This window comes from Orbicella franksi, chromosome 10 (assembly GCF_964199315.1).
Source record: "Orbicella franksi chromosome 10, jaOrbFran1.1, whole genome shotgun sequence".
NCBI lineage: Eukaryota > Metazoa > Cnidaria > Anthozoa > Scleractinia > Merulinidae > Orbicella > Orbicella franksi.
The window spans coordinates 29,160,815-29,232,903 of NC_138154.1; the positions used below are offsets into that span (position 1 = coordinate 29,160,815).

General features: G+C 38.8%; 3 protein-coding genes and 1 pseudogene across 3 annotated transcripts in view; all 4 read right to left on the bottom strand.

Annotated features, from left to right (window-relative positions):
* Nucleotides 1–16,409: 16,409 nt before the first annotated feature.
* On the bottom strand, nt 16,410–16,915 carry LOC145501807 (uncharacterized). Its single transcript, XM_081481198.1, has 2 exons — nt 16,624–16,915; nt 16,410–16,531 (listed from the first exon to the last, which is right to left on the bottom strand). Exons 1-2 carry the CDS (start codon nt 16,913–16,915, stop codon nt 16,410–16,412), a joined length of 414 nt encoding a protein of 137 aa, XP_081337324.1.
* A 71-nt stretch (nt 16,916–16,986) lies between these two features.
* LOC145501808 (uncharacterized) lies at nt 16,987–19,287 on the bottom strand (annotated as a pseudogene).
* Nucleotides 19,288–36,498: 17,211 nt separating this feature from the next.
* LOC145500877 (green-sensitive opsin-like) lies at nt 36,499–37,751 on the bottom strand. The gene has a single exon (XM_081480415.1). It carries the CDS (start codon nt 37,390–37,392, stop codon nt 36,499–36,501), a length of 894 nt encoding a protein of 297 aa, XP_081336541.1. The 5' UTR covers nt 37,393–37,751.
* A 28,827-nt stretch (nt 37,752–66,578) lies between these two features.
* The window catches only part of LOC145499769 (uncharacterized), a 15,010-nt gene continuing 9,499 nt past the window's right edge, over nt 66,579–72,089 (bottom strand). The window contains exons 6-8 of the mRNA XM_081479298.1: nt 69,325–69,453; nt 67,999–68,070; nt 66,579–67,739 (exon numbers count right to left, since the gene is read on the bottom strand). Coding sequence (XP_081335424.1) covers nt 67,599–67,739; nt 67,999–68,070; nt 69,325–69,453 — 342 coding nt within the window. The 3' untranslated portion in view covers nt 66,579–67,598. The remainder of the gene's footprint in view (nt 67,740–67,998; nt 68,071–69,324; nt 69,454–72,089) is intronic.

Sequence of the window (72,089 nt, forward strand, 5' to 3'; positions counted from 1 at the left end):
TAGGTAATCATATGGCTGTGAGTTCAATTTGGAATTAATTTGCATGAGTGAGTTTTCAAAACCCTGAAAAAAATCGAAAAAAAATCGAAAAAATTGCGTGGAGGAAGTGCCGGAATTCGCGAAAACGTTTTTCAAAGTTTCCGCACAAAATTTTCGTATCATTTCACGTGATACCATTGGCTTAGAAAATTTCCTATTTTCTTTCAGCTAATCCTAATCCAGACTTACGATGTGTAATTTGCACTGGTGTTACACTTGAACTGCCTGCTCTCAGCCAATCGGAATCGAGTAATTTTTTCATGTATATTATTAACATGATAAAGTTGATGATTTAATGTAGGTTTTTCCCATTGATTATGAATAGCTTCTTTTATCTTAAGCTGGAAGGTGGTGGAAGCGTGATCTGAAACAGTCATTGGAGCATGAAGTGCGGCATTGCTGAGGATTTTTTAAGTGTCTGGAAATGTGAGAGGCCCTATCACTGAACATGTGCTCACGTACGCGCGTGGAAAAATGCCGAGTAGTTTCGCCGACTTAGCAGGCATTACAGCCCGCACACAAAAACGTGTATACCACACCCGCACGGAGCCCACGAGGGATAGGATCTTTCACACCAAACATGTTGTGCTAATTTTTTAGTTGACTTTCCATTGTGTTGGCATTTCCCTAAGATCATAGTGGTTATATTGGAAAAGAAAGGGATGTAATGTTTGTAAAGTACATTTCGCTGTATCATACATAATATACTTAAGGGCCCATTACTCTTTTCGAGCCGTTGCGAAGGAAAATTTAGTCTCATGCAACCTCATCAATTTTAGTTAGTTCAGAGTTATTTCATGTGTTTCAACTTTTTCATGATCAGTAACACTAGTGATGACGTCATCAGGCCACGCCCATGATCATTTGACTAATACAGAAAAAATGCAAAGGCTCCCAGGCAAATTACTTTCTCGGGATTTTTTTCATTGATTTAGTATTTTAATTTCAATCCTCATTACGCTATGCATCGATTTTGTTTCATTTCTAAAAAGTCAGATTTTGAGAGCATTTCAAAATATTGAAAAATTCGTAATTTTCTGAAAAAAGCATGATTTCGAAAAAGTAATGCATAGCTGTGTTGCCAACGTTGGCTTTAATCGAAATTCGTCGAAAAAGGCTGGATTTAATGAAAAACCGCGTTTCCTTTAGCAATTAAAGAAACCGGAAGTGCGCCCGATTTACATTGGAAGTTACCCTATCAGCGCGTGCGCAATTTACACTACCAGCGCACTTCGGTAAGATCAAACAAAGCCACACAGAGTTAGTTTTTCTCTTTCTATTGGTCTTGTTTTTCTGTCTTTCTCTTATTTTGTCTTTACTTGTACTTTATATACTTTGCATTTTGCGAACACAAAGAAAAACATCTAAAATGGATGCGAATTTGCAAGTTTTTGAGTTGTTTTTATTTTCCGTGCTCAGGCTGACGTAAATGACCGGAAGTGAAATTTTACCTGCTTAGCAACGCGCGCGAGCGCAAGCACGAATCGGTTAATGGGCCCTTAAGCGCGTGATGTAAGTTGGGAAGTTGACTATTATAGCAACATGGCGGACTTCTAGATTTGATTCGTGTGTTGTGTCCGTTTATTGCAATAATCCAGTTCCATCGGTTGTGGAACGTGACAGTTAGGTTCACATACATCAAATTAACGCTCAATTTCGAGAAGAATGTGCGCCTAACTTTTTTACGAGAACTTCCTGCAATACAAACGTCTCAACATTTCCAGCGTTTCCAGTCATTGTTAGCTAGTTGTTATCATGTTGTTGCTCCATAAATGGATCTAGAGAGGGAAGACTCCTTTCGATCCTGGCATAGAGGTGACTGTACAGTGGGAGGACGAACGGGCCATGGAAATCCTAAGAAGAAAGACTGAAGAAGTTAGCTATCTCCTCGGAGAAACGGATCAGTTTGAGGACCAGTCGAAAGACATTTTGAACTCAATGCTTAAAGAGAATCTGTCAGATAGTGATTCCAAGGTATTGATAGCGAAGCTATGAGCAGATGAGGTTTTGTTATTGAAATAAAGGTGCTGTAAAACAACAATGATGTAAAATGTAGTGTGATTTTAAAAATGAACACCCGCCAAAAAATCACAAATTCATTACGGCCCACCTCTGGTCAAAAACACGCAAACTTTAGTGACTCATAAACTGTATTATCGAATACCGGCCCTCCTGGGGCGAGCGAGTGGTCAAACGCGAAAACGAGGCGTTGTAGGATAAAAATTACAGATGACCAGAGAAGTGAGTGGGTTGACATGTCTGTTTTGCTTTGTGAGGATAATATTCCTGGCTCATCTCTCGCTGGGAGGAGCCCAGCAGAGCTAAAAACTGAGGAGATACGTTTTGTTAGTGCGCACACGTTTTGCGCATCACGAAAGGCTTTGTTTACACGCCACGCGCGCGGTAGGGTTGAATCAACCTACTGTAACCAAATCAAGTTAATGAGGTTCCACTTAAACCAGGAATACCAGAATAGCGGCATATTGCTGACCACAAACCATTAACGACTTCCTTCTGAATAACTAGCTGTTTTCCGTGGCAAATTATGCTGAAATCCAACCGGAAACATGTACTTGCAATGGGGTAATGCGCGCGCGATTAAAACAAGTTAACAACATGTTAGACTTACTGGGGAAGTGACAGGAAAATAATACAACGGACACCGAAAAAGTTTTCCATAAAGATGAATACAACTCACTTAACTTTTAAAAACGCATATTTAGTTACTCCAACATTTTATGTTACGAAATGGGTGGTAACACTATTAAACAAGTGATTGGTTTTTGGCTGTGACGGAAAGCTATTTAGACTGAATTTTGGCTAAACCAGAGACAGCTGTTAGGGACGCTAAAACCGCTGTTCCGACGATTTCCAAAGTTAACCTAAATTTCGAAAATTTCTCACTCAGATTTTGCCACTGTCTTATTTTATTTTCCTTCTGGAATTTCCAGATTTTTCCGGTTAAGGAGGCTGCTGGCTTTCCAGCACTTTTCCAAAAGCTATACTTTCATCTCCCGTCCTCAGCCAAGGGCGGGAGATGACTGACATTTCAGGCTATTTGACAGGTGAACACTACAGTGGAACTCCGCCTCACGATCACCTCGTTAATATGGTCACCTCGTGATTACGGCCAGTCTTTTTTTATCCCAGCGAAACGCCCTTACATTTTCATAGGAGAAAATTCCGTCAGTCCAGCCACCCCGTTAACACGGCCAACAGCCTCATTCTGAAATCTCAACCTGTATAATCCTGTACAAATTTACTCCGTTAATAAGGCCACTCGAACCACTTACGTTTATCTTTCCATTGCAATATGGCATAACGGAACATGCGCCCTCTATAGCGAAGCTCATTAACCTGTCCCTCTCATCAGGATCGTTTCCCTGTAGTTGGAAAAAAGCCAGCGTGACTGCCCTTTATACCATACTTGCAATGTGGATGATGTCAACAACTATAGGCCATTTCACTAATTCCGGTGCCGTACAAAAATCATTGAACGCCACGTGCATGATCATTTGTTCGAATATCTCGATGTTCATGGCCTTATTTATAAGAACCAGTCTGGATTCAGAAAGCAGTACAGCACAGAAATGGCGCTGGCATATATAGTTGACAGTTTGCTATTTAATCTAGATAGAAACCGCGTCAATGGTATGGTTCTTGTAGATTAAAAAAAGGCTTTTGAAATGGTTGATCATGTGATTCTGCTCAGAATGCTTCAAGCCTATAAACTACAATCATGGACAAAAGTCTCGGGACAAATTTGCACTTTTGGACACACGCCAGACGCGAATACAACTTCACCTGCCTAACCTGGCCTCCCATTCCACCATACAATGTTGAAAACTACTACCTGCAATTTCTTCTGATTTTCAACATTGTATTGGGTGGGGAGGAGGAAGAGCAACGCGTTTTTAAAAGGAAAGCAGCGCTTTTTTCAAACTTCAGTGGTAAAACACAGATAATTCATTAAATTACGTAAGTGTCCCAAAGACTTTTGTCCACGATTGTAGATAACGGCTGGTTCATGACCAGTCATACTTAACCGAACGTACTCAATTGGTTTCATTTAAAGGAAAGACATCGACTTTTAGGACTGATTACAGCGGGTGTGCCCCAGGGTTCCATATTGGGTAAAGATAAAGATAAGATAAAATTTTATAGTACACTTCTTAAAAGGTTTTTCAGTGAACAATATAATACATGAGGTGAGATAAGTACAAAGTACACTAGTTATATATTATGTATGAAGTACACTAATTATATAAAAAAAATAGAAAGGAAGAAAAATAAAAGAAATAAGAAAAATTTAATTTAAGAACTCACTGAGAAGCTTTGTCTTCAGAGTTTTCTTAAAATTTGCATGACTCTCGTATAGTTTTAAGTCTTTGTCTAAAGAGTTCCATAGTTTTACTATTCTGTAATAAAAAGATCTCTGACCAGCAGTGGTTTTGCACAGGGGAATATTCAGTTGTTGTGAGTTTCTTGTGGTTCTGCTTGATATTTGTTGCCTTTTGACAAATTGTGATGTCAGATAGGTCGGGGCGCAGCCCGTCATGCACTTAAAAGCGAAAACAGCGTCTCGGAGGTAAAGCTGCTTTTTTTACGGGAAGCCACCTCAAATTCTTGAGTGATGGAGTTATATGCTCAAATTTATATGTACCACTAATTATCCGAGCAGCGAAGTTCTGAACGAGTTGAAGTTTTCGCACATTACAAGCAGTGGTACTTGACCACACGGTAGAGCAATAGTACAACTTACTGAAAACGAGTGCGTTGATAATAGTCACTAATAGGCCGGAGTTAAATGCGTGCTTTGCTCGATTAATCTGGGCTAATTTACTCATACAGGATGAAACTGTCGCTAAAATGTGGTTGTCAAATGACAGAGTGGGGTCGAATGTTACACCAAGATCTTTAATGGACTCTGACGGCAAGAGTTCCTTTTCGAGCAGCGAAAGCTTAAAATCAGATAGCCTAGGGATCATCGGGCGGCTGCCAAAGATCACGAGCTTTGTCTTTTCAGGGTTGAGCAGAAGACAATTATCAAAACACCAGTTACGAATTAGATGTAAATCCTTTTGGATAGTGTCCTTTGCTTCGTCAGCGTCACCAACGTTGAAAGACAAAAGAAGTTTGGTGTCATCCACGTAGCATTCGGTTGAACAACTTTCGCTGATTGCTGGAAGGTCATTTACATAAATACTAAACAGTAGAGCCCCGAGTACGCTGCCTTGAGGGACGCCACAAGTAACGGGTAGGGCGTCTGATAGCGTTGAGTTTATGCGAACTACCTGAGATCTTTGGGACAGATAGCTACAAAACCATGTTAACGCAGATGAGGAGAGGCCAATGTTCTTTAGTTTCGTTATTAAAATTTCATGCTTGATACTGTCGAAGGCCTTGCTCATGTCTAGGTACACTACTGCTGTAGCTTTAGTTTGGTCAATCGCTCGTAAGATTGCGTCTGTAGAGGATATTAATGAAATTTCGGTTGAATGCCACTTCTTGTTTCCACTTTGATGTGAGCTGATCAAATGCAATTTTTTCACACACCGTTGATATAATAGGCAAAAGTGAAATCGGTCTATTATTACTCGCTACTTCGCGATCACCTTCTTTTGGAATTGGACATACCTCAGCCGTTTTCCAGACACTAGGGAAAACACCACAATTGAATGAACTGTTTATAATAGAGGTTATCGATGGAATGGTAACAGAAGCAGATTCCTTTATGACACGGGATGGTATTTTGTCAGTGCCAGGTGCTTTTTTGTTAGCTAGCGACTTCACAACTCTTTCAACTTCAGTTCTTCTGATGTTCATCAATGATCTACCCCTACATATCCACACGCACATCGACATGTTTGCCGACTACACTACCCTACTAGCGTCTTCTGGTTATGCTAAAGAACACTCTCAGCCGAGAGGTCGCCAACGTCGATGAATGGTCAACAATCTATCTGTTAATTGCTCCGAGATGAAGACAATACTAATCGATGGACCACGCCTATGGAGAAGTTTAAATAAAGAAGATCGCAATCTTGAGATTCAGCTTAAAGGCAGTGAATTAGAAAGGGTTGAAAACATGGAGCTGATGGGCCTTTTACCTGACCAACAACTCAGTTTCGATGTCTATATTGATTCTTTATGTAAGAAGATAACAAAGCGTATAGGCATACTCAACAGAATTGTAAGGCTTATTTACCAACAGCAGAACTCGTACTTTATTGTAATGCTTTAATTAAGCCACTGATAAACTCTTGGTCTTCGGCCATCGTAGTTTAGCTTGATTAAAAATATAACACAAATAGCAGTGATAAATATTATATTGCAGCGTAACATGGACAAGCTGCTGCAACCAAGACAATATAAATACAAAAGCGTTGTGCTCGTATTAGCGGAGCTCCGGCGGCCCGAAGGGCCGCCAAGCGGAGCCCCATAATCATATGGGAAACAAAAGGAAATCCATGAATGAATTTTCTCATGGTTTTCATGGCTAGCGGTATTGCTCGTGGGCGCGTACGCACGACGACGACGACGACGGCGGAGTTGCCCAACATGGCGGCCATACTCCAGCTAATAGGTCGACAGAGACATGTACCCTCGGTCTCTAGCAGAAGAATGCCATTTTTCTTAGCGGGATTTTTAAAGAAAAGAAAACGCATTTCTATTTGTTATGTCGACAAATGATAGCGGAGGTTGATCTAATGTTTTTAAGATAGGGTTGCACTGAAGGAATTAAAAAGAAAGCAAGAATTAACAGGCAATGAAGTAGCGAAGAAGATCGCGAAAAAGAGCGGGCCAGCGCTGGGGAAGGAGGCGAAACAGTACTGAACAATGGCGTGAATTATAGCGAGCCAAGGGCTAGAGAAAGGAAGTGAAATAATACCGAACAATGCCGTTAACCAAAGCTAACGAGGGCCATAGATAGGATGTGAAAGTACTCAGAAGACTGCAGTGCCAAGTTTTTTAAAATTCGCGCGTTGTGATGCTGTGCAGCCGTGCAAGAAAAGTCACATGATTTGGTCAGGTGATGAACAAGAGAAATCAAACATGTCCGAGTGTTACAAAACAGTAAACACAGCGGGAAAAAGTGATTGATTCCTTGATCTGTCAAAAAGATTAGTTCAGTTCAGTCTTCACAACTTTTGCTGCAAGTTTCTGCCTGGAAGATTTACACTGGCCGAACTGATGTTGCTAACTTGCGGTAAGTGACTTTTGCTGTTGCGTTTGCTATGAAAATTAACAAGTTGCCTCAGCGATATAAGCTTATTTTCAATTGGAATCCTTTGAAAGTCTTCCTTATTTGAAGCCATGTTGTGAGACAATTTATAAATTGCATCGTTTTAATTTCTCTCATCTCTAAACAATAGCAAGTGAATCGCTTTGTGGAGGTTGTAAGTTGTAAACAAATTAAGCTTTCTGTCGATTTTCGTCGTCAACCTAAGCTTATAACCTCACGTCTAAAAATAAGCTTAACCAAAACCGTATTTGTAAACACGGCCGGGCGAGTTTTGAAGTTTTCTCTGTGTTAGTTGGCACAACCGCCTCGTAGACAGCTAGAATTTCTTCTTCTGTTGTTGTTTTGTTAGTTCAGTTTATTCGGTTTGGCGAAATGCTTGGGTGAATTCCCAGGTTAATTTGGCTGAAGACTGGCAAAGCTACCGCCGATAAAATGACTGCAAAGCTAAATTAAGCCTTCGGCAAAAATGCACAATGTAATATTCAAATTTAAGCGTGAATAATTATTAAACTTTTAACACTGCAAGGTTAAACGATTTTCTTTATCCTCTCTTTCATTCGGTTACCTTTCAATGAGAAGGATTTGCTTTTGATACTCAGATGAAGTGATATGCATAATTATTGTGTTTATAATGTAGATTTCCTCGTTTTATTTTGTTGTCTGTCCAATTAGTTCGGTTTGGTGAAATGCTTATATAGTCCAAATGTCGAGTAGACGATTGTGCATGTAAATCCTGTGTGCAAATAAAGCTCTACTTTCATTTTGATTTACTATTTCATTTTATTAGTACCACTGCTTTTGGTTGGGGGTACATGGGTTATTCCCCAAATATGCAGTATTTACACTTAATATGGAAATGTCCCTCAAAAGTGAGATAGTACTAATGGAAAAAAAAAAATGCGAAGAGCTTTACTCGGTAAATTGAACAGTGTAAATGACATTTACATACTTAGAAAAAATTTAGGGAGTAGAAGTTCTTGCCCTGACCATTTCTCGGTAATAGAAATAAGTTTTACGTACATACATACATACATACATACATACATACACAATTTAGTTGGTGAGAGCGCTCTCCTCTCTCCACACACACACACTCTCTCTCTCTGCTCTTTTCTTCACACTAATTTTGTTATTAACTACATTGTAACTCATTAACTGAATGTCACTCACTGTTTTCTTTGTTGTGCATGCATACTTTTTTTGCTCGTCAAAGAAAGTTTCAGTTTCTTCCTGGCTGTTTCCTTTGTCCTGTCCAGTACCAATTCCTTTGTAATATAATTTCGTGAATTCTCTATTCTCCTTAAATTTTATCTTGTCAGGGTGATAGAATGCACTCTCAGAGTGTTCAATCATTGTTTTCAGTCGCTACAATTTTCAGGAAAAAAGCAATAGTTTTCTTAATTTCCTTTTACTTTGTGTTAGGACCTTTTAGCATGCTCGTAATTGACCCATGGGCATAATTTTGAATAAAGTGAAGAATTAGATCTGTTTTAGTGTTAAGTATTTTTAAATTATTATGAATTACATGTAGGCATTTCCTTTTAGTTTTTATTTTTTATTTTAGTCACATGTGATGTTTTATGATTTTACCGACGTATACCATGTAAATGTAAATAATACACTAGAATTAGCCAATCAGAGTGTGCATTATATCAGCTTTAAACACAAACCATATGTAATAAATGTATGTAAATGATATTTTTATGACAGAGAACTGGACAGGGCAAGAACTTCTCTTTCTTTTGTAAATTTATATATTCATTCCTCTCATTGCTGTCAAAATGTCTTAGGAACCTTCATTTTTGATAGTCCATTATTTTCCACCATACCTAGCACAGAAGCTCACAAAATCCTAACTAATAACCAACATGTGTGTATCTCTGGCCTTTGCTGTGTACTACGTGTATATTCTGTTATCCTGTCTTAACTGCTAGAAACAATTTTGACAGAGCTGTTTCAACAGTTTCACTTAAATTAATTCCCAGTAACAGCGCTACATGTGGCAGTGTTATTGGGTATGAACTTTATGGAGGGTTTAAATTTTTATTTTTTTATGATTACAGGAGACAACAAAATATACATGTGTATACATAACCTGATGTTGGTGTTGGTTGCGAATCGTAGTTCATAATAGTCATCCTATTACAGGTAAGGGGGAAAAGTTCAGAAAGTTTAGAACATCTCTTCCCCCAGCACACCTTCTGTCTACAGGTGCAATTATTGAGAGGTTATATATATATACGAAGAGTAATGTAAAGTTATAAACTTAACATTAAAATCTGACATTTGAACGCCTCCTTTGCTAAAATTAGTCACGATTTAATTGTTATCACTCCCTGTGAATTCATAGAGATTTCAGAGGCAAATTATCACCTAATGTGGAAGTCCTGTCTTCAAGTTAGGGAAAATGACATAAAAAAAGTTACAGTGAAAGTAAAGAGAATTGTGAATGTTGATGTGGTGTACTTTGTACATCATGTAAAGGTATTTGGTGAGTGCCAAAGGCATAACATTTCATGCATTGCTTTTTCAGGACAAATTATATAACAGTGATGTTTTAAGGTGTGATCACAAAAATAGTGAGCACAATGTCCAGGCAGTACCAGTTAATGGAAGGCATATGCAGACAGTAAGAGGAACTGTAAGCATTACCGGGTAAGTTTGTTTTATGCTTTTGACTTCTTGTACTTGGATTTTTTGTCATTTCATCACAAGAATAGGTGATGAAAGATGTAATAGTTGTTGCAGTTTATTTTTGAAGGCAAACTTATAAGTCTGCCTATGCTGGATAACAGCCATGTGTAAACTGAATGTAAAGCAAACACTCTGTTAAAGGTGGGGCAACCCTAAAACCCAGAAACTGGAAGCCGGAATCCAGAATGAAAAACTGGAATCCAGTAACCGGAAACCAGAATCCACAAATCGAAGAAAACAAGTTGTTCAAATACTCGAAAATTGTTTTGCTGAGGTTTTTGCCTGTAAAAAATAAGCGGCCAAGTAAAAAGGACCTCAAACTGACGCAAAAATTCCCCATCTGTCGAAATTCGTGCAACCGTTATTTCTAGTGAGGGCTATAATTATGAGAATCTTAGTAAAGTGCGTCATAATTTAATTCCAAGCACCCTGAGAGGGTCTAAAATAAGCTTGCTGGCAATTAACTGCACGGCCATGGGCTGAGCGCAGTTCGTGTTCTACCAGTGTTTTTTTTTTTTTTTTTTTTTGTGGTCGGTGACCAGACCCAAACTTCCTCTCAGCCAAATTTTGAATCATGCAACCTGTGATGTTTATTCGCCATAAGCTGTTGAAACGTTAATACAAGGACAATGTTACGGATATTGTTTTCTTTATTTGTGTATAATATATATTTTCTTCTGGTTTTATCGAAGCATTGGATTCAAAGGGAAATAATAAATACGCTAAAAACGCTAAAAAAGGGTATTACGTCAGCCATGGAATGCGCTGACATTGCAGCTTTCATTTTCGCTACATGGCAAATGCACTGTAAGATCATGTTTACTTTGCAAGTTTATTTTGCCAGAAGCGATGGTCATTAATTTATGTGCAATTTTGTGAGTATTTCTTGTGGGTTTCGGCAAATGAAGCGAATTCTTTGGCTGTTTCATCGCAGCGAGTTAAGAGATTTGAAGAAAAATTAAGTATTTGCCGAGGTAAACAAGAGCTTGCCGGAACTTGCAACGTTTAAGTCAGTGCTAGGAGAAAAAACACAACCGTTCCAAAATTAGCTGTGGATAACGTAAACCCCCCTGATTGTGTGACTTGCGTGACCACTTCAAGGCGCAAGCAAATTAAATTTTGACGTTTCAGGAAGAAAGCTGTTTATTAAAAGCATTATTAATAGCGTGACACTCGTTTCCTTTTGTATCATTCATGGGCATGTCCCGAGCAAACCATCATAGATTTCGTAAAGGCTAAGACTGATGGTGCAATAAGATATGACACAGTTTGTGTTGATCAAGTGATGTGTTTACAGTAATCAATGAATCATCAAGGACTGCTCTGGAATGTGCACTTCGTTGTGACTGTAGTATTAACAAAACAGTTAAATTTTAAAAGCGCGGTTATAAGATTTAAAAGATCTTCTTGCCATTTTGTTTAATAAGTGATCTGCAATTTACCGGAGGTATAAATTTACCCTTTATGTCTAGTAGATACTGAACAAGATAGAAAATGTCATAGAGAACAGGATGTCTGTCAGTGGCAGCCCCCTGTACATTGACGGTCACGCCCCCCACTTTCAAAGTTCAAAGGCTAACCTGGCTCATCTTAATATAATATTTGATTTGTCCAACAGATACCAAACTAGTTCCGGATCAACACTATTTCCACACTGATACTGTGACAAATCAGCATTTCGTATTCTTGGCAGCCATCATATTAAAACAATTTATAGAAATGTTGCACACTTACCTCTGTCTGCTTCTCACTTGCTAACAGATCGGACCACATGTTGTTAAAAGATGCTTAAAGACTGCCAGAAACTCACCAAAATAGCTTGTTGTTATTGTGCTACTCACCAGTCTTGTCATAGCAATTTGATCTAGACAAGAACTGCACTCTCACCAGAGCCAGATTGAACAAAAGATGGGTAACTAAGCCTTTGAGCAGGCTCTTGTGTTTGGGCCGGGGGCATGAGCAGTAAAGCTGCATGAAGGCACTCGCTGACATGCCAATGCAGAAAAACAGTAGACACTTATTTAGCCTGCTCAGGCACTAGAGACAGATAGTAGAACCTGCTCGCAGGCTATGAGTAACTCTATCCACCTGAAAAATCACTAACCCTGACTGGAAAGTGATTACTCAATGGATAGCTTTATCCAGCTTTCAAACAATTGGGCCAGATGTATAGCTAAGGGTTGTTCAGAACTAGTCAAAAATTTCTTAGCAATTACAGTTTGTAGCTGAAGTAAAGCCAAGAAAGTAAATAACAGCAAAATAGTTTTCCCCATATTTATTTATTAGACATTGCTGAAGTGAATTATTTCTATCATCATTCATAATATCTGGATTCAGGATTCTAGTTTCCAGTTCCGGATTCCGGTTTCCGGAATCAGTTTTTTAGGGTTGTCCTTAATGATGTATGTGCATGTTAATCTTGAATAATCTGAAATTTCGGAGAGGTTAAGAATATCATATCATATCTGTGATGGTTCTGTATCTGTTGGTGTGCAACGATCTTCACCAATATTTCAACGTAATGATGTACAGTGTATATTAATTAACCAAATTATGCTGTTTTTAGTTGACCAATGCTACTATTGTAATGTGATGTTGAAGCCCACAAATTGACAAACATGCCCAGTGTCAACTTGTCAAATATATGAAGTAGCCAGACAGTCTAGATTACAAAATTTTCTGAAAGTTGGAATTACCAGGTAAGATATTTCTTAAACGTTATTTTGTAATTAATGATTTCTCAGACATTGTTTTCTTCAAGAAAAGATTCATACCCCACATGGAGGTTTTCTCTATTAGAGCTCTATCTTCCTGATACTTTAATTTGGAATTTTTGAAGACTGGCCATGAATGGGTGTTGGGTGTGAATATCTTCTGGTACTGTACATTCAGATTTACATGTAGTAAACAAGAACATCAGTATTTATCCTGACAAACTCTGATTTTCTTTTGGAAGCTGAACTCATATGCAGTTGTACAGTTATATGTACAACCAAACAGCCTGGATGGCCCTTTGATTGGGACTGGGCACATTGTTGTAACTTGCAATGTTCCAAGTTCTTGTTTAAAGCAAACTGCATTTGATCTCAAAAGCAAGTCGCCAAGTTCATTTCAGTTAGTAAGTTTTCTTTGCATCTCAGGGCAGAGCCTGCCACTGTGAAAGTTGGGGTACCAGCCCGGGGGAGGTACTTTGGGAATTTCTGGGTGGGGATGTGCCGCTTGGACCCTGGAACCCTTAGCCTATACTAAAGCTAGTTCAGCTGAATTTTGCTACCCTATACTAGAGTAAACTCCCCAAATCCCCCGATCTATCAACACTGTTGAGGCTGATTTGCCTAAATTTAAACTTGCTGATTTGATTTTTTTATATTTTTGAGTGGCAATTCCTGATTTCCGTAGTCTAACTAAAATCTTCAACCAACTAGTCAATTTTGTGAAAATGATATCCTACTCTAGACCCAAACGCTCTGATTTATATACCCTATCCTAGAGTAAACTGCTTGAAAACCATACCCTTCACAGCGGCACATACCTATATAGCCCATATATGGCAGTGCCCCCCCCGGGGGTACCAGCCCCTAGCATTTGATTCACTAACACTGAGTAAACAACTAACAGTGAAGTACACTGTATATCAAAGAAAGGAATGTCATCTGTTTGTGTGTAAAGATTATAATAAATTATAATCGATACGTTTTTATCTGAATAACAGTGGTGTTCAAGTAGCAGCTACAGTATGATTACATGTCTGTTCCTGTCATTCAATATATGAACAGTTTACACATGGGCAGCCTGTATTAAGACATCAAAGATTTTCAAAGCAACCATGGCCTGGTGAGATATTTCTGAAGAAATATAAATTTAAAGTCGTTATGATTGCTTATAGGCATTGATTTTTATTGTAAACAATATCTTACTGAGTGTATTTTTCTTGTGTACTAATTGTTGTAGAACACAGAGATCACTATAAGTATGACAGAGATATTAAAGTGTGAAAAGTTCTATAAACAAATGCATGCAGGAACAAATTAATTTATGATGGATGCAGCTTCTGAGAGATCCCCAATGTTAATGGAACATACACCGTACATACATGCAAAAGAGTTCAATAATTTATTACTTAAGATTGCAATGATTTGTTTGGTTTCTCTGTATTTACAGACAACTTGATGGGATTATAATTTCTGCACCAAGGTCATTGAATAAACTGGCTTAGAAGTTGAGTTCTGCAACCCATCCTGTGTGTTGTAATATCATGGCTGCAACATTGTGACAGATACACTGTATTACATTATTAAGAAACACATATATTAACTAATTATTTAAGGTGCTTGTTAAATTAATCAGTTTTTCTTAGAGATAATTTACTCATGGTTTATTTAAATAATTGCTTTTTTGGCTTTAAAGTGATATTTATCGTGTTTGTAAATCAATTTTGTGATAATCTGCATTGGACATGGCATAAATTAATATTTTGCCAACACGAAATGGAGACAGACAGCCTTGCCATTTGCAACGTCCAATAAGGCTAATTTGTTCTCTACTGTTGTACAAATAGTGTTCTCTTGTTTATAAATTATTTCAATCTGTTGTTTAAATGATTGCCTCGTAACCCCTATGTCCAGTTTGGTGCATGTAGGATATTGATGTATTGTTTATCCATTTTGCTGTAAATTATCTTAATTGATGTGTCAATCAAAGCATATCTTGGATATGCTGGGCTCTTCTGACAAATGTACCCATGCCTGATAACCTTTGAGTGTATTTGGTTGTGTAGTGCAGACAAAATACATGTACTTAATATAACTTACTCTTAGCTTGCGCATAATTCTTGGTATAATTTAATCATAGCAAAATTAATTAATGGAACCCAATAACAGCTCCTGTAGTCCACAATCTCAGTCAAGAAGAAGAACAAATCACATGGAAATTGAATAATAAAATTATTATTAGAAGCCTATGCAAGTATTCATGATCACCAAAAAAAAATATCACAATTACCATTCATGCGAGAGTGATTTTGCTTATTGCAAACCCTTTCAGCAGGAGGAGACTCCAGACAAAAGTGAAGATGGCTAAATGTATCTTTGGGGACAAGTTAGAAAACAAAACTTTCCAACTTTTCACATATGTATACTATTTTGGTATTTTTGCGAGATTTCATTTGGTAGAGATTTAGGGATTGAGTATTGTAACCGCTGCATTTCAATCAGTCCCCACAACAAAAAAATGTTTAAACTTCTTTTGTGTGGGAGTCCCCATGTTAACTAAGAAAGAATATAATGATTAATAACAATGTCTTGTCTTTCTGAATAAGGTAGGAAAGAACAGGAAATGCCACCAAAAAGCACAGAAGACAGTTCTGTTATGTGATCAAGATTTTTAGTGGCTTCCCAGAAATCCTTGAAATCATGGCTCTATATTTCATAATCACACCATCTTACACCTCGATCTGCTGATGTGATCCTATTTCCAGCTGAAACTATTAAATAGTTCGCAATTTACCTCACATACATGTTCGATTATTTTCATTAGTAACAGCATTCCGAAAAAATACTGAGGAGTTCCACTTTTAGGCTCGGCTAAATCTATATATTATCCTTGATACACAGCGACGCCATAGCATTATAGATCTATTTAACACTTGAGGATGGGTGCCATATTATACAGAATCCGATATAAAGGTGCTTAATTGCATACAAAAGGATCATGGGTACCACCCTGAGTACATAAATGAACTGTCAATATTTTTATGAATTTGTTATATGAACAAACATTTTAGATTAAGTCAACTTAAGGACAGGGTTTTTCTATTCCATGTTTTTTTTTTTTTCTACTTTTAATCGCTACTGTTGGACATCTACAACTATGGAATTCACATACTTGAACCGAGTATTACGTCCACTGAACATAAAGGGCCAACCCACCGTACACGACCGTTCTCATGTGGTTTTGAGAGTTTAGTTGGGAGAGCATTGCATCGGTAGCGCAAAGGTCGTAGGTTCGAATCCCGTTCAGAGCCTGAAATATTTTCAGGTCTTTTTTCCAGTAGTGTTGTTCCGTATGTCCCAGGTTCGAAGGTCAGCAAAAAAGTTCAGTCTTCAGAACATACAACATTTTCATTTCCGAGGAGATAAACGTGTACACTTTTCAAAATGGCCGACAACTCGCAACCTCGTGGTCGAAACAACAGGTCTTACTGCGCATGCGTGCAAAACTCCTATTATGAGGGGGACCCCAGGGAATTGCTAATTTACAACAAGGCTTTCTGCGGAACATCCTCCCCTTCCTTGATAAGACAATATCAACAAAATTGCACAAACTAAAAAAACACTGAAAAAAAAAAGGTTCGGTTTCAAAACTTCTGAGGTTAAAGTTCACAGTTCACTAGTAAGTCACTTAATGTTCAACAATGTTCCAATGGGCAAAGTTACACAACTGGTCTCCTGTACACCGTTTTTCCCACTTGAACATCGACGACTCGGACCTGGTCGTCCTTTCCAGGAAGCACTTTGATGGTGCGTCCCAGGGGCCATTTTCCTCTCGGAGTTTCTGTAGACATTACAATCACCACATCGCCAACTTTCAAATTAGGTTGATCTCTGCGCCAGTTCTTTCTTGCACTCAAACTCGAATCCACTCACGCAACCACCTATGCCAAAAGTTGCGAACAAGTTCCTGGATCCGACGCCACCTCTTTATTGGGTTGAAGTCTTCAGTGTCAACACTGTCCTGTGCAAATCTTCCTCCTACTTGCCCATGAAGGAAATGGTTTGGGGTGAGAGGAACAAGGTCCGATAGGTCGGCTGATTGATAGATTAGTGGCCGAGAGTTAATTAAGCGTTCTGCGCCAACAGTTGCACTTAATAGTTCCTCATCGGTGATATCCGCAGAACCCAAGATTGCATAAATGGCTTTCTTTGGCGCTTTGATCATTATTTCATGCACACCGCTGAAGTGCGGCCAAGCAGGCGGGTTAAAGTGCCAGTTGATTCTGTGGCTCGATGTTATATCTTGGATCTTGTTCTGGCTAAGGCTTCTAATTCTTTCAACTCATTACTTCCACCAACAAAGTTAGTTCCGTTGTCACAAACAACATCTTTGGGAACACCAAGTCGTGACGTCATTCGAAAGAATGCATTTAGGAATGAATCAGTGTCAAGGCTGTATGCTACTTCAAGATGCACAGCCCTAGTCTCTAGACAAGTGAACAGACACAGGTATCTCTTCTGGCGTGTCTTCCCTCTCCCCTGTTTGATCATGAAAGGTCCACCAAAGTCACGGTCTACACTCGCGGTGACTCTGGTGAGCTTACTCCAACTTGAGTATCTTTGTGGCTGCAGGCGGCCTTCACTGGTCAGAGCAAGGAATGTCTGCGTCTCTGTTTGTTCTGCTTCTTGGTACTGCTTACGGGCTTCAATGTCTGGTCCTTTCTTGACCTCAATTTTAGTCTCAGGCCACTCAGTTGAATCTTGCTTTAGGAATGCTGGTGCGTTCCACCATTTCTCTTTTGTCAACAGCTTAGAGCCACTTTCTCCTCTGGTCAGTAGATCGGCTGGGTTCTGTCCGGTTGGCACACACTTCCACTGATTTGGACTTGTCAAGGCTTGGATTGCTCCGACGCGATTAGCTACAAATGGCTTGAACTTTCGACTGCATCCGCGAATCCAGTAAAGCACATCCATGCTGTCAGACCAGAAGCTTCGGTGACTACTCTCAATGGCAAGGACTTTTCCAACTGTCTCGCTGAGCTTAAGCCCTACTACAGCCGCCATCAGTTCTAACCGCGGTATGCTTACAGCTTGGAGTGGTGCAACACGAGACTTTGAAGCCACAAGACAACAACAAACAGACTCGTCTTCATACAGACGTCTGGTGTAGCAGGCTGCGCCGGACGCTTCTTGAGATGCGTCAACAAACGTGTGTAAAGTTATGCTTTTTACTATAGTGGTGCTTCTCAGGCATCGTGGAATGTGAAGGGTGGGTAGTACTGACAGCTCATCAAACCACTTTGTAGCCTTCCACGACAGTCTTCTATCCACCGGCTCATCCCAGTCCACATTACTTGCCCACATCTCTTGAATCAGGACTTTGGCACGCATTGTGTACGACGACAGCAAACCAAGAGGGTCAAACAACGTGGCTATCTTCCTTAGGAAACTGCGCTTCGTATGATCATTGCTCTTGGTAGGCAGGTTAACTTGAAACTTGAACACATCCTCCATGGGAAACCACAAAACACCAAGTGTCTTCACAGAGGGCAGTTCTCCGCTGTCGAGGTCGACTTCGGTCGCACAATCTGAAGCTGGATTGGACAGTAAAACGTCTGGCACGTTTGATAGCCATTTCCGGACATGCATCCCAGCAGAGTCCCATAATCTTGACAGCTGGCTGTACAACTCTACACCGGTCTTGACATCTGGAACGGAGTCCATGCTGTCATCCATGTACGTGCTTTCCAAAACAGTTTCCGCCGCTAGGGGAAGTTCTGATTGGCGTTGTCTGGCATGTTCTTGAGCAACAAACTGTGCTTGGAATGGGGACGAGTTCACACCGAATACAACTCTGTCAAACTCAAAGACGTCAGGTTCTCGGTCAGACTGCAAGTCTCGCCACAAGAAGCGATGATAAGGCTGATCTTCAGGTCTTAGCTTAATCTGCAGGTACATTCCTGAATGTCGCACATTAGAGCCACAGGATTGCGGCGAAATCTCAATAGTACCCCAAACAAGTCTTTCTGGAGTTTAGGCCCTTGGAGTACAATGTCATTCAGAGATACGTCACTGAATTTCGCTGACGCGTCAAACACAATACGAGTCTTGGTGGTCGGTTTGTCAGGCTTCAAGACTGGGAAATGGGGCAGGCACCAAAGTTAATCAGGCTTGACCTCTTCATGTGGGACTTTGTGGATGTATCCCTTCTCTTGATAGGTCTGCAGTACTTCTTTGTAGACTTCACCGAGTTCTGGGGACCGCTTCAATTTCTTCTCAGTACACTGTAGACGACTCAAGGCCACGCTGTAATTGTCAGGTAACGATGGTCGATCCTGTTTCGAAGGCATGCCAACAACATAGTGGCCATCAGTAAAGGTCAAGGACTTAGCAGCAATGTCCCTATCAAGCTTCTCATCCGGTCTGACAACCAGAGTTTCTTTAGGTTCATCAATGTCCCAGTAACGGCGGACAAGACTGTTCAATTCATGCATGTCATTCAGAAAAAAATGTAAGATTTGTCTGAACTTCTTCCGTGGGGATTTCTGGGGTCCCAATACACGTCCAGCCAAGCGGAGTCAGTCTTGCTATGGGCTCTCCTGCCTTTCCTCTGAGATCCTCCAACGAGTACAGCAAGTCTGCATGGTCCACACCAATTAGAAGATCAACAGTCGGTCTTGGTCCAACCTGAGGGAACTTGATGCCTTTCAGATGCTTCCACTTGTGCTTATGTTTACTCCAGTCCACCACTTGCATACTTCCAGTCACTCTCTCGGCTGTATAGGCTGAGGCTAGTTTGGACACCTTTCCATCAGAACTGCTGATCATGAATTCCACAACTGAGGTGGCCAACGTTTCTTGATTTTCATTCAATACGCTAACCGTTAGTTCATGTGGTCTACCTTCGAGACCAAGTTCTGCTGCAATGTCACTATTTAAGTAAGTCCTACTGCTTCCGTCGTCAAGAAGGGCATTCACTTTGATTCTCCGATGATGATTAGTTACATAGAAAGGAACTGTTCTCAAGGTTACGAACCCTGACGAAGGCACTGCACCAGTTCCTGTAGTAATAGTGTGGGTTCTCTCTTCAGACTCCCCTTCCGCGGTGGCACCAACTTGCAATGTGCTTTACGAATCAACTACGTTTGCGAATCGCTACGTTTGCTGCCTCGGTCCTCTCTTCTTTCTTTGGATCTTCATGAAGTATCCGGTGATGGTGAAAGCGACATCCATTTAACCCACAAACTCTGCTCCGAGAGCATGCTTCTCTGCGGTGTCCATTACTGAGGCATCTGAAACACAATTTCTGCTCCTTAGCGACATTCCACCTCATGTCTATAGACATCTTAAAGTTCTCACAGTCCCACATGCCATAGGATCCTTTACACAACTTGCATTTGTTCCCCTGTTTCTTCTTAGGTTCCGGAACTACTTCAGCTAGGAAGGTTCTCTCTCTCTTGGACCCACTGAGGACACCTGTTATGGTCTCAGAAGCTGTGGTCAAAAACTCAGACTCTCTGTCAACAAACTCTCTCAGTGTTCCTACATTCTCAATGCGATGGTTGTCACTAATCCACTGCTTGTACTTAGAGAGAAGGCCTTTGTTGAACTTCCGTTGAAGAGTAATGTACAATGATCCATTTCCTAGCTCGTCTTCCTGGTTAGCATCCTTCAAGTTCACAACAATTCCTTCAAGCAGCCCTGAAAATCTCTCCAGGTCTTTCTCATTGTCCTCTCTTAATGGCTTAAAGGCATCCAGTTCTTCAAGGCGAAGAGTGAGAGCTCTACGTTTCCCACCATACTTCCGCTTTAGTCGAGACTTTGCAGCTTCATAGGCAGCAACAGAATGGCCCAAATGCTCGATTACTTTGAGGGCTTCCCCTTGAAGGCATTCACGTAACCTTAACAGCTTGTACTCAGGTGATGCTTTGGTACGATCTACACAAGAATAAAACGCCGCTTTCCACGTTTCATAGTTATTCTTTTGGCCAAAGAACTTCGGAATGGTAACTCTTTTGAGTAAAGCAGAGTCAGCGCTGATCTGGTCTGAAATTGAGGACGAAAGCTGTTGACTGTTCCCAGTAGGCATTAAGTGAGCTTGGCCTCCACTGAGAGGTAATTGCTGTGTTGCTGATGGAACATAACGCATAGTACTCGGTGAGGACGCAGTTACTGCGGTAAACGGTAAGTAATCCGACCGATTCACAAAGTTTCCAACCTAAACAACAGGTAAAACTGAAGTGGGCTGCTGAGCTAGTCTGAAGGTACTGTTGTACCAAACCGGGCATAGATGTAGATGCCACTGAACATGGAGGATAAAACGGAGTAAACGGAGTAGACGAATAAACAACTCCGCCCATCGAAAGCGGAGACAGTCCGGACATCTCTCCAACGGCAGTCGAAATAATTGGCACATGCGTAGACGAAGACACAACAGGCTGTTTTTGAACACCACAATTTTGTTCCTCTATCGGTTCCTTGGACGACAGGCACTCGTTTAATTCTCCCGATTTTTTCTTTGATGCTTGTTCTCGGCCGCCACTGTGGTCATTTTCCCGCGCTTCTTGGTCTGGTTCTATCGGAAGCTTCTCGCTACCAAGTTTCTGTCCGAGTTGTCTCTCGCATTCCGCATACGTTCGCTCGATTTCTTGTTCAATTCGACCAAGCTCTACTTCTCGCTTGGATACTTCTTCTTTCAGCCGCTCCGTTTGCTCCCTGGCCGATGCATTGCTCGCGTTGCTCAAGTATCCTCTCACAAGTCCTTCGAGTTCTGTGAAATCCTCCTCAATTGCTTCCAGTTCGTTCGAAAGGGCACTGAAATTTCCCGAGTCTTTCATATCTTCGTAACACTTTCCTAAATTCTCACAGACTCGAAGCGCGTCCTCATAAGCGCAAGAAAATACATCCAAACTCTCCATAACTTGCATGCTTGACGACAGCCCTCCTTCCATCACCATCATGAGCTTGTTTTTGGACCTCGTGTACCTGCACTTCGATTGCATTTTCTCTTTCTTTCGTCGTTCCATGTCGAATAAATCTCTCCAAGAACCTCGCTCTGCTACCAGCTATGTTCCGTATGTTCCAGGTTCAAAGGTCAGCAAAAAAGTTCAGTCTTTAGAACATACAACATTTTCATTTCCGAGGAGATAAACGTGTACACTTTTCAAAATGGCCGACAACTCGCAACCTCGTGGTCGAAACAACAGGTCTTACTGCGCATGCGTGCAAAACTCCTACTAGGAGGGTGACCCCAGGGAATTGCTTATTTACAACAAGGCTTTCTGCGGAACAAGTGTTATGGCAGCATTCGCATCTATCATCATGTCTACATTTAATTGCTACTCTTGGACATCTATTACTACTTTAGACAATTATTTTTAGACTAAGTACAGTACTGTTAATGTCGAGTAAATACTTCTTAACTTAGTTTTTAAATCATGTTCTTATATTGGTTTAATTTTAGATGTTTAATTTAGGTTTTAAAATATTTATAATAAATCTTTTATAATTCTTAATCAAGGGCCACAGGTTTATTAGTTTTATTCATTATCTAGTGTAAACTCTCTCTAAGTAAAGTTTGATTGAGTGATTGATATCTAATGATTGAAGTTTCAGCTATTTTTACATTTATACCTACATCTCGAATGCCTATTAAAGAACAGTTGTTCAGAAGTGCAATTGTGTTTGTTAAGAAGTCACTTAAAATAGACCAGTCATGAAATTTGACCCCACCCCGTTAATACAGCTACTCGAAACAATTATGTTCATCTTTCCATATTTAATACTGTATGTACCGATTGAAGTTTCAAGTTTTTTTTTTTTTACATTTATACCTGCATTTCGAATGACCCGTCCCCAGTTATCTTCTGACAACTTCATACGGCGCACGGAACGGGGCGAGGTGGCATAGCATACAGCGCACGGAACGGGGCGAGGTGGGAGCGCAGTGTGACATGGGTAGGGAGTACGATAGAGAGGGACCTTGCGCCGTGCCGCGTTTGGTATGAAGATGACTGGGGACGAGTCAGGTTCCATTGTACCACTTCAGAGGGGAAAAACGTACTGCGCAGCTTTCTGCGCATCGCTAGCCCTACTCGCGGGCTCAGGTAATAATGCAAGCTGCAGTGGTTGGAAAGAGAGGCAGACTGTAATAAAGTAGGCGAGGATGTCGCTCGGTTGATTTATTTATACTTGAGCAAGTACGAATTTTTTTCGGTATTTTACTGTTAAGAAAACAAGTCTCCCCCTACCTGCTGAGAGACTCTCGTGCATATATATTCAGTAGGTTGCTTATATGTATGCAATACGTAAATAATAATAATATAATAATAATGAAGTTTTTGGGCGCATTTAAAAAACTCAATGCGCTTACATTACTATAAAAAAATAAATTAGTTAAATCCTATAAAATATTTCTAATAGTAATAAATAAAATAAAAGAAATAATTAATTAAAATACAGTTCCTCATAAAATAAAATAAATCAAAAGTAAGATTTCCGAAACGAGAATGTTTTGAGGGCCGATTTAAAAGACGAAAGAGATGTTGTATTGTTAACAGAATCCGGTAGACTGTTCCATAATATAGGTGCGGATAAAGAAAAGGCACGTTCACTGTATGTCACAGAGTTCACAGTAGGGACAGTGAAAAGAAGTTTAGAGGATGAGCGTAGGCTCCGTTGTGGGTGGTATTGTTGTAGGAGGGACGACAAGTAGGCTGGACAAAGTCCATGGATAATCTTAAAAGTGTAAAGAGTGTTTGTGGATAAAATGTGTCTTCGCAACGAAATTGTACACTGAGGGAAAATAAAGGGTTCGGAAACCGTCTTTAGGTTAATTTTGTCCCCCAAAAATTGATTCTCTACGAAAACAATACACCAGCATTCCATTAGTGACGTTAAAATGTTGCTGCTATCACCGCTAAATGTAATAACAACGCTAAATATAATATCAACCGCAAATGTAATAAAAATTAACTCTAAATGTAATACTAACCGCAAATGTAATAAAAATCAACCCTGAATGTAATAACTTACCCCACCGTAAATGTAATACAATTTAACACTAAATGTAATAAGCTGACCAACCGTAATTGTAATACAAGTCAACTTCAAATGTAATAACACAGTGTTAAAAGCTCCCTTACGGTAACCGGGCATCACTCAAAGCTTAACTGGTAACTTCTGAAGATTTCCCAAGAAAATAGCCCTTCTGATGGTTGAGCATTTGCAAACATCATTTCCGAAATTCTTTACAGCGGATGGCGCAATTACATAGCCCACTTTCGAAAATAGTGGAAGCCTGGGCGAGAGAAGGCGCGCGCTCAGTTGTGGGATCGTTTGGGGGAGCACGAGGTTGAAAACAAATGTGCGAGCGCTCCCAAACGATCCCATAATTGATCCCTCACCCATACTCACCCCAGGTTTACACTCTTTTTGAAAGTGGGCTATTATTAGAAGTCCTTCTGATTGTGTTCAAAAGAGTTTGATGAGACGGTAGTATGATAAAACAGATAAAAATATACTGATGGTACAGTTGATATAATGACAACTTTAATAGCAACGATACTCATTCATATATAATCACAACTTATTTGTAAATTAAATAAACATATTAGAAAAACGTATTCATACCCGTATAGGTATTGTATGGGAGTAACCTCCCGGGGGTGGTCTGCCTAACGGTGTAGTTAGTAAAGGTGATTAACCGTGATTGGGTAATCTGATAATCTTTTGAAGTGACATCATATCACTGATGACATTGATACCATTTACGCCTTTGCCACCCTTAGTAGCGTGTTATTACCAGTTAAGCTTTGAGTGATGCCCGGTTACCGTAAGGGAGCTTTTAACACTATGTTATTACATTTGCGGTTAACTTGTATTACAATTACGGTTGGTCAGCTTATTACATTTACCGTTAAATTGTATTACATTTACGGTAAGGTAAGTTATTACATTTAGGGTTGATTTCTATTACATTTGCAGTTAGTATTACATTTAGAGTTAATTTTTATTACATTTGCGGTTGGTATCACATTTAGCGTTGTTATTACATTTAGCGGTGATACAGCTGCTAACCGGGCATATTGGAGAAGCTGCAAAGTTCATAACTTTCTTTGTTTACACGATCGACGAAATTCCCACCATTTTTTCTAACTTGGGGCCTGGCACACAGTCAAACTCGCGCATGCTTATTACCTTTTTCCGCTCTGAATTGTACCACCGTTTATTATATGGCTACCTCCGTGAGCGGACAAGATGAATCAAATCCTGCGCTGTGATTGGCTAACCGCGCGGGCAAGATGGAGCTGTCTTGCCCGCTCGGGAATACCCGCCTTGTCTCGCAAGGAAAATTCCCCGAAAGCCATATAATAAATCCTTTCCTGACCAAGCTTGTTCGGTCAAGATGGCTGGATATTGGCCTCGTTCTTTTTTAGCGAGGTTATGGACCTCGACTCCGTCTCGGTCCATAACTTGGCCAATATCCAGCCATCTTGACCGAACAAGCTTGGTCAGTAACCCATATTTATCAACTGATGCTACAATAAAGTGTTTTCACATGACGTCACGACAGCCATATTGCATTTGGTGTCCCAAAACCATCAAGCGGCGCAACCTCGTTCCCAGGAAGGTTCCCTCTCTTCCTCCCTCGATGCGGCTGGTCACGTGACTACGTATGCCAACCAAAGCTGCACAGAGGGCGGGTCCTCAACTTAAATTTTGTCAATACTGTCTAGGGAGGTGAATGTTACGCTGCTTATTTTGAAAGTGAAGCAAGTGTGTTTGTCAGAGATCCTGCCCGACTAATGCTTCGTCGTTATTATCTGAACTTCTATGAGTATGAGATGCTAACTGAGAGGGAACTTTGCTTATTTTTCACTGCTTTCTTAAAAACCTTCAACAACCTGCTTCGGATTAGTTTAATCAGTTTTTCACAGCAAAAGAATTAAGTAGCCGTCAAATTATCGACGGGATGCATTCAGCTAAATAAGAAGCTAGTTTCTTGGCCGAAAATTGGACTTACCGCTAGAACAGTTTTAAAACGAAAGCCGTGGGATTTTCCAAACGCGCGACCGATGTCGCTGTTATCAAGTTCTTCATAAAATTTCTCTCAGTAAGAGAACCGAATGACCGTCAAACTGTCGATTGGATGAATTCAATCAAATTCAGAGTTAGTCTCTTGGCCAAACACTGGACGTATCAAACTCTACCCGAAGGCATCAATGTCTCCGTTGTGATTTTGCCGATCGAAATATATAAGCTGCTTAATCAAGGTATTCAGCACTCAGTCGTTGTTGATGTCAAGTAATTTTTTTTCGCCGCAAGAGAATGGAATGACCGTCAAACTGTCGATGGGAGTAACTCAATGAAATTCAAAACTACCTTTGTAGGCGAACAAACGACGTACTTAACTCTAACGGAATGGTTAAATAAAATTTACCGCGCGGTTCATTTACTGTTGTGGTCGTCATTTCCAAGTTATTTATTTATTTAACTCCAAACGAATGAGTAAATACCTACGTTGTGATTTTGCGGAATGAAAAATGAAATTAAATTCACCGCGCGGTTCATTTATTGTTGTGGTCGTCATTTCCAAGTTCTTTGCCAATTATTTTCGCAACCACAAATTCCAGAGACCGTCCAACTATCGATGGGAAAATTCAGCCAAATGCAGAGCTAACCTTTAAGCCGAACTTTGATGCATTGAACTCCAATATCGAATGTGTCAATGCCTTCGCAGTGAGTTCGGCCGAAGTTACAAATTCCACTCCCTACTGGGCTCAGTAGGTGAGCTAAGTGGAAACAAGCTTTAACTGTCCTGACCCTCCCTCCAATCATTCTTCTGGAACTGCCAAAAGCTAGTAGACACGTGACCAGCCTTAACCAGGGTACTTTCTTGAGGGAGGAAGAGAGACGACCCTGGGAAGGAGGTTGTAAGCGGTGGGACTTACTTAGCTTTTATCTGATGTAAACATTTTGTTTTGTTCCAATAAATTTACATGGCCGCTGGCCACGTGAGTGAAAACGCTCTAAAGATATGACATAAATGCCCAGCCGTTAGTAAACAAGCAACAGTAATTTTTATGGCATGATAGGTTACCATAAAAACATGATAACCTGTTTCTAAAAACACACTAAATTCTAGCTTTTTAAAAGTGCTTATTACTCAAAAAGAGCTCGGTGACCGCCATTTTTATAATGGGAATTGTGATAAGAATATTAGATGCAAGTTTTTGCAAAAATATAAAGAAATTCTGTCTAGTGGGTTCAGAGCCACTTTAAATTTTCGAAAAGTTAAGGTGGCTCTGAATCTTCTCGATGGAATTTCATGAACTTTAGCGAGAAAATGCAGACTAGAAAATAGCACCAAAAGTAACTCTCAAATACTTTATTTTTGTACATTGTAAAAAAAAAAAAGGTGTATTTACATAGAAAAAAATTGCTGGTAAAAAATAACGCAACTTACATTTCCACTTGAAAAAAAGTTCTCTTCTACCAATTGATAATATTTAGTATCTACACACACAGCGTTAACTAAAAACAATGACATAGCTTGACTCTCGAGAAATCAAAAGAATAGTCTAAGTAGACAGGGAACTTGGGAGAACACGTCTGCTTTGTCGAGAATCATTCTATTTCAACTAGGATACAATGTTAAAATCAACAATCATCAATGATTGTATTAAAACTATACTACCCATTTTCGTAACAGCCATGCAGCTTAAAAGCTCGCTTAATTCTTGATTCAATCACAGGCCTATCTGATTTTCAATTCTTTATAATTGTGACACTAAGACCTCTACTGATTGTGCACTCAATACAATACCAACACACTTTGTTACCATGACAACTGGAAAAGTTGCCGAAATGATTCTTTATCTACATTTCATTTAGAGCGCAATCTTTCAACGAAAATAAGTGAAAATTCTCAAGTAGCTTTTACGATGAAAAACCACATTCTCCTGACCAAGTATTGGCAATGTATGAAGATATGGAAAGGAGAAATCATCAAGTGAAACTAAACTTAAGTCTTTTAAATACTCTCTAGATCAAGAGTGGAATGAAAACAAATCAAGAGTCTCTAGCAGCTCTTTTCTTTTTCCTTTTTTTTTTTTTTTGCAATGATGCAACTGTGAAATAATTGCTATGTTATTAGACCCCACTGAGAGGCTTATAAATCTTGGAGTTTAACCTAAAACGAATGCGTTAATTATCATATATATTGATATTATATGTTTTTGTGTACCTTTCAAGTATATTATACAGTAATAAATGATTAAAACACTGCAACAAAACTCTACACAATTACAAGATATTTTTTTTAGTACGCGATTGCTCCCATACAAAATGTTAAATTTCTAGCCCAATTATTTCAACTCTCTCATTCAAACAATGACAAAATGGTCTCCTTGCCTTGCAAGTTTTGTAGGTCTATAATGCCAATGGGTTGTTATTCAAAACAGGACCCAAACAATTAAAAACCTAAACCTCTGAACATGCCCTTTAGATGAAAAAAACTATCTTTGCAAATACAGGGACGAATTACCTTTCACTCCTCTTCCAACGATGTTAAGTATTGGAATTATTTTAAGGCCATTTACTTCAGTGAGAAAAACTGATACAAGCATAGAGTAAGACTAGACTTCTCTTCTAAAGGAACACAAAGAGATCAATGCTCCTTTTTTTCCCAGCTGCAAAGGCTATGCGGGTAAAACCACCTCAAAAGTGAGAAAACAAACACTGAGAAAAGATTTTCATTACGACCAAAAGAAATACGTTTGTAACTTGACTTCTCTTATACATACATTTGCAGTACATAAAAATGCAATCACAGGAAATTTCTGTTTAAAAGAATCTAAGTCCCAAACTAAGGGCAAGACAGGACAGGGAACTTCTGGATTGTACTTGGGCCACTTCCTTCCATTCACATTGTTGCACACATCCACTTACATGTGCTTTCTATACTCTAAAAGGAGTCTGAATTGAATTTCTACAAGTTTTGTTAACACTGACTTTAAGTTCCAAAAATCAACGTGCCGAAATTAAACTCAACTATAATTATTAGAAATAACGTACAATAAAAATAAAAGTGACTCATGACCATTGCCCTTAACTGAACAACAACAACAACAACAACAAACAAACAAACAAACAAACAAACAAAAATTCATGTTTAAGGCAAGATGTATGTGTGTGTGTACTGAACAATGTTAAGTTTCCTGCACTGCAAGCCCCTCATACATGATTTGTATAACTGATATCAATTACCATGGGTCCTATATGGCCTCCTTTATCTCCCTCATAAGTAGGCTCAATAACAAAGAGCCGGAAAATGTTCCAGTACTCTTATGACATGGGACACTACCTGGCTGATATGTCATCATGTTTTGATAAGTACACGTATGCCTGTATACAAACTTTACAAAGCAGTATTTATTTCTTGACATCTTGACACATTTCGATCAAATTTCATGAACTGTAATCCTCTTCTATCTTTGTGATCCTGTACTTCTCCCTCAAAATACTGGTTCTCTTTTGTTCTGTAGAATTTTTTGATCCAAGTGGTAAAATTATGTACATTTGGTGACATTCGGCAATAAGATCTTATGTAAGTTACAACAAAAAACTTCATATACATGTACTGTAATCAGCCAGGACACTGTCCTTGTTAGAGAATGAATACCACACACAAACATGGACAATACAGAACCTTAATCAGAGGCAATTGTCCATTACAGATCTCATCTGGCATTTTTACACTAATTATTTTGGTTTGACCATTGTTCATTCTTAAGTTTTCAATTTTTTTTTACACAATATTTTATGTATGAAAAGAGCCATCTGGAATAACAGAAGGTGACAGAATTTGTAACAAAAATCCTCTTCACAGGTTTGGGATCATTGACAAACCATCTTCTAGGTGTAACACTCTTGCTAATTATGCTTACAAGAGGCCCCGTCGGACATCTGGTATTTTCGCGCGCGCGTGAGGTCAATATGCTAATAAGACTAGTAGTTTAAATTCTGTGGCAACGGTCAAACTAACATCCTTGGAGTTATATTAGAGCTAGTCGTTGTCACTGGTCTTGTAATTTCCTTTTCGCGATCATCGCCTACCAGAGGTCAATCATTCATTTCGGGAAAAAGCTGTAAGTTTGTGTTTTTCGTGGTTAGTCCTTTCAGCCGTCTAATGTTGTAAATAATTGTTTATTTTTGTTTTCCTTTCAGTCAAACTCGTTGTCGTAAATAAACTTAAACGTCTGTTCTTTTTTAAAACGATGTTTGGAGACCGGTCAGGATTGGCTTCGCGATATGGCGGTAACACTAGGTGTCACAGTTTAAGCCACTGTAGTTGTATTGAGGTGTAGCGTACGAGCCGCTGGCCGGTAGCTAGCCAAGAACTGATGTGCTTGCTGTGTAAGCAACTGTTGATCAGGTGTTTTACCAAATGCTACTTGTTCCCATGCTGTGTCAAGCTGCTAAGATAAACAAAAACAGGAATATACATACCATCAAAACAATTACAGCCACTCATATTGTCTCTAGACTAAGGACAAAATAATATTCTTGACTACACCAACTATAATCCAGTATTCTCATTTCTATACATGTACAATCGCAGCAACTACAAACAGGCTGTAACAGGCAAACTAATAATGGAATAGGAAAGAAGGTGTTTGTAATGATTTGTTCTCGGTCGAATGCTTTGAAAACAAAACAGCAATAATAATATTACCTTTGGTGTTGATTTCTAAGAGTCTCTTGAAATCGCAGTAAGCGCATGGGATGCTCGTATTACCACGTTTGTGATTAACTTGTCTCGCAGCAAAATACAGTGTTGCAAGTCTGCGGAATTCTTCACGTATAATTGGTCAATCGTGTGTAAATAAAGATGGCGTCTTCTTTCAAATAATTTAGCGTTTCCACAAACTTCCTCTTCGATTTCTGGCCGTCATTTTCTTCTTAATTTTCCGTGCCAGCGAAGTTCTCTCAGTATGAAGCTCAGTTTCGTTTCAGATTGCTAGGCGAAAACTTGTATTTTTGCGACAGTTCTTCCAGGCCTTTTGCCTGTTTTGCTGCTTGTTTTGAAGGGACAAACGAGGTGTCCCAAAGACTATGATAGCCCTCGAGGTCTTTTTACAGGACAAATTTATGACATTCCGAGAGTTACTGGGCTACTTCGAACACACGCTGACCTTCACCGTCCGCCATGTTTGTTTTGTTTGCCGCGCTTCGCGACAGCCAATCACAAGCGTTGAATTCAAATTTGTTGCGAGACAACTTGTAGCTTCAGAGGTAATGTGAGCAGTAAAACTAAAATTTGTTGCAGAAAGTAGAACTCGAGTCTACTTTGCGCAACATGTTGCCTCAACTTGCAACACTGTATTTTGCTGCGAGACAAGTTGGTCACAAACGTGGTAATACGCGCAACAATGTGTTTCAACTTGCAATGCAACAATGTTGTGAGACAAGTTGAAGAAAAATGTTGCCCGTATTACCGGACCTTTATTATATTTTTAGGATTTTATAAATTGCACATATCTCTATTTACCAGGGCACCTTTGGATACCAGCCTTCTCGCTGAATTGGCTACCCTGGTACAATAGTTACTTTATTTACTAAGTTTGTAAACTGACAAGATTTGAGATTTGTATTGGGGAACTAAGGTAGCTTAAGTCCACACAAGAGCCAAGTGGCTCATCAGGGCAGAGCTTATCCCGGTTTCTGTAGCATGAAGCGATTAGGAGTATCTCTACTCCCCCCTGGATGGGATGCTAGTCCATCGCAGGGTTACCCCCAACATAAGATCCGCCGGTACCTATTTATACACCTGGGTGGAGAGAGGCATTGTGAGAGTAAAGTGTTTTGCCCAGGAACACAACGCAATGTCCCAGGCCAAGGCTTGAATCCAGACCGCTCAATCTGGAGGCCAGCGCACCACCCATGAGCCCAATGCAACTCCCACAAATTACACAAACAAAATAAAATAAAATCTACCAATCATACCCCACAGACGTGACTTTTTAAACCCACTGAAGTACATGCAAACTTCTGTTTCTTGAGAGGTCCACTAAGATAATTGATGGTAGGGAAACAGGAAACCATTGATTGAGTAGACTTGGTGTGTTAATGAAAGGTGCAGTAATTTTAATTTCCTATTCTGGCTAAACTAATATTTGTATATCATCATAAGTTGTGCTTATTTCCAACATAAATGTTGCTGCAATTCTAAGAAACTGTTCCCTGCATGCAGACATCCCTCACATGTAGGAAACTTCTGCATCCACTTCAGCAGGGGTCACGGGTTTCATTAAGGGCTGGGCAGTCGGCAAATTGACCAGCTGTGGGGATGACCACCTAAAGGAAAGGTTTTCTTATAAAGAAGTTCAGTTTAAGAAGTTTTTCCCGCCTGTGAAAACCATTAACCCTCGTGCTGAAAATGTTAATGAAACCCCTGCTTTAGGCTACGAATCTGATGCCCCATCAAGACAATAAACACTAGTTTATCACACTGTTACTTCCCAACACTTGTTGCCTCACAATGCATTGAATTTGTAACAAGGAAATAGATGCTTATCATTTCTTTTGAACAATGTATGGCATTTTAAGCGTTACTTAATGACATACTGAAGGCTAAAGTAAACACTTGAGAGCCACAAGTCACCTGGATATCCACAGCACTAGGACATAAGAAATGTTCAACGCGTGTAGTTTGTGCTGCGTTTTTTCCACTTACTACAGTTTCAGATGGCACAGAACAGGGTGTGACGAAGGGGTTGTGCTGGCCAAAGATCTCTGAGGGCTTGATCAGGGATGAATCCTTGCATGACGAGGGTACAACTGATGTATGCACAACGCTCAAATCCTCCTGAAAACAAGAGCATGTATTAGAATAATAGCTTAAAAGATATGTGCGCTGATCGGTTTTAAATCATGTATCCCTAACTCGATAGAAACACAGAACTAGCACCAGCTATTGACGTAATGATGGCGCAAGCAAAGAGAATTTAGATTTTGATGATCAAAGTAAACAAGTTTTTTTTTCTTTTTTTCGTCGCCGTATTTCCTAAAAGAAATAGAAAACATGTTCTCCATAATTCTCTCAAGTTATAGAAACACTCGTGAAAGTTTGGAAGAACACAAAAATGTTGTGGAAACACTTGCTTGACGGAGCGTGTTCCCAGAGCATTTCTTGTTGTCCCAAACTTCCACTCGTGTTTCCATGATTCGATAGAAACAGGGTACATGTTTTCTATTTCTTAATAATTATGTTCCTCATTGATGGGCAAGCCTAAGTTGGTCAAAATTACGCTGCGCGGAAGCCGGTCTCGGCTATTCTTTCAATGTTGAAATTAAATGGGGCTATATTTCGGCCAGCAAGCTCGAAAACGAGCGATCAATTATTTTTCCCCTGACAAATTCAATGAAAACCAAGGTCATCACTGTTGAGTTGTGATGACAATAAAATCACAGAGCTACGGGCTGAAACTACAACAAAACTTTTAATGTCCAGTTCGGGTTTTGCCCTACAACAACTGCTGCGCCACGAGGCACCAAGGTACACGTGACTGCTAATCACATGACTATCGCCACGCGTGTCACGCCACAATCACCATTTAGTTTAGAGTCCCCGGGACTGGGAAATATCGTTCAAGTTCTTGGAAATCAAGCCTAAGTTAGTGAAAATCAAGCTGCGCGTAAGCCAGTCTCGGCTACTTTTTCAGTGTTGAAATTAAGTGGGGCTATATTTCGGCCAGCAAACTCGAAACCGAGCGTTCAATTATTTTTCCCCTTGCGATTTCACCGAAAACCAAGGTCCTCACGATTTATTTTAAATTCCCTGGGACTGCGAAATATCGTCCAAGTTCTTGGAAATCAAGTCTAAGGTTGCCAAAATCAAGCTGCGCGTAAGCCGGTCTCGGCTACTTTTTCAGTGCTGAAATTAAGTGGGGTATATTTCGGCCAGCAAGCTCGAAACCGAACGTTCAATTATTTTTCCCCTTGCGATTTCACTGAAATCCAAGGTCATCACGATTTAGTTTAGAAAATTACTCTAAATGCTAGGTGGAGGAAATAATTGGAATAAAATGGCTTACATTGCATTGCGTTATTTTTATGTCTCTGGGTTTCTGGAGGTGGTTTAGAGCCATTTAGGCGAGTGTTACTTTCTGGGGGTTTGCTTCCCCTAAAGAGAAACGAAACTTAGGAAGGCGACCTACTGGCCAGACGGCCCGCACTGAAAGTGCCATAAATTCCACAAAAATGTTCTAATCTCGTTAAAATTGCCTCATGGCAGCCGTCGTTAACTCTTCTTCCCATTCGCTTTTTCCCAAGGTTTCAAATAAGTTTACCTTAACCACCCGAGAACCGCTAGTTTTCCAGCTCTTGTTTTCCATTTTTGCTCCGTCTCGATCCGTAACCGATTATCTTGGCCTCCAACCGTCGAGAGGCACGGGGTATTTTTTGATGCGGTTGGAGACAACTTTGTCACGATAGCCCGGTCGCTAAGCTAGAAATTCAAAAAAAAAAAAAAACCTAAAACTGTGAGCCCAAAAATTAAATCACGCACAAAATATGTCACACCTTGCCGAAATTTACCGCCTGTTTCCTAGACGCATTACCGCGGAGTTTGTCATTCCTATCTGTATATCCGTAGGTGTGTTCCTACGAAATGTAAACTCTTGTACGAGTTAGGTATATATATAGGTGCTTCGGTTGTATTGTTAAACTTGCTGACGAAGCGTGCGTTAGTCACACGAAACGCATAGGAGAAATAAAGAAGTTACACAACTACAGTTCGCAGAGTGCTGCTCACTAGTTAAGTTTTTATTAAATTGTTCTAGTCTTCGAGTCTTCATAACATGATGTGCTAAACATATCTCTCGTCTGGTTTATTGGTTCACCGCTACGACACACTGTATGAGGTACAAGAACTGGCAAACCTCCACTACATGAGCTGCATTGCTCCGATGGATTTCCTCATTCTCGATATTTGAGCCACTCTACCTTGTAAACTTCTCGTCGTCTAGCCCTACAAATTTTTCTTCTCGCCTGAAGACGAAAGCGTAGTCTGCTTTACGCGACTCAGCGCCGTTAGATCGACTGCGAATAGGTTACGAATAAGATCCGAAACGACTCTGCTCGCAGGGTAGCTGCGAAAGATCCTCTGAGAAATCGAGTTTTTTTTATTATGAAATACAAACGCACAACATACGTGCAAACCATCGGAGGGGGTCTTATAACCGGAATTTTCCGGCATTTCCTTAATCTTCTTTCTTGCCCTCCCAACTTCACCCGTACATCGATTATTCACAATAGAACATGAAACCGTTGTCAAGTATCTTGTTCATCATGCGTTTTCAACTTCCGGTGGATTCATATGCCATCTAGAATAGTGTAAAAAGGTTTGAGTCACTAAAGGAGATGACTGTAGGGTTAAGGTGCGCGTCTGAATTGCAGTGGTTGTCAAAAAAAAAAAAAAAAAAAAAAAAAAAAAAGTCGGTTTCCTAATAATTTTTAAATAACAAATCCAAACAAAGACAGAGTCAATTGGTAGCGTCATTGCTACTTTTATTTATCTTTATCATAATCTAATATGTTATATAGCACTAAGTATGCTTTTAAACATCTATCAAATTTTCATATTGTACATTTAAAATGTATTATACCATCATTCAACCTAGGACCCTTTTCCCTTCGAAAGTGGAAGGACAGACAAATACCTTGTGTTGGCCGGTACGTTCTGCTATGTCATTGGTCCCTTGATAATATAAACCAAATGAAGTAATTCAGTAAGAATAAATTTCGATGGAGAAAATGTTGGCGAAGTCAACCAGCAAAAAGATTTCTGCTCAATATTCTTTGAGCAAATTGCATTTGTTTTAGTTTATTTCTTGTTTGTTTGTTTTTGTTTGTTTGCATTTCACTGTTTTTTTCTCCATGGCTTTTCCCGCCCTTCCGAAACTTTAAAAGGAAAAAGCGGCCCCGGGACAAGTTTGAAGTGTTCTATTTGCGAACGGGAAACTCCCTTGAAATAAAGCGCCTCTTTACGTTCTAATATGCAGGAGCTTGTTATTTACATAAAGGATAAAGGTTAATCCGAGTAACTGCATTGTGATTAATTATATATAGGTAGCACATGCAAGGAAAATTAGCGATATTACATTTCGGTATTATTCTATACCATCATCAGACTCAATTATACAAGGTTCATCGCCTGGTAGATTTACTAACTAATTGAACCAAATCGTTCTCTACCGAGTCATGTAGACTATTAACTATTTGACACGTTGAGTGCTAGAAAATCGCAATACCATAATCGCACTCAAGATGGTATAACATGACTATAAATTAAATCGTCAATTAACTTAACATCAATTTTAGTCACCTACTCTTAAACTTAAGATATAGGCAATAAAACACCAGATATACTTTTGTTCCTAGAGCACAGCGTCTTGTTTATTTTCCTTTAAACTACAATGAAATCGCGATTTCTCGAGCCCTCATTTTCTGAAAACTCCCGATAACTATAACCAAAACTCGTTTCCCACTCCTCACCCGAACACTCTACCTTTACCTCTGATTTCTCCAACAGTCCGATTTTTCGCTCTAATTTTCGTTTCCATTAGAGGTTCAAAAAATACGGATTCCATTGTATGTTCATCTGCTGTAGGTTAGACTTTCTCACGACGATAATTCTTTTGTTCTCTCATCGTGCTCGTTCATCTATAAAATGTGGGTTAATGTAATGTTTGAAAACAACAAAGCTGGACAGAGAAACTGGAATAGCTTTTCATAGTATCTGCATTACATGTCACGAAGAGGAACTACAACTTGTCTTTGCTGCTGAGGTTGTTTGCAGAAGAGAGCAAGTAAAGCTGATCTGTATTCTGGCATGCGGATAGTGTATAATATAGGATTTACTAGAGAGTTTGCATAAAATAAAACCAACAATGCAGAATTTAAATGAAAATCCACTGAAAAGGACAGAGACTGATATATTTTAAATTTGGTAATAAAAACGACATAACGGAATATAACGTATGGCAGGCACAACAGAAGAGATACAAAAGTCACAATTAACAATGTCATGGTCAGTTTTCTTTCTCTACTGGTTGCACCATGGTGTTGAGGCTGCCCTCCACAACGGACTTTAATAACAATGGACGTGTAAGAAACACAAATGATCAAAAGGGAAATTGCAAAAAATGTCACATATAAGTAAGCAAAGTAATATGATTCATCAAACTGTGCGAGAAGTATACAAGCTATTGTTACCAACCCAGATGAAACCCAAACAGTGGCAATTATTAATCGATATACCCGTTTTTTTAGCACACGATGCCTAAAAGGGAAGAAAGTCGCGTGCAACCGTTCTAAAGCGATGATGGCGATGTTCATAAACGAACCAAGGACGAATAACTTTCCTAGTACCATTAGAAAATAACCTGTCCAAAGTTCAAATGAATGCCCCTTCCACAGATTACAGAATACTCCAGGCCAATAGAACCGAAGAAAGACAACATCTCCTGCTACAAACATATCTATAACTGCCAAATTTATCACCAGGTACATGCTACGTTTCCGGAGATTACGGTTTCTTATAAACACAATTATCGTACAGAGGTTGAGTATAACTATAGCAACACACTCGACTAAGCATACAGTCATCCAAGGTATGCAGTCAGATAAAGACAGCATCTCAAAGCTCTGTCCTTTTCGTATTACTGTTAGAAGTAATTACTCGTCTGCCTGTGGAAAAAAATGAATTATTATTGCCTGGTTCTTTTTCTGCTTATGTAAGACATGCAATTACCAGGGAAGAAAAGCTTGCATAAATGTGCAGATTTTATTTTCGAGAGCATGTGCTGTAATTCCTAGGCTTTCGAGGTGTTGAAAAGCAGTTTTTAATATGTTGCTTTCAATAATTAGGTCTGTTGTAGTTTTTAATATGTCTGTTGATATGTTTGTTTTCAATAATTTGATGTACGCCCTAAATACCGAAAGCGTATGCTTAAATTTCGGGGTGTTAAGGAAAGGAAATTTGGTTCTTATATATTTACAAGATTTCACTCCACAAAAATGTAGAAGTTGTGTAAAGATTAAATCAAGTTTGCTATTTCTTTAAATCAAAAAGAAAGCTTACTTTAAATTTAACAGGTTACAAAATTTCTGACAATAGGAGATTGTCAGGTGTAGTTGAAAGGAATCTTTGCTATTGTAAACCAAATTAAGTGCTTATTACACAGCTCAGAGACGAATACACCACTCTATTCTGTCTTTCCTTTTCTCCACAAACGTCGTTTAACTTCTTGCCTTCAGAGTCATCTTTTCGCCCGATCAGCGTTGATGCCATCACTAGAGCTATTTTTTCTTTTAAATGTTTTATTGGATGGCCTCTTCAATCGAATCAGAATCTGAATTTAAAATACCGATGCTGTTGTTTATCTTTTACAGGCTAAAATTCTCCTGTTGTGACCGAACATAAATTTGTAACATTGGTGATATAATGCTGTTTAACTTGAACTAAGAATTTAAACCATTCACACCCCACAATGTGTAGATACGTCTAATGACGCACAAAGAACTAAGTAATGCTTTTCTTGGTATTAGAATGTTCAAATGGACTTAATTATGAAACATTCTGGAAGAGAGAACATCCGTAACGTTGGGAAAACTCAACGGCAAAGCATAACAATGATATATTTTAGGTTAAGTATCAAAAAGTGAACAGCTCCCAATTGGCTTGATGGTTCATTTGGTAGAGCACTGCACCGGTATCACAGAGGTCACGGGTTCGAACCCCGTTCAAGGCTGAATCTGAATTTTTTCCAGGCTATGATTTCACAACCGCTTAAGTTGTGTGTTTAACTGTGATGGTCAATCATGTCTTTCTCTACACTTGTATCAAAAGAACAGTTGAAACAACACTCAAACTAACCTTAGTCGAAGCTCTCCCCTTGAATTTCTCGTTGGAGAATAAATACACACTGTAAAGAAAATGATATAATAAGATAATTGATATAAAATAGAACGCAAATACGCAAGAAGTGACCGTCCTAACTGGCGTAGAATCGGGAAAATAATGTTGATAATGTATCCACCAGATATATTGTATTTATTTATTTTCATGCTTTCTCAAAGAGTGATTGTTATAGCATTGTAAAAACAAAGATTACAAAGCTCAGCAGTAAACAATTAAAGTTCTTTCCAAACATCTACGAAAACAGTTACCAGAACAAATACTGCGAAGATAAGTGAAAATAAGTTGAAACGCCTTCAACTTACCCAATTGTAAACAAGATGCTCTCTCTGGTGAGTATTTGAGTTAAAAGATCTGATAAATTTTTGCTGTAAAGAGAAAGACGAGTTTAACAGTTAGAGCGAAAATCTGTTACAAAAGTAATGCACCTCTATAAAAAGATAGACTGATATGGATAGAAGCAAATACTGGCGGCTAATAATGAGCACGTTTTTTGTGTTACGTTTTAATTTTCCATTCAATACAAATTGCTTTTTTCGGGATGTCTTGTCATCTATTTGTGAATAGCACAAGGCGGGTAAAGAACCTAAATAAGTTAAGTTAGAAATGATTTAAAAAAGGAAATATTTTCCTTTTCTCGCGGAAAACGTTCCTTTCTGCTGATCCGACATTAATTTATAACATTGTTGAGAACACGTCACCATTGTTGCATGTAAGCGCCTCAATATTTTACAACAATTTTAGTGCAAGGGGGAGGTAAAACGCGTTGTATGGCGTTCAGATCTACTACATCACCATAATGTCTCTATATTCAATTAGCTGCACATAAAAACAGAAATTCACTTTCCATGATATTAATCTGTTTTAAGTGACAGTGGACATTATCATCCATTTGGCATAGACTTCAACCCACCTTGATAGGAAACTTTAGATCCTGGTAAATAGACTCAGTGTAAATGAAAACCAGTCAAACTTCAAAGAGAGATATAATATTGGCCTAATGGAAAAATGACAAATGCAATTGAAAACCAAGCGTTAAAATTCTATGACGCTAAATAACTACTGACTTAAATAATGTTGGTGAATTTCCATCTTGGACTGTCTAGAAAACGTGCATTGCACCAAAAAGTAACGAGGAAATAATATGATGGCATCTAGATAAGTTAAATACCATTTTTATTTTGCTTCTTGATCTGAAAACAAAAGAATTTCTATAGAAACTCCATAAAAACGTTCAAAGAAAAAACATACAATGAGCGAATGTAACAATCACAGACTTAAAACATTTCTCGCACAAAACGTTTCTCTGCATGTTGGTGTTAAAACAGTACTTAAACTTAACGTTCTACAGATTTGTAATGAGAAACTTCTTGGTAAAGCATTTGTTGTGTTGCTTCGCGAATGATATCATTTGTTATGGTGATGACCATCTGAAGTTCTCATTCATTTGTGTTAAAGAAGGCAACAGCCTTTTTCGGAAATTGCGCTAAGGTTCGGTCTAAACATTCGCTGTTAAGATAGCACACGTCTCTTGTCAATAATTCTCCACCTCACCGAATTCCCTTTTTTACTGACATCTAAAATATCACGCCTGAAGTTAAGACTTATTAAGCTACGCCCACCAACATTCGTCGCTGCTTGATCTTCTTGATGCTTTTCGTCTTCAAAAAATCGTTCGTTTCGGTTGTTAAAACAATATTAGCCAAGAATGAAGCATACTTTTACTCTTTGAGTACTCCTCCTCACTAAATTAAATTCTCCTTTATTATTAACATTATTTTCTTTATATATGACTGAACTGTAAGAACCTTCGCTGACTGACCGCTGTGAAGCTTTGGCCAAATGTAGATCGGTTTACTTTGCTAGTACAAAACGAATTTCGGGGCGTAACTATTCTGCCGATGGATTATTTTATTAAAAAAACCCAAATTATTCAACATTTCTTTTCCTTTAAGACTTCCTCTCAGCTGCCTTAGAAGTTTAAAGTTATACAGGGATATCAAAGACTGTAATTTCACTTTGACGAATTCCTAACTCTCTGTTCAGTGTCGATTATTATGTTGTGGTGGCCCTGAATAATAGCTTTTCACTGTTATCCGGTAACAACAACAGTTTATAACAGCAACAGTTTATTTCTACTACTGTAAACAACTAAAAGAATTTGCAAGATTATAATTATAAATATATAAATAAACAGTACAGTACATACAGTAGTGGGACACCCAAAATAACTAAAAAGCTAAACTAGTTGGGTGACCGTAATTATAATAATTAAAAATGTAAGGGTCAGGAAAGAGGCACAACAAATACATTGGTACACATAAGTATCACAAACTTGGTACAAGATTAAATATACAAAACAAACTGTTAGTTACGTAAAATTTTTTAACTGTTTACCTTTCGGAAAACCTTGAGTCTACTGCCTCGAAGACTGCCGTTTACTTACGTCTACTGCCTGATTTTGATGCAATAAACAACGCTCTCAAAGCGACCTGGATCCGAAGACTTGATAACGGTTACCCTTCCGCGAGCTGGACGCATATCCCTGTTTCCATGTTAGAAAAATGTGGTGGCAAATTTCTCCTTAAGTGCAATTTTGATCTCAAAAATCTCAATGTAAGAATTCCTCTCAAATTTTACGAGAAAGCCTTGTTGGCTTGGCAGTCAATCAATTTGTTTACTCCGTCCTCAGAAGAGGAAATACTTGATGAAATTCTTTGAAACAATAGATTCATCAGGATTGGTAACTACTCAGTGTACTACAAAGAATGGCATGAAGCGGGTGTAGAAAAAATTAGAGATATCTTCAACGGTGACACATTTACATCTTACCGAGATTTCTGCTCTCACTTTGCCCTTAAAACTAACTTTCTAACCTATTACGGTTTATGCCAAGCAATTCCATCTAACTGGATTAAAACTTTGAAAGGCAAATTACAGCCGCATTTGAAGGAACCTACAAACATGGATAGAATTCCCCTTGAGAAGCTCTCTTGCAAACTTGCTACTAACTACCTTGTTGAAAAGAAGTTCGTTTCTGCCACCGCCGAGACTGAAAAGAGCTAATTTGAACGACCAGCAAATTTATCAAACGTACATGATGCCTTTCAAGGCCACTAAAGATATTCAACTCTCGATGTTTCAGTTCAAGATTGTACACCATATTTTACCCACCAATGCTGCATTACATAAATTCGGTATTAAAGAGCACGACCGCTGTCATTTATGTGCTGAAAAGCAAACAATTACACATCTCTTCGTAACTTGCCCCAACGTCCAGCTGTTTTGGACAGAGTTTACTGATTGGTGGTACAGAAAAAACAATACTGTAATCACGCTGCCGTTTGGAGCCAAAATAAAATTGATGGCTACTTAAAACTAAATTTGCTATAAAACATAGAAGTGACTGTATTCCCCGAGAATTGTTTACAGTATTCCCTTGGCTGACTTCGGTCTTAAATAACGATTTTGAAGAGCTCTCATTATAGCATTGGGCATTCGTCTCTTTTCTTCATTTTTTTTTCTTCAATAAACAGGATATACCTACAATAACTATTATCAGTAAAAATTCAGTGTGTCTTTAACCTACCTTGTCAATAGCAAACTTCAGTTCCTTGTGAGTGGGTCTTACAAGCCACTCAGCAATGGAAAACAGTCACCCTGCAAAGAGATCATTTGGTTGAGTATAAAAAATTGACAATTTCGCCTCCACTTATGTGATATTGAGTAGTGTGAAGTGATGCATTTTCATTTTAAGCAGATGAGGACAATGCAACTCTGCTCTAAAATACTGCTACCCGATTGCGCAACCTCGAGACGCAACACGGCTATTACGCGTTCAGTTCAGAGTTTTTCTTGTTCTAATCTGTGTCAAGAACAAAAATACAGGTCTTTTTACGTAACTAACTGTGGATCATTGCATGTAGCTTACTTAATTCCTTCCAAAAATATTCGACGCGTTAAATTGTCTCATTTCACCAGCCTCAGACTATATCACGCTTGATTTTAACATCGAACTTTGCCTAGGCTCTTTCTCTACTTAATCTTGCTGAATGCTTGTCTTCGTTCAAAAGGCCCTTTCAACTGAAAGTTACAGACCTCGATAATTTTCTAAATGCTGCCACCCGGAATTTATGCAATAGTTTAAGCCCACCTTTGTCGTCGTTTCTTTGGCCTACAGTTGTTCTTGGCGGGATAGCTACAACTTTCTTGTTTTCAGCGGTAAAGCAAAATGTTGCGAAAGATCCATTATAATATTTAGGGCTACAGCCTAGGCGAATTTAATGTAGACCTGTTTTCGAAACTTAAAAGTTTCGAATTTCTTATTATTGGAACGCCTGCAATACCTGCTCAATTTTGTAGCAGCTTGAAAGAGTTTTATTAATTGAGAGGTTCAGCTGTTTCTCTATTTTTGTAAAGAACTGCATAAAATATTTGCCCTCACCAACACATCACAGGACACTTGCCATTCGAACTCTGTTGTGTTTTCAGATATTGGACAGTTAACAGAGTTAAGCAAAACGTAAACTTAAAGTTTTCTCCAAAACGGTAAAATAACTGCAATGCAGAGTATACGGGTTTCACTAAGTGTGATGTTTTTAACATGGGCCGCTTTTAATTAAAAAGACTTTATTTTCACGGGTATATTCCCACTGTCTGCTTTGATAGCATTGAAAGAAAAAAGAAAGAGTGAAAACGAATTAATTCAAAAGTTAATGCAAGACTTTCTCTCGGTTTCTACTTTGAATTTAATACAATGTTTTTAACGCAGCAACCATCCTAACTGACTGGGCCAAATGGTTTGACTATCGCAATGTAATAAAAAGAATCAGCAAAAAAGTTTATAATGTCATGAGGCCTACCTTGTCAAGAAGGAACTTCTTAAGTCCCGGTCGACAAATGGCGTATGATAGTCGATGATAGCTGAATGATTTTCCCTGAACTTTCACCGACTATCATCAAATATCATCAAATATCATGCGCCGTTTGACCTGGGCTTTAGCGATTGGTCTCAGCGCTGATTAAGAACAGTCACTGCAAACTATAAGATATTGCGTAATTAAGTAGAAGAATTAAATGTCAAGAATATGTCAAAATGCTCTGGCGTTAAATAGTAATTAGCTGAATATTTTTCCGTTTCGCTTTTCATCTGTCTGTGACAAAAAGACAAACATCACGCTTCAAACTGAAGTTTCCGCATAAGAACTCTCCACTAAACATGCAAGAAGTGTTATCCATGGTAAAAAAAATGTATCCGGAAATATACCATGAAATATGTCTAAAGACTCTCTAAACAGCGTTGCTAATAAAAAAACAAAAACAAAAAAAACACACACACACACACACACACACACATACACAAACAGCATTGTCGGGAAGTTGATTCAACCTCTAACACGGGAGAACAGTAATTGCATTAATTCTGAACTAAATACCTTTGTGTAAACAAACTGTCAATATGCTATGCCGTTGAATAATAGAATGTTGCGAGAACTCGATCTGATCACGTGTTCGATTTAACCGGCTTTCCCTCCTTTCCCCCTTGTTATTGTAAAGTGTACAGGCTCGCTTGGCCACCTTTTTCAATCCATGGAAGTGACTGTCTGCCTGCCCTTTTCCCTAGTCTCCCACTGGAGTTAAACTTTCGTTTTAATGGTAATTCTAGGAACGGCCAAATAGCGTGCCATGAATTTAACTCTGAAAAAGGAATTATTTCTTTAAAGACTAGATATAGATATATCTGTTGCATTGGTATCTCAAAAGTCTGTTCACGTGACATGGAATTTTTACAGTAACTATATTTTCGTCAAAATTTGGTGTTTTTCAGAGTTTAAATTTCTGTTTTTGAATGATGTTGGATATTTATAGATATTTTAAGTAAAAAAATTCACAGTTCTTCAACAAATTTAGATGCTCTTCAAGATGTGTAAGTATAATTGCCAAGTCAAAATTTATGGACAAAGAAAGCGGGGTGCACCAACACCCCACCCCATTCCCTCCGGTTCACACTCGAGAAGGGACAAAAAGCCCAGGATAAAAAGGGATTAAAATCGCAGATTACGATAGCCTGGTCATGTACTGAGGTTGCCGCCAATGAAAGGACAACAAAAGTGGCCTTGAGATGGACACTGATTGGGAGAAGAAAGAGAGGCAGGCCAAAAACTACTTGGAGGAGGACATTGTTGAAGGAGCTGGAAGAAATGGATCAAGATCTTATGGGACGAAACACAAAACAAAGCACAGGACAGGGTTCAGTGGCGCTGTATGACTGCGCCCTTATGTCCCAGCCGGGACGAAAAGGATAAGCGTGTTATAAGTAAATAAATAAGGTTACGCTTAAGGCTTAGGTTTCTACTGATTGGCTTCATACTTCGTACATGGTCTGCCGGTAGACCATTTCCGAGTCGTCTTTTGCCTCTGTATCAAAACGAGTCTACGTGCTAAACCATTCATATGGAAATGAGTTCCGCCTACAAGTTGATTTTCATGCAAATCAAACTCATTTTCACAAGAAAGGTTTTGCGGAAAGACTCGCTTTGAAAAAGAGGCACAAAGAAACTCGGAAATGGCCTCTTAAAGAACTAGTTCATGCTTTGCGTGCGTATTTGTGATTGACTATAAAGTTCAATCAGTTGGGCGAATAATTGTTTAAATCACTAAGCATGGCTGCCCAGTCTTTTTAGCCCATTAAGGTTATTTCGGGCAGCCATGTACTCTTTTTATTTTAAACTTATTTTTGTTCATTCAATTTCTAGCTGAATGAGTACAAATGAAGTTGTTGTTGTAAGTGGAACGAAAAAGTTTCATCTGGTTTCTAGAATTTTCAACGAAATATCCGTTTGTTCGAATTAATAAAAATGTAGGCAAACAAACTCAAAATACTCAATTGAGTTTTAGTGTAATCTTAGCTTGGTAAAAGTTAGAGGACCAAAGTAGTGTTTGGATTGTTCAGGATGATGTTCACATTGCCGAAACTTCAACTAAAAGAACCGCAGCTTAAATGAAACTAAGATTGAGAATAGGAGAAGAGATTTGCTAGCGTCGCTATCGCTGAAGGGAAGGTGGGTGGAGAAACTCGCTTTAATTTTACCGTCGAGTAGAGAAGACTTGCGAGAGAGCAAAATTTGCATGCAGCGGGCGTATATAGGGTCTTGGTAATATCCCAGGGAACCTAAATAACCAAATCGGTGTTTGCCGCTTTGATAAATCAGGTCATGAAATGACTTTTACGCGAATGAGAAAAGTAAACTACATTATTGTAGGAAATTAACGATGCACTTTATTAACGCGATTTAAAAATAATCGCGTTAATTAAATGCAGCTTAAGAGGGAATGTCTACTAAGACCAAGCCATATCGCACATGATAAAAAAATCAAAAATTTTCATTTTTCGCCTAGAGAAAGTCTAGCCTATGGTAAGCCTAGAAACGTGGTGGGTTTTTTTTTCTAAGGGCCCGGACGCACTGGGCAAATGTTTGCTTATTTTGCGAAAAAATCTGTCATCAATTCCCTGAGACAAGCGCTTCCGGTGATTTTTAGATCTACCAAATTTTGTCAAGGCTTACCAAAGTTAAAAGACGCCGTCGTCCTGCCTCGGAGCAGGACAAATTTTTGTCAGGCGAGAAATCTGACAGATTTGTCAATTTACAGGCTATGATTTGAAGGAAAATGTCAATCAAGAAAATTTTATCTCTATTTTAGTCGGAGTAGTTCAGTCCGAAGCCCGCCAAAATTAAATTTGTATTTGCGCGGCAATCAAACGATAAACATGGAAGATTCGTACCTCGGTATGCTCCATGACGATCCGTTCGCACAGTACAACTACTACGGTTCCCAAGTCTACGTTAACGTTCCAGCTGCATCTCCAGGACCAAGCTCTGCTCAATTTGTACATCCGTATGTCCACCCGAGTCAGTCGAGTACAAGTACAAGTGCAAGTTTCACGACTACATGTAATCAAATTGAAAGCAGCCAAGCTGCTGGTGTTAGTTTCCATGTGATTGACACTTGTGGTTAACAAATATTTTGCTGTGATTCAGTGCGCCCACGCTTGACAAATGAAAAATTTGGCAGAGACAAATTTTGCCGAGATTTTTGGAAGGGCCAAACAAATTTTGTCAGTCCAGTGCGTCCGGACCCTTAGATAGTTTTTAAACCCGCCAAAAAATCACAAATTCGTTACGGCCCACGTCTGGTCAAAAACACGCAAAATTTAGTGACACATAAACTGTATTCCCAAATGGAGGCCATACTGGGGCGACGCGAGCGGTCAAACGCGAAAACGAGGCGTTGTAGGATAAAAATTACAGATGACCGGAGAAGTGACTGGGTTGACATGTCTGTTTTGCTTTGTGAGGATGATATTCCTGGCTCATCTCTCGCTGGCAGAAACCCAGCAGAGCTAAAAACTGAAGAGTTAAGTTTTTGGTTTAAATGCAGAAACAATTCGGGGAAAGGACTGCGGACAAAAGTTTCAACTTGTTAAGTGGTAAGCACTTGAGTTATTCCAGTGATCGAACGGGCGCTTGGATGTTTATACTGTTCACGCTCGAGAAAAACAGTCAGCTTTGCTTTTACTGACGGTGCCTATTTTTGAATAATTTTTTTGTAAAAATACCTCTTAGTCGGCGCGTCGGTTATGTTATGGACGGGTCAATGGATGAGTGAGAGATGTGTGTATGTCACACCAATCAGATTGGATCTACTATGAACAGCCAATCAAATTTCTTGTTGTAAAGGTAAATGGTATGTGAGAAGATTTGATCCCGATAGAGTTCAGAACGGCCATATTTATTCTTCTGTAAAAGAGGAGGAAGTATTCATATATTGGGTTTACTTCGACATTTTCTGTGGGTTAGGCTGAGGATTTTAGTTATGAACGAGATGAGCCTTGAGGTTTGAAACAGTTCGTGAGTTACTAGTATGCTAATGAAACGAGATATTTTGATTTTTAGTCACAGAGGTAACTTGATACTTTTGTTTTTCATAAGGAGTAAATTCAATTAGAGGTCACGAATCGTTGATTCTAGTTCTTGGGACATGTTTTTGAGGAGACGAGGCTATTTAGATTTGAAACAGTTTTAACGTTTACAATAGTAAGTGCAGGTAACGATTGCTTTGTTCGTATTGCATGCAAATATAACGAGATATTTTTATTTTTTAGTTACAAAGTGTAATTTGACACTCTTGTTTTTCACAAGGGAGTAAATTCAATTAGAGGTGACGAATCGTCACCACTCTTTCCCACGAGATGTTTGCTATCTTTAGTAACAAATGGTGACTTAAACGTTTTGTTTTTTATACGGGAGTAAATTCAATTAGAGCTGACAAGTTATCGGCTATTGTTTAGAGGATATTAAACAAAAAAGAAGCTTTCATTTCTGGACGGTTTTTACGTCTTTGCAGTAGCAGTTTAATAGCTTTATTTGATGACATTCATTTCAGTCCGATAATTTTAAAGGTAAAAAGTATGAAAACTGTTCAAATGTTCTTTGAAGACTACGTGGCACCAAGTTAAAGTGCAATTTAATTAAATCAGACTTTCAACGTGTCAGAGAGGGTTTTTTCTCTTTCTTTCTATTTTCGGTGAAGTTGTGTTGTGTTGTGTTGTGTAAAAAGGGTAAACTTGAGTATTTTTGAGCAAAAATTCCTCCTGGGGGTTGGAAGGGCTATGTGATCGGTGAGTGAGGACGTTATGCATGTGCGCGTGTCACACCAATCACAGTGCGGGCTGTATCAAAGAACGAATCAAATTGGCTGTTAGAAAATAAGATGATATCTACATTAATCCGGAGCAGGGTCCGAAATTGCGCTTTCCTGGTCGCCAATGCGACTAAAAATTTTGCACTGGCGACCAGAATCTTACAACTGGTCGCCAGCGGGCGATTAACTATTTCATGCTACGGTAATTGAACAAACAAGAACTTTGATTTTCAGCCAAATCGATTAAAATAAAATTCAAAGCCGCCCGCCAATTGGTCACTTCCTTTTTACCTTGCCGCTGCTTTTAAAGTATAAAACCGATTTTCCTGTTATCATAAATCTACCACACATTTTACAGCTGCGATCAGTGCGGAGCTTCGCCGCCATGTTTTTTCAGCGGTTTCCCATAACATAACGTATTGTGGGAGCAAAGGAGGCCCCATTCGTTCTTTCGCCACGAATATTTATTCAGGCGATGTGGTGTCCAAAGATGTTCTGAAATCCTTCCGTAATTTATTACAAAGTGGAGACGGATCATTCGCGAAGAAATTAGATGAAGATTTAGATATTCTGTGGGCGTCAAACGGTGGAAATGCAGATCTGTCAAAGTGGTCAAAAGATGATTTCAGCACTGGTTTGATTCCTGATTACATCGAATGCAAATATTTTGCCGGCAAGCCCGTGGCGACCAAAAATTTTGGTTTGTTTTTCGCTGCGAAGGAAAAATTTTATTGGCACTTTTTGGCGACCACATTGTTCCATATGGCGACTGCGAAAGAAATTTCAGTCACCAGTTGGCGCCTGCCGAAAAAAGTTAATTTCGGACCCTGCGGAGACGTGTCAGATTACTGTAGTTTGTTCAGTCAAACACTTTATGGCTTACTATTTAGCTATCTTACCATGACCGATGTAACATGGCATGTACATCATAAATTCCCGGTTTCTTTGGTGTTGAGGCCGCCCTCCACAACGGACTTTAATAACAATGGACGTGTAAGAAACACAAATGATCAAAAGGCAAATTGAAATAAATGTAAAATATAAGTAAAGACCGTAATATAATTCATCAAACTGTACGAGAAGTATTAAAGCTATTGTTACCAACCCAGATGAAACCCAAACAGCGGCAATTATTAATCGATATACCCATTTTTTTGGCACACGATGCCTAAAAGGGAAAAAAGTCGCGTGCACCCGTTCTAAAGCGATGATGGCAATATTTGTTAACGAACCAAAGACGAATAACGTGCTTAGTACAATTATAAAATATTCTGTTCCAACTTCATATGAATGCCTGTTCCACAGATTACACGTTATCCCAGGTATATAGAACAGACCATACACAGCAACTCCTCCAACCAACATATCTATAACTGCCAAATTTATCACCAGGTACATGCTACGCTTGCGGAGATTACGGTTTCTTATAAAAACAATTATCGTACAGAGGATGATTGTTACTATAGCGACACTCTCGGCTAATCCTACAGTCATCCAGGGTATGCAGTAAGATAAAGACAGCATCCCAAAGCTCTGTCCTTTTCGTATTACTGTTAGAAGTAATTACTCGTCTGCCTGTGGAAAGAAATGAATTATTATTGCCAGGTTCTTCTTCTGCTTGTGTAAGACAAGCAATTATTAGGGAAGAAAAGCTTGCATAAATGAGCAGATTTTATTTTCGAGAGCGTGTGCTGTAATTCCTAGGCTTTCGAGGTGTTGAAAACCAGTTTTTAATATGCTGCTTTCAATAATTAGGTCTGTTGTAGTTTTTAATATGTTTGTTGATATGTTTGTTTTCAATAATTTGATGTACGCCCTAAATACCGAAAGCGTATGCTTAAATTTCGGGGTCTTAAAGAAAGGAAATTTGGTTCTTATATATTTACAAGATTTCACTCCACAAAAATATAGAAGCTGTATAAAGATTAAATCAAGTTTGCTATTTCTTTAAATCAAAAAGAAAGCTTACTTTAACTTTAACAGGTTACAAAATTTACTGACAACAGAAGATTGTCAGGCGTAGTTGAAAGAAATCTTTGCTATTGTAAACCAAATAAAGCGGTTATTACACAGCTCAGAGACGAGTACAGTACTCTATTCTGTCTTTCCTTTTCTCCGCAAACGTCGTTTAACTTCTCGCCTTAGGAGCCATCTTTTCGCCCGATCAGCGTTGATGCCATCACTAGAGCTAGTTTTTGTTTTAAATGGTTTATTGGATAGCCTCTTCAATCGAATCAGAACCTGAATTAAAAATAACGATGCTGTTGTTTATCTTTTTCAGGCTAAAATGCTCCCGTTGTGACCGAAGATAAATTTGTAACATTGATGATATAATGCTGTTTAAATGGAACTAAGAATTTAAACCATTCACACCCCACAACGTGTAGATATGTCTAATCGCGCACAAAGAACTAAGTAACGCTTTTCTTGGTATTATAATGTTCAAATGGACTTAATTATTAAACATTCTGGAAGAGAGAACATCCGTAACATTGGGAAAACTCAACGGCAAAGCATAACAACAATATATTTTAGGTTGAGTATCAAAAAGTGAACAGCTCCCAGTTGGCTTGATGGTTCATTTGGTAGAGCACTGCACCGGAACCCCGTTCAAGGCTGAATCTGAATTTTTTCTAGGTTATGATTTCACAACTGCTTAAGTTGTGTGTTTAACTGTGATGGTCAATCATGTCTTTCTCCGCACTTGTATCAAAAGAACAGTTGAAACAACTCTCAAACTTACCTTAGTCGAGGCTCTCCCCTTGAATTTCTCGTTGGAGAATAAATACACACTGTAAAGAAAATGATATAATAAGATAATTGATATAAAATAGAAAGCAAATACGCAAGAAGTGACCGTCCTAAATGGCGTAGAATCGGTAAAATAATGTTGATAACGTGTCCACTAGATATATTGTATTTATTTATTTTCAAGCTTTCTCAAAGAGTGATTGTTATAGCATTGGAAAAACAAAGATTATAAAGCCCTGCAGAAAACAATTCAAGTTCTTTTCAAACATCTACGAAAACAGTTACCAGAACAAATATTGGACAGATAAGTAAAAATAAGTTGAAACGCCTTCAACTTACCCAATTGTAAACCAGATATTCTCTCTGGTGAGTCTTTGTGTTAAAAGATTTGATAATCTTTTGCTGTAAAGAGAAAGACGAGTTTAATAGTTAGAGCGAAAATCTATCTTACAAAAGTAATGCACCTCTATAAAAAGATAGACTGATATGGATACAAGCAAATACTGGCGGCTAATAATGAGCAAGTTTTTTGTGTTACGTTTTAATTTTCCATTCAATACAAATTGCTTTTTTCGGGATGTCTTGTCATCTATTTGTGAATAGCACAAGGCGGGTAAAGAACCTAAATAAGTTAAGTTAGAAATGATTTCTCGAGGAAAAACGTTCCTTTCTGCTGATCCGACATAAATTTATAACATTGTTGAGAACACGTCACTATTGCTGCATGTAAGCGCCTCAATATTTTACAACAATTTTAGTGCAAGGGGGACGTAAAACGCGTTGTATGGCGTTCAGATCTACTACATCACCATAATGTCTCTATATTCAATTAGCTGCACACAAAAAAGAAATTCACTTTCCATGATATTAATCTGTTTTAACTGAGAGTGGATATTATCATCCATTTGGCATAGACTTCAACCCACCTTGATAGGAAACTTTAGATCCTGGTAAATAGACTCAGTGTAAATGAAAACCAGTCAAACTTCAAAGAGAGATATAATATTGGCCTAATGGAAAAATGACAAATGTAATTGAAAACTAAGTGTTAAAATTCTACGACGCTAAATAACTACTGACTTAAATAATGTTGGTGAATTTCCATCTTGGACTGTCTAGAAAACGTGCATTGCACCAAAAAGTAACGAGAAAATAATATGATGGCATCTAGATAAGTTAAATACCATTTTTATTTTGCTTCTTGATCTGAAAACAAAAGAATTTCTATAGAAACTCCATAAAAACGTTCAAAGAAAAAACATGCAATGAGCGAATGTAACAATCACAGACTGAAAACATTTCCCGCACAAAACGTTTCTCTGTTGGTGTTAAAACAGTACTTAAACTTAACGTTCTACAGATTTGTAATGAGAAACTTCTCGACAAAGCATTTGTTGTGTTGCGAATGATATCATTTGTTATGGTGATGACCATCTGAAGTTCTCATTCATTTGTGTTAAAGAAAGCAACAGCCTTTTTCGGAAATTGCGCTAAGGTTCGGTCTAAATATTCGCTGTTAAGGTAGCACACGTCTCTTGTCAATAATTCTGCACCTCACCGAATTCCCTTTTTTACTGACATCTAAAATATCACGCCTGAAGTTAAGACTTATTAAGCTACGCCCACCAACATTCGTCGCTGCTTGATCTTCTTGATGCTTTTCGTCTTCAAAAAATCGTTCGTTTCGGCTTTTAAAACAATATTAGCCAAGAATGAAGCATACTTTTACTCTTTGAATACTCCTCCTCATTAAATTAAATTCTTCTTTATTATTAACATTATTTTCTTTATTTCTGACTGAACTGTAAGAACGTTTGCTGACGGACCGCCGGGAAGCTTTGGCCAAATGTAGACCAGTTTACTTTGCTCGTACAAAACTGATTCCGGGGCGTAACTATTCTGCCGATGGATTATTTTATCAAAAAAAAAAGCAAAATATTCAAAATTTCTTTTCATTTAAGACTTCCTTTCAGCTGCCTTAGAAATTTAAAGTTATTCGGGGATATCAAAGGCTCTAATTTCACCTTGACGAATTACTAACTCTCTGTTCAGTGTCGACTATTATATTGTGGGGGCCCTGAATAAAAGCTTTTTACTGTTATCCGGGAACTGTCTACCTTTCGGAAAATCTTGAGTCTACTGCCTCGAAGACTGTCTTTTGGACCCAAAATAAAACTGTGGTCTAGTTAAAACTAAATTTGCTTTAAAATATAGAAGTGACATGCATTCACCGAGAATTGTTTACAATATTTTCTTGGCTGACTTTGCACTTAAATATAATGATTTTGAAAAGCTCTCATTATAGTATTGGGCATTTCTATTTTTTCTTGATGTTTTTTTCGCCACTAAACAGGATATACCTACAATAACAATTATCAGTAAAAATTCAGTGTGTGTCTTTAACCTACCTTGCCAATAGGAAACTTCAGTTCCTGGTGAGTGGGTCTTACAAGCAGCTCAGCAATGGAAAACAGTCACCCTGCAAAGACATCATTTGGTTGAGCATAAAAAATTGACAATTTTGCCTCCACTTATGTGATATTGAATAGTGGAAAGTTAAATAATTGTTGACTAAAAATTGACGCATCTTAAGTTTAAGCAGGTGAGGACAATGCAACTCTGCTCTAAAATACTGCTACCCAATTGCATAACCTCAAGAAGTAACCCGGCTATTACGAGTTCAGTTCAGTATTTTTCTTGATCTAACCTGAGAATATTGAAATGTAGAAACCTTCCGTTCTTTTAAATAATTTGAATGAATAATTTGTTTTAGATTTCGCGCTATGTCCAAAAACCGAAACGTTCAAAACTCTTGCAAAAGTTGAGAGATTAAAGGTTAAAGGGAATTAATTTTGTCTTAGGTCTCTGAGCTAAGCGCTGGGCTTAATGTTTCATTTTGAATTGATGCGTGTTCGTGACTGTACTTTATGGTTCAACATTAGAGCTCGACAACGAATCTTGTATAATATGTGTCAAGAAAAAAGAAATACAGGCAGGTCTTTTTACGTAACTAACTGTGGATCATTGAATGTAGCTTACTTTATTTCCAATAATACTCGACTCGTTAAATTTTCTCCTTTCGGCAGCCTCAGACTATATGACGCTTGATTTTAACATCGAACTTTACCCAAGTTTTTTCTCCGCTTAATCTTCCTGAATGTTTGTCTTTATTTAAAAGGCCCTTTCAACTGAAAGTTACAGACCTCAATAATTTTCTAAATGCTGCAACCCGGAATTTATACAACAGTTTAAGCCCACCTTTGTCGTCGTTTCTTTGGCCTATAATTGTTCTCATCATTTACGGGATCATAGCTATAAGTTTCTTGTTTTCGGCGGTAAAGGAAAATGTTGCGAAAGATTCCTGTATAATATTTAGGGCTACAGCCTAGGCGAATTTGATGTAAACCTGTATTTAAAACTTTAAAGTTTTGAATTTCTAATTATTGGAACGCCTGCAATACCATGCTCAATTTTGTAGCAACTTGGAAGAGTTCAATTAATCGAGAGGTTCAGCTGTTTCTCTATTTTTGTAAAGAACTGCATAAAATATTTGCCCTTACCAACGGATCACAGAAGACTTGCCATTCGAATTCTGTTGTGTTTTCAGATATTGGACAGTTAAGCGAGACGTAAACTTAAAGCTTTCTCCAAAACAGTAAAGTAACTGTAACGCAGAAGAGACGCGTCCCACTAACTGTAATGTTTTTAACATGGGCCGCTTTTAATTCATAATACTTTATTTTGAGTGGTATATTGCCACTGTACATGTGTGCTTTAACAGTATTCAAAGAAAAAAGAAATAGTGGAAACGAATTAACTCAAAAGTGAATGCAAAACTTTCTCTCGGTTTCTACTTTGAATTTAATACGATATTCTTAACAGCAACCATGGGCCAAATTGTTTGACTATTACAGTGTAATAAAAAGAACCAGCAAAACAGTTTAGAAAGTCATTAAGCCTACCTTGTAAAGAAGAAACTTCTTAGTGATTGGTCTCAGAGCTAAAGAGGAACATTCAATGCAAACTATAAGATGAAACTCATCTTACGTAATTAAGTAGAAGAATTAAACGTAAACAATATGTCAAAATGCTCTGGCCTTAAATAGTAATTAGTTAAATATTTTTCCGTTTCGCTTTTCAGTTGTCTGAGACAAAAGGACAAACATCACGCTTCAAATTGAATTTTCCGCATGAGAACTTTACACTACATATCCAAGAGGCGATATCTGTGGTAAAAAAAAGTATCTGACTCTCTAAACTGCGTTGCTGATAAAAACAAAAAAACAAACAGCATTATCAGGAAGTTGATTGAACGTCCAAGACGGGAGAACAGTAAGATTGCATTAATTCTGAACTTAATATCTTCGTGTAAACAATATGTCGATATGCTATGCTGTTGAATAACAATTGACTGATCTGTCTGAACTCAAGAAACAAACGTCACACTACTGACGTAACTAAAACATGCTGGCAGGGCATGAAATATAAAAACAATAAAGTTCAGTCCTGTAACATTGGTCCATGTTTTACCAGACCTATTCTACTTAATTCTTTTTATAATTTTGTGGTTATATATGTATTGTATTTGACGTTTTAAGAATTTGTTTATTTGTTCAGTATCAATGACTTCCGCCCAGATCCTCTCAATAGTCAACGCGGACAGACAACGTCTCCAAAGTGGAAGACGCGAATTTTGTTTCGAGTTTCTTTCAGATGTTTCTAAAGAAGTTAATACTATAAAATTCTCATTTCGACTGATGTGCAAAGAACGATGTTAGATTTGTACAAATATTTTGATGCACAGAACATTTGCACCAAAAATTCACCGTCCTTGTATATTTATGTTTTCACGATTTTCCAAGCAATTATGCGGTTTTTCGAGTGCACCTTTAACTCGATATATGCACCGTTAAAAGCCTGAACCAATTCTTTTATAGCAAAGCGACAACAACTTGGGAGCTAAATCATGTTATATTTGTGAAGAGGATAAGATTATTAGTAAGTAAATAAGGTTAAGCTCAATTTCTCCTCGAGTTGATATTTGGTTCAGTATTTTGAGCAAAAAGTCGGTTGTTACATACTTCATACGTGGCCTGTCAATTAAACAATTGTTTAATGTTTAGCGTGTGTATATCGTGTTCTGAATACACCCGGGAAGTTTGAAGGGCACGAGAGAAGCGTAAGAGTTGCATTCACCTGCGCATCGAGCAACTTTAACTTCTTGAGTGCTCTCCAAACTTCCCAAGTACATCCATAACTTGATATACACACAGTTAAAAGCAGCAACAATTCTTTTATAACATATAGTCGACAACAGCTTGGGCGCTAAAACATCTTTTATTTGCGATTGACTACAGTACAAAGTTCTCAAAATGCACGGTGAAGGAAAACATAGGATCCAGTTGGCTGGAGAAAAGATGGCCACAATCATTTCAGCGACAGTGGAACGAAAACGTTTCATCTGGTTTCTAAAATTTTCAATGAAAAATCCGCATCTTCGAATTAATAAAAATGTAGGAAAACAAGCTCTAAATACTCAAGTTTGTCTTAGTTTGGTAAAAGTCAAAGGACCAAAGTAGTGTTTAGATTATTCAGAATGATGTTCACATTGCCGAAATTTCAACTGAAAGAACCGCAGCTTAAATGAAACTACGCTTGAGATTGGGAGAAGAGATTTGCTAGCGTCGCTATCGCTGAAGGGAAGGTGGGTGGAGAAACTCGGTTTAGTTTTACCGTCGAGCAGAGAAGACTTGCGAGAGAGTAAAATTTGCATGCAACGGGTGTATATAGAGTCTTGGTAATCTCCCAGGGAACCTAAATAACCAAATCGGTGTTTGCCGCTTTAATAAATCAGGTCATGAAATGACTTTTACGCGAATGAGAAAAGTAAACTATCTTATTATTTATTTATTTATTTATTTATGCAGAAACAATTCAGCGAAAGGACTGCGGACAAAAGCTCAATTTGTTAAAGTCGTACTATGACGAAAATCGCATCTTTCCTATCGCAGCCATTTTAAAACATAAACAAGTAGCCTGTGTGAGAAGAAAAATGTTGTTTACTGTATTCAAATATCTCTTTTCGTTCCAGAGATATTCAAGTTTTAAAATATGCAAATTGGCCCAGTGATGACGTCATACATTCAACCAAATTTTGATCAAATATGATGAAAAAAGATATCTCAGCCAATTTGAGTCAGAAATGTTTGATTCTTTACGTAAGATTCTACTAAATGTGCTTCATAATATGAGCTTGACAGTTTGGTTACCATGACAACATACCGGGTTCCAGACCTCCCCAATATTAAAGGCGTTTCTGGCCACCTTTGGCGTTTCATTTTGATATTTGCAAATGGTGCCTCATATGCTTGATCTAGCAAGCATATAAATATATATGCTCAAGTTTGTGGCCTCGTTTAATGTTTGGCGAGCTGAAAATCACTAACATATTAAAATCAAGTGGGTTGGGAAAAGAGTGAGTTGCCATGGGAACAGAATTTTTTATAGCCGTAGGTGTGTTTCCTGTAGAACTATTATCCTACCAAGTTTCAATGGTCTGCGCTGCAAATTGACCAAGATAGTTCTATTTATATACTTGATATAAAATTGGGTCGAGTGTGTGACGTCATTAGTCATCTCATTTGCATATTTTAAACAGTTTTCAAACTTAAATATCTCCAGAACTAATGCAGATATTTGCAAACGGTAAACGGCGCTTTTATTATTTCATGGAATTCTATGTGATACACTTAAAAAATAAAGGGGGAAGAATTTGATTATAGTATACCACTTTAATGGATAAGCACTTGAATTATTCCAGCGATCGAAGGGGCGCTTGGATGTTTATTCTGTTCACGCTCGAGAAAAACGTTCGAGAAAAAAATCAGCTTTGCTTTTATTGACGGTGCCTATTTTTGTTAGTGCGCTCACGTTTTGCGCATCACGCAAGGCATTGTTTACACGCCACGCACGCGCTAGGGTTGAATCAACCTACTGTAACCAAATCAAGTTAATGAGGATGCACTAAAATCAGGAATACCAGAATAGCGGCATATTGCTAACCACAAACTTTTAACGGCTTCCATCTGAAAAACTAGCTGTTTTCCGTAGAAAACTATGCTGAAATCCAACCGTAAACATGTACTTGCAGAGGAGGTAATGCGCGCGCGGGTGAAACAAGTTGACAACATATTAGACTTACTGGGGAAGTGACAGGAAAATAATATAACGGGTACCGAAAAAGTTTTCCATAAAGATGAATACAACTCATTTAACTTTTAAAAACGCATAGTTAATTACTCCAACATTTTATGTTACGAAATGGGTGGTAACAGTACTAAACAAGTGATTAGTTTTTGGCTATGACGAAAAGCTATTTAGACTGTATTTTGGCTAAACCAGGGACAGCTGTCAGGGACGCTAAGAGCGCTGTTCCAACGATAATTTTACTATTAACCTACCAAACGTGGTTTTTATGTACCATTTATCATGTAGTTTGAAGGTTTGCTTTTCTGTATACAGGTAAATTCTAAGGAAATCTGAGAGGAATATCTTTTCCTTTTTTTTCAAAAAAATGCTGACGTCAGTTTTTTTCGCGATTCAAGGCTAATTATCGCGGAAAAATGCGTGGCTACCTTCAGTTTTCTTTGTTGATTCCAATAGCCCTAGCCGTAAAATCTACTTTTTCCGCATGGTCCTAATCTAGACTACGAGTAGTCCTTCTCTGGCTTAGTCCTTCGTGCATGACGCGAAATGAAACCGCTGAGAAAAATGGCCTCGCGAACTCTCGCCTCCAGGATTTCACGTGATTATTTTGTCCTCGCGTGTTATTTACGGTCTCGCTCGTCGGACTAAGCGAAAGAGGGACTACTCGTATTCTAGTCCTAATCTGGCGAAAAGACCTTTGTATTTAGTTGGTACCGTCCCCTGGAATTACTCAACAAAATGGCAGTGGTCCGGAACGCTGTCCGCTCTACCAAAAATTCCGGTTTGATATTCCGGAATTTTCAGTTGAATAGAACAGAATTTTCCAGAATTTCCGGAAAAGGTGACAACTTTCCAAAGTTAACCTAAATTTCGAAAATTTCTTACTCAGAATTGGCCACTGTCTTATTTGATTTTTCTTCTGGAATTGCCAGATTTTTCCGGTTAAGGGGCCTGCTGGCTTTCCAGCACTTTTCCTAACGCTATACTTTCCTCCTCCGTCCTCAGCCAAGGGCGGGAAATGACTGACATTTCAGGCTATTTGACAGGTGAAGACTACAGTGGAACTCCGCCTCACAATCACCTCGTTAATATGGTCACCTCGTGATTACGGCCAGTCTTTTTTTATCCCAGCGAAACGTCCTTACATTTTCTTAGAAGAAAACCCCGTCAGTCCAGCCACCCCGTTAACACGGCCAACAGCCTCATTCTGAAATCTCAACCTGTATTATCCTGTACAATTTTACTCCGTTAATAAGGCCACTCGAACCACTTACGTTTATCTTTCCGTTGTAATATGGCATAACTTGCGCCCTCTATAGCGAAGCTCATTAACCTGTCCATCTCATCAGGATCGTTTCCGTGTAGTTGGAAAAGAGCCAGCGTGACTGCCCTTTGTACCATACTTGTAATGTGGATGATGTCAACAACTATAGGCCATTTCAGTAATTCCGGTGCCGTAGAAAAATCATTGAACGCCACGTGCATGATCATTTGTTCGAATATCTCGATGTTCATGGCCTTGTTTATAACAACCAGTCTGGATTCAGAAAGCAGTACAGCACAGAAATGGCGCTTGCATATATAGTTGACAGTTTGCCATTTAATCTAGATAGAAACCGTGTCAATGGTATGGTTCTTGTAGATTTCAAAAAGGCTTTTGATATGGTTGATCATGTGATTCTGCTCAGAATGCTTGAAGCCTATAAACTACAATCATGGACAAAAGTCTCGGGACAAATTTGCACTTTTGGACACCCGCCAGACGCGAATACAACTTCACCTGCCCAACCTCGCCCCCCATCGCCCATACAATGTCGAAAACTACTACCTGCAATTTCTTCTGATTTTCAACATTCTATTGGGTGGGGAGAGGGAAGAGCAACGCGTTTTTAAAGGAAACCAACGCTTTTTTCAAACTTCAGTAGTAAAACACAGATAATTCATTAAATTAAATAAGTGTCCCAAAGACTTTTGCCCACGATTGTAGATAAGAGCTGGTTCATGACCAGTCATACTTAACCGAACGTACTCAACTGGTTTCATTTAAAGGACAGATATCGACTTTTAGGACTGATTACAGCGGGTGTGCCCCAGGGGTCCATATTGGGTGTGCCCCAAGGTTCCATATTGGGTCCCCTAGTTCTTGTGATGTTTATCAATGATCTACCCCTACATATCTACACGCAAGTCGACATGTTTGCCGACTACACTACCCTACTATCGTCTTCTGGTTATGCTAAAGAACACTCTCAGCCGAGAGGTCGCCAACGTCGATGAATGGTCAACAATCTATCCGTTAATTGCTCCGAGATGAAGGCAATACTAATCGATGGACCACGCCTATGGAGAAGTTTAAATAAAGAAGATCGCAATCTTGAGATTCAGCTTAAAGGCAGTGAATTAGAAAGGGATGAAAACATTGAGCTGATGGGCCTTGTACTTGACCAACAACTCAGTTTCGATGTCTATATTGATTCTTTATGTCAGACGATAACAAAGCATATAGGCATGCTTAACAGAATTAAAAGGCTTATTTACCAACAGCAGAACGTGTACTTTATTGTAATGCTTTAATTAAGCCACTAATAAACTCTTGGTCTTCGGCCATCGTAAGTTTAGCTTGATTAAAAATATAACACAAATAGCGGTGATAAATATTATATTGCAGCGTAACATGGACAAGCTGCTGCAGCCAAGACAATATAATTAATACAAAAGCGCTGTGCTCGTATTATCCTTGATGCCCAGCAACGCCATAGCATTATAAATCTATTTAACACTTGAGGATGGGTGCCATATTATACAGAGTCCGATATAAAGGTGCCTAGTTGCATACAAAAGGGTCATGGCTACCACCCCTGAGTACATAAATAAACTGTTAATATTTTTACGAATTTGTTATATAAACAAACATTTTAGATTAAGTCAGCTTAAGGACAGGGTTTTTTTTATTCCATTTTTTTTTTTTTGTCTACATTTAACTGCTACTGTTGGACATCTGTAACTATGGAATTCACATACTTGAGCCGAGTATTACGTCCACTGAACATAAATGGCCAACCCACCGTGCACGACCGTTCTCATGTGGTTTTGATAGTTTAGTTGGGAGAGCATTGCATCGGTAGCGCAAAGGTCGTAGGTTCGAATCCCGTTCAGAGCCTGAAAATTTTTCAGGTCTTTTTTTCCAGTACTATTATGGCAGCATTCGCATCTATCGTCATGTCTACATTTAATTGCTACTCTTGGACATCTATTACTACTTAAGACAATTATTTTTAGACTGAGTACAGTACTGTTAATGTCGAGTAATTACTTCTTAACTTAGTTTTTCAATCATGTTCTGCTATTGGTTTAATTTTAGATGTTTAATTTAAGTTTTAAAATATTTATAATAAATCTTTTATAATTCTTAATCAAGGGCACAGGTTTATTAGTTGTATTAACTATTTAGTGTAAACCCTCTCTAAATAAAATTTGATTGAGTGATTGATATCTAATGATTGAAGTTTCAGCTATTTTTACATTTATACCTGCATTTCGAATGCCTATTAAAGAACAGTTGTTCAGAAGTGCAATTGTGTTTGTCAAGAAGTCACTTAAAAGAGACCAGTCATGAAATTTGACCTCACCCCGTTAATACGGCTACTCGAAACAATTATGTTCATCTTTCCATGTTTAATACAGTATGTACCGATTGAAGTTTCATTTTTTTTTTTACATTTGTACCTGCATTTCGAATGACTCGTCCCCAGTTGTCTTCTTACAACTTCATACAGCGCGCAGAACGGGGCGAGGTGGCATAGCATACAGCGCGCGGAACGGGGCGAGGTGGGAGCGCAGTGTGAGATGGGTAGGGAGAAAGATGGAGAGGGAGCTTGCGCCGTGCCGCGTTTGGTATGAAGATGACTGGGGACGAGTCAGGTTCCATTGTACCGCTTCAGAGCGAAAAAACATACTGCGCAGCTTTCTGCGCATCGCTAGCCCTACTTGCGGGCTCAGGTAATAATGCAAGCTGCAGTGGTTGGAAAGAGAGGCAGACTGTAATAAAGTAGGCGAGCATGCCGCTCGGTTGATTTATTTATACTTGAGCACGCGCGAATTGTTTTCGGTATTTCACTGTTAAGAAAATAAGCCTCCCCCTACCTGCTGAGAGACTCTCGTGTATATATATTCAGTGGGTTGCTTATATGTATGCAATATGTAAAGAGTGTTTGTGGATAAAATGTGTCTTCGCAACGAAATTGTACACTGAGGGAAAATAAAGGGTTCGGGAACCGTCTTTAGGTTAATTTTGTCCCCAAAAAATTGATTCTCTACGAAAACAATACACCAGCATTCCATTAGTGAAGTTAAAATGTTGCCGCTAACCGGGCATATTGGGGAAGCATGCAAAGTTCATAACTTTTTTCGTTTACACGATCGAAATTGGGGCCTGGCGCACAGTCAAAACTTGCGCATGCTTATTACCTGTTTCCGCTCTGAATTGTAGCACCGTTTATTATATGGTTAGCTCCGTGAGCGGGCAAGATGAATCAAATCCTGCGCTGTAATTGGCTACCCGCGTGGGCAAGCTGGAACTCTATTGCTCGCTCGGGACTACCCGTCGTGTCCCGCAAGGTAAAATCCCCGATAGCCATATAAGAAATCCTTTATTGACCAAGCTTGTTCGGTCAAGATGGCTGCATATTGGCCTCGTTCTTTTTTTGCGAGTTTATGGACCTCGACTCCGTCTCAGTCCATAAACACGGAAAAAAAGAACCTGGCCAATATTCAGCCATCTTGACCGAACAAGCTTGGTCAATAAAGGATTTCTTATATGGCTTTCGGGGATTTTTCCTTGCGGGTCAATAACCCATACTTAACAACTGATGCTACAATAAAGTGTTTTCACATGAGGTCACGACAGCCATATTGCATTTGGTGTCCCAAAATCATCAAGCGGCGCCACCTCGTTCCCAGGGTCCCCTCTCTTCCTCCCCCGATGCGGCTGGTCACGTGTCTACGTATGCCAACCAAAGCCGCACAGAGGGTGGGTCCTGAACTGAAATTTTGTCAATACTCTCCAGGGAGGTGAATGTTGCGCTGCTTGTTTTGAAAGTGAAGCAAGTGTGTTTGTCAGAGATCCTGCCTGACTGATGCTTCGTCGCTATGATCTGAACTTCTATGAGTATGAGTTGCTAACTGAGAGGGAACTTTGCTTATTTTTCACTGCTCTTTTAAAAACCTTCAACAACCTGCTTCGGATTAGTTTAATCAGTTTTTCACAGCAAAAGAATTAAGTAACCGTCGATTTATCGACGGGATGCATTCAGCTAAATGAGAAGCTGGTTTCTTGGCCGAAAATTGGACTTACTGCTAGAACAGTTTTAAAACGAAAGCCGTTGGATTTTGGAAACGCGTGACCGATGTCGCCGTTATCAAGTTCTTCATAAAATTTCTCTCAGCAAGAGAACCGAATGACCGTCAAACTGTCGATTGGATGAATTTAATCAAATTCAAAGTTAGTCTCTTGGCCAAACACTGGACGTATCAAACTCTACACGAAGGCATCAATGTCTCCGTTGTGATTTTGCCGATCGAAAAATATAAGCTGCTTAAACAAGGTATTCAGCACTCAGTCGTTGCTGATGTCAAGTTATTCGTAATTTCTTTTTGCCGCAAGAGAATGGAATGACCGTCAGACTATCGATGTGAGTAACTCAATGAAATTCAAAACTACCTTTGTAGGCGAACAAACGACGTATTTAACTCCAAACGAATGAGTAAATACCTACGTTGTGATTTTGCGGAATGAAAAATGAAATTAAATTCACCGCGCGGTTCATTTATTGTTGTGGTCGTCATTTCCAAGTTCTTTGCCAATTATTTTCGCAACCACAAATTCCAGAGACCGTCCAACTATCGATGGGAAAATTCAGCCAAATGCAGAGCTAACCTTTAAGCCGAACTTTGATGCATTGAACTCCAATATCGAATGTGTCAATGCCTTCGCTGTGAGTTCGGCTGAAGTTACAAATTCCACTCCCTACTGGGCTCAGTAGGTGAGCTCAGTGGAGACAAACTTTAACTGTCCTGCCCCTCCCTCCAATCGCTTTTCTAGCACTGCCAAAAGCTAGCAGACACGTGACCAGCCGCAACCAGGGTACTTTCTCGAGGGAGGAAGAGAGACGACCCTTGGAACGAGGTTGCGAGCGGTGGGACTTACTTAGCTTTTGTGTGATGTAAACATTTTGTTTTGTTCCAATAAGTTTACATGGCCGCTGGCCACGTGAGTGAAAACGCTCTAAAGGTATGGCATAAATGCCCAGCCGTTGGTAAACTAGCAACAGTAATTTTTATGGCATGATAGGTTACCATAAAAACATGATAACCTGTTTCTAAAAACACACTAAATTCTAGCTTTTTAAAAGCGCTTATTACTCAAAAAGAGCTCGGTGACCGCCATCTTTATAATGGGAATTGTGATAAGAATATTAGATGAAACGTGTTGCAAAATTTAAAGAAATTCTGTCTAGTGGGTTCAGAGCCATTTTAAATGTTCGAAAAGTTAAGATGGCTCTGAATCTTCTCGATGGAATTTCATGAACTTTAGCGAGAAAATGCAAGACTAGAAAATAGCACCAAAAGTAACTCTCAAATACTTTATTTCTGTACATTGTAAAAAAAGAAGTGTATTTACACAGGAAAAAAATTGCTGGTGAAAAATAACGCAACTTACATTTCCACTGGAAAAAAAAGTTCTCTTCTACCAATTGATAATATTTAGTATCAAAACACACAGCGTTAACTAAAAACAATGACATAGCTTGACTCTCGAGAAATCAAAATAATAGTTCAAGTAGAGAGGGAACTTGGGAGAACACGTCTGCTTTGTCGAGAATCATTCTACTTCAACTAGGATACAATGCTAAAATCAACAATCATCAATGATTGTATTAAAACTATACTACCATTTTCGTAACAGCCATGCAACTTAAAAACTCGTTCAATTCTTGATTTAATCACAGGCCTATCTGATTTTCAATTCTTTATAATTGTGACACTAAGACCTCTACTGATTGTACGCTCAATACAATACCAACACACTTTGTTACCATGACAACTGGAAAAATTGCCGAAATGATTCTTTATTTATATTTCATTTAGAGTGTAGTCTTTGAACGAGAATAAGTGAAAATTCTCAAGAAGCTTTTACGATGAAAAACTACATTCTCCTGACCAAGTACTGGGAATGTATGAAGATAAAGAAAGGAGAAATCATCAAGTGAAACTGAACTCAAGTCTTTTAAATACTCTCTAGATCAAGAGTGGAAGGAAAAGAAATCAAGTCTCTCGCAGCTCTTTTGGAAACACAAAACCTCACACCCATCTCTAAATTAGGGCAAAATTATTCTTCCCAAATTTAGCTAACTAGCTGTACTGAACTACCCACCGAGGCAACTGTTTCTTTTTTCTTTTCTTTTCTTTTTTTTTTTTTTGCAATGATGCAACTGTGAAATAATTGCTATGTTATTAGACCCCACTGAGAGGCTTATAAATCTTGGAGTTTAACCTAAAACGAATGAGTTAGTTATCATATATATTGATATTATATATTTTTGTGTACCTTTCAAGTATATTATACAGTATTAAATGATTAAAACACTGCAACAAAACCCTACACAATTACGAGATATTTTTTTAGTACACGATTGCTCCCATGCAAAAAGTTAAATTTCTAGCCCAATTATTTCAACTCTCTCATTCAAACATGACAAAATGGTCTCCTTGCCTTGCAAGTTTTGTAGGTCTATAATGTCAATGGGCTGTTATTCAAAACAGGACTCAAACAATGTAAAACCTAAACCTCCGAACATGCCCTTTGGATGAAAAAACTATGTTTGCAAATACAAGGACGAATTCCCTTTAACTCCTCTTCCAACGATGATAAGCATTGGAATTATTTTAAGGTCATTTACCCCAGTCAGAAAAACTGATACAAGCATAGAGTAAGACTAGACTTCTCTCCTAAAGGAACACAAAGAGATCAATGCTCCTTTTTTTTTTCCAGCTGCAAAGGCTATGCGGGTAAAACCACCTCAAAAGTGAGAAAACAAACACTGAGAAAAGATTTTCATTACGACCAAAAGAAATGAATTTCTAACTTGACTTCTCTTATACATGCATTTGCAGTACAACAAGATGCAATCACAGGAAATTTCTGTTTTAACCTAAGTCCCAAACTAAGGGCAAGACAGGCCAGGGAACTTCTGGATTGTACTCGTGCCACTTCCTTCCATTCACATTGTTAGACACATCCACTTACATGTTCTTTCTGTACTCAAAAAGGATTCTGAATTGAATTTCTACAAGTTTTGTTAACACTGACTTTAAGTTCCAAAGATCAACGTGCCGAAATTAAACTCCACTATATCGGAAATAATGTACAATAAAAATAAAAGTGACTCACGACCATTGCCCTTAACTGAACAAAAACAAAAACAAAAACAAAAAAACAAACAAAAATCCATGTTTAAGGTAACATGTGTTTGTGTGTACTGAACAATGTTAAGTTTCCTGCACTGCAAGCCCCTCATACATGATTTGTATAACTGATATCAATTACCATGGGTCCTATATGGCCTCCTTTATCTCCCTCATAAGTAGGCTCAATAACAAAGAGCCGGGAAAATGTTCCAGCACTCTTATCACATGGGACACTACCTGGCTGATATGTCATCATGTTTTGATAAGTACACGTATGCCTGTATACAAACTTTACAAGGCAGTATTTCTTGACATCTTGACACATTTTGATCAAATTTCACGAACTGTAATCCTCTTTTATCTTTGTGATCCTGTACTTCTCCCTCAAAATACTAGTTCTCTTTTGTTCTGTAGAATTTTTCCATCCAATTGATAAAATTATGTACATTCGGTGACATTCGGCAATAAGATCTTATGCAAGTTACAACAAAAAACTTCATATACATGTATTGTAATCAGCCAGGACACTGCCCTTGTTAGGGAATGAATACCACACACAAACATGGACAATACAGAACCTTAATCAAAGGCAATTGTCCATTACAGATCTCGTCTGGCATTTTGTCATTACTTACTTTGGTTTGACCATTATTCATTCTTAAGTTTTCAATTTTTTTTTTACACAATATTTTATGTATGAAAAGAGCCATCTAGAATACCAGAAGGTGACAAAAGTTCTAACAAAAATCCTCATCACAGGTTTGTGATCATTGACAAACCATCTTCTAGGTGTCGCAGTTTAAGCCACTGTAGTTGTATTGAAGTGTAGCGTACGAGCTGCTGGCCGGTAGCTGGCCAAGAACTGATGTGCTTGCTGTGTAAGCAACTGTTGATCAGGTGTTTTGCCACATGCTACTTGTTCCCATGCTGTGTCAAGCTGCTAAGATAAACAAAAACAGGAATATAGATACCAACAAAACAATAACAGCCACTCACATTGTCTCTAGACTAAGGACAAAATAATATTCTTGATTACACCAACTATAATCCAGTATTCTCATTTCTATACATGTACAACCACAGTAACTACAAACAGGCTGTAACAGGCAAACTAATAATGGAATAGGAAAGAAGGGTGTATGTAATGATTTGTTCTCGGTCACATGCTTTGAGAAGAAAAACAGCAACAATAATATTACCTTTGGTGTTGATTTCGGAGGAGTCTCTTGAAATCGCAATAAGCGCATAGGATGCCCTTTTCTTCGGTGTCGCTGAAATGAAAAGATGCCATGGTTAAATATTAAGTAAGGCTAGAATTTAGAATTAAGAATATTTTAAATTGTACTTTATTATAGTTATAGGATTTTTAAATTGCACATATCTTTATTTACCAGGGCAACTTTGGATACCAGCCTCCTTGCTGAATTGGCTACCCTGGTACAATAGTTACTTTACTTACTAAGGTTGTAAACTGACAAGATTTGAGATTTGCATTGGGGAACTAAGGTAGGTTAAGTCCACACATGAGCTAAGTGGCTCATCAGGCCAGAGCTTATCTCTGTTTCCTAGCCCTGGATGGGATGCTAGTCCATCACAGGGTTACCCCCAGCTTAAAATTCGTTAGTACCCATTTAAACACCTGGGTGGAGAGAGGCACTGTGAGAGTAAAATGTTTTGCCAAGACCGCAACGCATGTCCCCGGCCAGGACTTGAACCCAGGCCGCTCAATCTGGAGGCCAGCGCACCGCCCACAAATTACAAAGACAACAAAACTTTCAAAACCAGAAACAAACAAAATGAAACAAAATCTACCAATGACACCCTATTGATGTGGTTCATGTAAACATCTGTTTCCTGAGAGGTTCACTAAGATAAGTGATGGTAGGGAAACAAGGAACTATTGATTGAGTAGACTTGGTGTGTTAATGAAGGGTGTAGTAATTTTTAGTTCCTATTCTGGCTAAACTAATATTTATATATCATCATAAGTTGTGCTTATTTCCAACATAAATGTTGCTGCAATTCTAAGAAACTGTTTCCCTGCATGCAGACATCCCTCACGTGTAGGAGACTTCTGCATCCGCTTCAGCAGGGGTTTCATTAAGGGCTGGGCAGTAGGCAAATTGACCAGCTGTGGGGATGACCATCTAGAGGAAAGGTTTTCTTATAAAGAAGTTCAGTTTAAGAAGTTTTTCCCGCCCGTGAAAACCATTAACCTTCCTGCTGAAAACGTTAATGAAACCCCTGCTTAAGGCTACGAATCTGATGCCACATCAAGACAATAAACACTAGTTCACACACTATTACTTCCCAACACTTGTTGCCTCACGATGCATTGAATTTATAACGAGGAAATAGATGCTTATCATTTCTTTTAAACAAGGTATGGCATTTTAAGCGTTACTTAATGACATACTGAAGTCTAAAGTAAACACTTGAGAGCCACAAGTCACCCGGATATCCACAGCACTAGGACATAAGAAATGTTCAACGCGTGTAGTTTGTGCTGCGTTTTTTCCACTTACTACAGTTTCAGATGGCACAGAACAGGGTGTGACGAAGGGGTTGTGCTGGCCAAAGATCTCTGAGGGCTTGATCAGGGATGAATCCTTGCATGATGAGGGTACAACTGATGTATGCACAACACTCAAATCCTCCTGAAAACAAGAGCATGTATTAGAATAATAGCTTAAAAGATATGTGCGCTGATTGCTTTTAAATCATGTATCCCTAACTCGATAGAAACACAGAACTAGCACCAGCTATTGACGTAATGATGGCGCAAGCAAAGATAATTTACATTTTGATGATCAAAGTAAATAAGGTTTTTTTCTTTTTTTCGTCGCCGTATAATTCTCTCAAGTTATAGAAACTGACTCGTGAAAGTTTGGAAGAACAAAAAAATGTTGTAGAAACACTTGCTTGACGGAGCGTGTTCCCAGAGCATTTCTTGTTGTCCAAAACTTCCACTCGTGTTTCCATGATTCGATAGAAACAGGGTACATGTTTTCTATTTCTTAATAATTATGTTCGTCATTTATGGGCAAGCCTAAGTTGGTCAAAATTAAGCTGCGCGGAAGCCGGTCTCGGCTACTCTTTCAGCGTTGAAATTAAGTGGGGCTATATTTCGGCCAACAAGCTCGAAAACGAGCGATCAATTATTTTTCCCCTGACGAATTCAATGAAAACGAAGGTCATCACTGTTGAGTTGTGATGACAATAAAATCACAGAGCTACGGGCTGAAACTACAACAAAACTTTTAATGTCCAGTTCGGGTTTTGCCCTACAGCAACTGCTGCGCCACGAGGCACCAAGGTACACGTGACTGCTTATCACATGACTATCGCCACGCGTGTCACGCCACAATCACAATTTAGTTTAGAGTCCCTGGGACTGGGGAATATGGTTCAAGTTCTTGGAAATCAAGCCTAAGTTAGTGAAAATCAAGCTGCGCGTAAGCCAGTCTCGGCTACTTTTTCAGTGTTGAAATTAAGTGGGGCTATATTTCGGCCGGCAAGCTCGAAACCGAGCGTTCAATTATTTTTCCCCTGGCGAATTAACTGAAACCCAACTTCATCACGATTTAGTTTAGAGTCCCTGAGACTGGGAAATATCGTCCAAGTTTTTGGAACTCAAGCCGAAGTTGGTCACAATCAAGCTGCGTGTCAGCCGGGCTTGGCTACTTTTTCAGTGTTGAAATTAAGTGGGGCTATATTTCGGCCAGCAAGCTCGAAACCGAGCGTTCAATTATTTTTGCCCTAGCGATTTCACTGAAAACCAAGGTCATCACGATTTAGTTTAAATTCCCTGGGACTGCGAAATATCGTCCAAGTTCTTGGAAATCAAGTCTAAGGTTGTCAAAATCAAGCTGCGCGTAAGCCGGTCTCGGCTACTTTTTCAGTGTTGAAATTAAGTGGGGCTATATTTCGGCCAGCAAACTCGAAACCGAGCGTTCAATTATTTTTCCCCTGGCGATTTCACTGAAAACCAAGGTCCTCACGATTTATTTTAGAGTCCCTGGGACTAGGAAATATGGTCCAAGTTCTAGGAGATCAAGCCTAAGTTAGTCAAAATCGAGCTGCGCGTAAGCCGGTCTCGGCTAGTTTTTCAGTGTTGAAATTAAGTGGGGTATATTTCTGCCAGCAAGCTCGAAACCGAGCGTTCAATTATTTTTCCCCTTGCGATTTCACTGAAATCCAAGGTCATCACGATTTAGTTTAGACAGGAGCCATAATCGGGGACGGAGACCGTAAGTCTCGGGATTCGCGCGTACCTATGATATGGGACAATTTTTCTATTTTTAGAACAAATTGCGCCATCCTGACGTCATATATCCGCGCGGATCCACGCACATGTCGGGGGCTCTCGTGTGGATGCTGTCACGTTGCGTGATCAAATGGTGAGAGTTGAGAGACCTTGAGAGATTATCTTGCGTATTTTTCACAGCGACGGCAGGGGATAAGGCAGCGAATACGAACCAGGGCGCTTATATGTAGTTTTATGCTCTGAGCTAACGGAAAAGGTGGTTTTCTCAGGGTCGAAAACAATACTTCAATCTCGCGCTGGGAATGAATAATAAGATCTGCTAATTATCTGCTAGTTGTAAGCTTACGCGTATGCTTTTGCGTTTGTTTTGACTTAAGAATATAGCAAGAAAACTCTCCTTCTCTGGTATCGAGTTAATTTGTGAGTTTCTCAGACAATGGTTAATCATAACCAAAACCTGTTTTGATGGTTTCTTATTGTTTAACTTCTGCTTTTTTGGTGAGTTTGCAAAAGTTTTTGAAAGGAAAGTCTGACGCGTACAATTAGCTCATTTGCATAGTGCAGCTCGTGCACCTTCAAGTCCGAGTCGGTGTTTTCAGTTGTCAACAAATCTTGACAAAGATTTCTTTCGTTATCTTTTGTGCTGAGATGCTTCGACAAATTTCACGAACGCAAAAAAGGCTACTAACATCATGTGTGTTCTTCAACATAAGCATAGTGAAGTTTTACACTGCGAAAAATGAAAATAGACAACGAGTTTTGATAACTCGATCAATAAAATCGAAATCGTTATTCGAAGTTGATTAAAGAAAGCGTCGTCGAAACTTCGCTGATTATTTCTGCTTTATTCACATATTCTCAGCTTAGCTTTTAATATGTTTTCAAACATTTATCAATCTTAAACATATTTAAAAACTATAGAGTTATTGTTTGAGTTCGATGTACGCTTTCACACGAAAGTGCGGCGGAAGTACAATTTGTCATGTTTACTGACTGTACAAAACACGCATCGGCGGGCGCTCT

Coding starts and splice junctions, on each gene's coding strand:
- LOC145501807 (XM_081481198.1), bottom strand. CDS start 16,915: ATGATCAAAGCGCCAAAGAAAGCCATTTATGCAATCTTGGGTTCTGCG. Junction 16,532..16,623: donor CTTTTGGCATAGGTGGTTGC/GTGAGTGGATTC, acceptor TAATGTCTACAG/AAACTCCGAGAGGAAAATGG.
- LOC145500877 (XM_081480415.1), bottom strand. CDS start 37,392: ATGCTGTCTTTATCTGACTGCATACCTTGGATGACTGTATGCTTAGTC.